Raw genomic sequence first — 72089 nt, forward strand, 5'->3', positions numbered from 1 at the left:
AAAGAGCCACAATCCAAAGACTCAGCACAGTGGGGTCTACTTTCAGAGAAAGAGAAAGTTAGCAGGGACAGATCAAGCTGACTTACACTGAATGAGATCACTGCCCTATCCAGCTCAGTTGCTCTCCTCCAACATCTGCTTCCTGTGAGCCTTTAAATCAGGGGTGGGGAACCTTTTTTCTGCCAAGGGCCATATGGATATTTATAACATCATTCGCGGGCCATAAAAAATTATCAACTTAAAAAACAGTACTCCGCTGAGGAAGAATGATTCAGGCCAACAAAATTAATGCAAATAATTGTTTTTGTATTTGAAGTCATGTGGAGAGAGCCTCATCTGGCCCATACACACACACACACAGCCCGCCGCCCTAGGCAAATGCATAGGTCCAGGGCTTTTTTGTAGAAAAAACCCAGCAGGAACTCAGTAGCATATTAGACCACATCCCCTAATATTAGCATATTAGGTCACACATATTAGGTCACACACTCATTAGCATATTAGGCCACACCATCTGGGATAATCACATGCAAACTGAACTGTGACAGTAACTATTCCAGGCCCTGCAGCAATTCTAGCCAGCCAGCCAGCCAGGCCCCAGCAAGGCTGCTGCAAAGTACATCTGGGTCCTGTGATCCCTGCCTGGCCCTGGGGAGGCTGCTACGCAGCACGGCTGGGCCCCACAATCCTTGCTGGCCAGCCAGGCCCCAGGGAGGCTCCCACATGGCTTGGTTCAGTCCAGCAATCTCTGAGGGCGCATCAAGTGACCTCGAGGGTCGTATACGGAGGTTCCCCACCCCTGCTTTAAATGATTGCAGATGCTACAGACAGAATCTGGTGCCTTCTGCAAGCAATGCCCATGCTCTTCCATTGATCCTCCCCTTGCACAGGGCATGTTCACATGGCTGTTATTGCAAAAAGTGTCAGATGCAGAATAGGAAGGAAGTCACAGAATGAGGAGAGTTGCTTGGTCACATGTCTCCTTCCCTCTCCTTGATAAAGGGCTGATAGAGGAAGTGAGCCCTTGGGCACTGAATGAATCCTTTAAGGTTCAGTGATTTCTCATTTGGGCAGCATTTGTATAACTTGCTGGGTAGTTAAGTCTCAGTGTTCTAATTGACACAAACAAGACTAAAACATTATGAAGAACAAAACCAGCCACTCGGGCAACAACAACACCTGCTCTACTCCCAGCCTGTGCTACTACACTCTCATCAAACAATGTGTGAGCTGCAACATTCTGAACAGAGCCCATGAGGAAACAAGTAAGGAAATTGAGATGGGGGGGGGGGCAATGGTTGGGGGCAGCCTGGAATCTGATCCTGCACAAGGAAGAAATTCCAACAGCAGAAGGGAATGGGAATGGGGCAATAAAGCAAGAGAACTCTTGGCTCTGGTGCTGGTTCTGGGAGGCTCATGTCACTATGCTGGTGACTAGCTCTCCTTTATTTTCTCATCTGTAAAATGGGGGTTGTAGTAATTCACCTTACTAGGCTGTTGTGAGTTTCAGAGAGTAGCTGTGTTGATCTGCAGTAGAACAGCTAGATTGAAGTCCAGTAGCACCTTAGAGACCAGCTAGGTTTTTAGAGTATAAGAAGAAGAGATTGGATTTATACCCCACCCTTTGCTACCTGAAGGAGTCTCAGAGAGGCTTATAACCTCCTTTCTGTTCCCAACCCTACAACAGACACCCTCTGAGGTAGGTGGGGCTGAGAGAGTGCTGCGAACTGCTCTTGAGAGAACAGCTCTGAGAGAACTTGTGACTGACTGTAGATCACATCAGCAGGTGCATGTGAGGAAGTGGGGAATCAAACCTGGTTTTCCCAGATAAGAGTCCATGCGCTTAATCACTAGACCACACTTTGTTAAAACTCTGTATCCAACAAAGGAAATTTTGACTCTCAAAAGATTATGCCCACAAAATCTTGTTGGTCTCTAAGGTGCTACTGGACTTGAATCAAGGTTATTATGAGAATCAAAGACATCAGAGAGGATACATCAGAGAGTTGCCAGCCTCTAGGTGGGGCCTGGAGATCTCCCGCTTTTACAACTGATCTCCACCTGGCAAAGATCAGCTCCCCTGGAGGAAATGGCTGCTCTGAAGGGTGGACTCTATGGCATTGTACCATGCTGAGGCCTCTCCCCGCCCCAAACTTTGCCCTCTCCTGGATCCACCCCCCAAAGTCTCCAGGTATTTTCCATCACAGACCTGGCAAACCTAATGCATCATGATGGAAACTTCCCATACATTGTGGTGCTGTGTGCACAAGTGGAAGTGAAGGAAGGAGCCCTACCAAAAATGACAGTTTCCCAAGCAAATGCCATACATTCTTGTGTGTACCATTTGTGATCTTTGTATTTGCTATGCAGGTTGTCAAAACTTTGCATTGAATTTGTATTTGTTATGCAGAAAGGTACGAGAACCAATATGATGCAGTGCCCAAAATGCTAGACTAGGACTGGGAAGATCTGAGTTCAGTTCAGATGTTTATAGCATCCATCTTAAGGCAATGGTAAATGTTAGTCAAATTACAATTAGTAAATATTGACAGATATACAAATATATAGTTTCTCAATTTTATATTTGTTACAAAGTAGATTAAAAGCAGATATTGGCCCTTGTTACTACTGGTTCCTGGCTTCATCAATTTTTTTTTACCAAGTGAGGAAGTATATCTTTTTTAAAATTAGGTACACAATTGAACAATTGCTACTGGAAAGTGTTCTCTGTTGGCAGTTTATGGATTTCTGGTTCAGAAGCCATTGTTCATCTCTCCATCTTATTGCTAGAATTACCACGAGTAGTAACTTCCATAGCACTAACTATGTAGTTAAAAGGCTACCTGCTGTACTTAACAATATCTTTGAGTGCTTCCATAAAGAAAGTGCTTGGAATGAATATGCTGCAAGAAAATAGAGCCCCACCAGTCACAGGAGATAAATGGGCTGTGAGGTCCCTGACTACAGACTCTTCTAGCTAATAAACTCCCAGGAGGCCTTACGCTAGACATGACCTCTCAGCTTAATGCATACAGAGTTAACAGTGCTGCTGACCTACCTTACAGAATCATTGTAATGATTCCTGAGATAGTGAATGTGAAGTATTTTTGTGCTTAGGGTATAGATGACTCCAGAAGGAATCACAGGAGTGGGGGATTGTTTGGAAATGCTGGCTCTACGCCAAAATCTTCCTCTCTGAGTGGCTTTAGCTCTCTTTCCCCTCTCTGTTATTGCTGCTCTTACCATCTTTGAATACTTTCTTCTTTTTTAAAGTAACAACTATTGTCTGCTACTGCTGGGACCTGGGAACTTTAAAGGTCAATGGTTAAAACCTTTCCATACTAACTTCAGGCATTCCACTAAAAGTCTAGTTCTGTGTGCTTTATTTCTGTATGCTTTAGCTGTATCATAAGTTGTGTTAAAACAATTTTATTTAGTAACATATGGTAACAATATCTTATTCCTGCATCATTAATAACTTCTTTTTATCTATCCCATATATTACTTTCTAACCACCCCTCCCCCCGTTACTTGACCCCCACCGGTTTTATTTACTTATAATTCTAATGTTAAAAGGTACCCTTAACTAATAAAAACAAAAGTCTACATTCTTCTTCCTTCTAAAACTTAATCATTATCAAAAATTGTCCAATGTCCTTTTATTTTCCACTCTTTTTTTACATATCTTCTAAACTTTTTCCACTCCATTTTAAAGGCTTCTAAGTCATAGTCTCTTAAAATTCTTGTTAATTTGTCCATTTCACTCCATGTCATAACTTTTACAATCCAATCCCATTTCTCTGGTATTTTTTCTTGCTTCCACAACTGCACATACAATGTCTTAGCAGCTGAAAGCAAGTACCAAATTATAGTTCTGTCTTCTTTTGGAAATTTTTCCATTTGTAATCCCAACAGAAAAGTCTCTGCAACTTTCTTAAGTTCATATCCCAAGATCCTAGAAATTTCTTGTTGAATCATCTGCCAATACTTTTTTGCTCTTTCACAAGTCCACCACATATGGTAAAAAGAATCTTCATGTTTTTTACATTTCCAACATCTGTCTGGCATCTTATTGTTCATCTTTGCCAACTTTTTAGGGGTTATATACCATCTATACATCATTTTAAAACAGTTTTCTTTAATACTATGACACATCGAAAGCTTTATAGAGTTCTTCCACAAATATTCCCAAATTTCCATCTGTATTTCTTTATTTACATTAACTGCCCACTTAATCATTTGAGATTTCACTACTTCATCTTCCGTAGACCATTTTAAAAGTAATTTATATAGTTTTGAAATTAGTTTTTCATTGTCTCCAAGCAGAACTTTTTCCATTTCTGTTTGCTCTTTTCTTATTCCTTCAGTTTTAATATCATTATCCACCAAACTCTTTATTTGTTGCATTTGGAACCAATCATATGTATTATTCAGCTCTTCAGCAGTTTTCAGTTCTATTTTGCCACTTTGTATTTTTAATAGTTGATTATATGACAACCACTTTTCTTCACCCGTCTCAGCTGTTATTTTTATTACTTCTGTTGGCACTATCCATAACGGGTTTCTCTCATCTCCATATTTCTTATATTTCATCCATGTATTTAGCAAATTATTTCTTATATAATGGTGAGAGAAAAAAAACATCCATCTTTTTTCCCCCCATAATACATATAAGCGTGCCAGCCAAATTTATTTCCATGACCTTCCAACGCTAAGAGTTTTTTGTTTAACAGCATCATCCGTTCTTTTATCCACACTAAACAAACTGCTTCATGATGTAATTTTAAGTCTGGTAGTTGGAATCCGCCTCTCTCTTTTGCATCTTTTAAAATTTTCATTTTAATCCTTGGTTTCTTCCCAGCCCACACAAACTCTGAGATTTTTCTTTGCCATCTATTAAATTGTTTACTGTCTTTCACAATCGGAATAGTTTGAAACAAATACATTATTCTTGGTAGAATATTCATTTTAATTGCAGCTATTCTGCCCAGCAATGACAAGTTAAATTTATTCCATTTTATCATATCTTCATCCATTTTACACTATAGCTTCTCATAATGATTTTTGAACAAATCAATATTCTTCATTGTTATCTCCACACCCAAATATTTTACCTTAGAGGTAACTTCACAACCCATTAGCTTCTGCAATTCCTTTTGTTTATTTACTTGCATATTTTTTCATAAAAGTTTTGATTTTTCTTTATTAATACAAAGTCCCGCCAATTCTCCATATTCTTGTATTTTAGCTAACAACAAAGGTGTGACGTATGGGATTTTCATTTATAAACATTATATCATCTGCAAATGCTCTATATTTATAAATAAATCCTTTTACTTTTAATCCTTCTATTTCTTTATCTTCTTGGATTTGCATCAGTAAAATTTCAAGAGTCATTATAAACAACAATGGGGAAAGCGGACAGCCTTGTCTTGTACCTTTGCTAATTATTATATCTTCTGTAAAATCTGCAGTTATACATAGCCTTGCACGTTGTTCAGTATATATTGCTTTTATCATCCTTATAAAGTTTTCCCCCAACTCCATTTTCTCCATTACTGCAAACATAAAGTTCCAATTTAAATTATCAAATGCTTTCTCTGCATCCACAAAGAATAATTCTACTTCTTTTTCTGGATGTCTTTCATAATATTCTACAATATTTACAACAGTTCTAATATTGTCTCTTATTTGCCTTTTGGGGAGAAACCCCCCTTGATCTTCCTTTATAAAATTTGTCAAATGTTGTTTAAGCCATTCTGCCAATATTCTTGTATATATTTTATAGTCATTATTTAATAGTGAGATTGGTCTATAATTTTTTACATTCGTGACATCTCTATCTTCTTTTGGAATCAACGAAATAACAGCTTCCTTCCATGTGTTTGGTATTTTCCCTTTTATTCTTATCATGTTCATCAATTTCTGAAGTTTCGGTATTAACTCCTCTTTGAAGGTTTAAAAAAATTTAGTTGTATATCCATCTGGCCCAGGTGCTTTTCCATTTTTCATTGCATTAATCGCTGCTTCAATTTCTATTTTTTCAATTGCATCATTCAAAACTTTTCTCATATTTTCTGTTAAGGGTGCTATTTTAATATTTTGTAAATACTCTTCCATCTTTTCTTTCTTTAACACCCTTAAATAATTTGGCATAATACTTAAAGAATTCTCTTTTTATTCCTTCTTGATCTACCACCTCTCTTCCATCCACCACAATTTTATTAATAATTTTGCTTTCTCTCTTTTTCTTCAGTTGCCAGGCCAAATATTTTCCAGATTTATTTGCTCCCTCAAAAGATTTCTGCTGCAATATTTTCAGATTCCATTCCAATTCTTTATTTAACAAATGTCTCATTTGTGTTTGTAATATTGTAATCTCCCTCATAATTTTCTTTTTCCCTGGCCTTTTTCTCAGTTCCCCTTCTTTTTTCTTTATTTCATTTTGAATGTCCAGCATCTGTTTTTCTTTTGCACTCTTGTCTTTATTATTCAATGTAATCAATATTCCTCTCATTACTGCTTTATAAGCATCCCACACTGTCTGAAATTCTATATCTTCTTTATCGTTTATTTGGAAGAAAGCTTTAGTTTCATTTTCTAGAGATGTCACTATTTCTTTATTCTGTAGGAAATCTTTATTTAATCTCCATCTTTTCGACTTTTTAGACAATTTTGTAATCCACATTATTGGGTTATGCTCAGCCCCTATTTTAGGTAAAAACTCTATTTTCTTTGTTATAAGGCCTAGATCTTTAGTGCCCCACAACATGTCAATTCTGGAAAAGTTCTGTCTTGCTGAAAAAAAGGTATAGTCCGTACTTCAGGATTAAATTTTCTCCATATATCCTCCAAATTTTCTTGTTTGACCAATTCAAAAAAAGACTTTGGCAATTTTCCTTCCTTATTATTTTTTTTCCCCAGACCTATCCAGGGTGTTCTTAATTGTTCCATTAAAATCCCCCATTATCAAAACTTGATCATATGTCACTTCATCAAATTGTTGTATAATGTCTTTTAAAAAAGCATCCTTTGCTCCATTTAGTGCATACAGTCCCAATAACAATGGGGTTTTTGCATTTAATATTATTTCTACCACTACAAATCTTCCATTTTTATCTTTAAACTAATTTCGGGTCCAATTCTTGTTTAATATAAAAAATCACTCCCCTTTTCTTTTGTTCATCCAATGAATGAAATTCTAGTCCCAATTGCTTATTCCATAAAAAGATTTGTAATCCTTTTGTTTGATATGTACTTCTTGTGAACAAACTATATTACAATTTTGCTTTTTAATCCAATGAAACGTTGCCTTTCTTTTTTGTGGTGAATTTAGTCCATTTACATTCCAAGATAATAATTTGTAATCCATCATGGTGCAAATTCTTTATGTTCTTCATAAAATCTACGCAGTTCTTGTGTGCTTGTAATTGTTATCCTTTTTCCTTGTAGTTCAAAGCTCATACCTTCCGGTATTATCCATCTATACCTCATTTCATTGTCCCGTAATTTTTCTGTCAATTTCTTATCTGCTCTTCTGTCATTTAGCACTTGTCTTGGCAACTCCTTCATAATTCTTACTTTGCTGCTTCCCACTATCAATGTCTTTTCAAAGTTTTTATTCATGATTTTTCCCACCATTTCTTTTGGCATATATCTTATAGCCACATCTCTTGGTAGATTTTTTTTTTTTTGCATATAGTGAGTTCACTCTATACATATATTCATACATGTTTCTAGTCCCTTCAGGATCTTCCTCCAGAAATTCTGCAATTATTTTTATTATATATTCTTTCAAATCAGTTTCTTCATCCTGTCACGGCTGGGGCCGGGTCAGGCAAAGTCCAGAGGCAGTCCGAGGTCTGTAGCCAGTAAGCAGGAGGGTCCGAGGCGCCAAATCCGAATCACTGTAGAAGTATCGCAGGTCTGAGGTCCAGAAGCCGAGGTCAGGGAGTCCAGAAGTCCAAAGCCAAAGTCAGGGAGTCAGGAACCAAAGTCAAGCCGGAGTGGATGCCAGAATGTCAGGGAGATGACTAGTTGCTTCCACAAAGCTTCCTCCCAAAGCCCACAGCTATATAGCCCTCTGCTGGCTGTTGCCCGTTTGGGCTAATTGCTGGCTCAGGGAGGCAGCCAGGATCCTGTTACCACTCAAGCATCCTTGCTCTTAGAAGGGCCAGAATCCTCTCAGAACTCAGGGCTCAGGGAGCGTCTTGCTTGTGAGCGTGCCGCCCTCCTCCGATCCCTGAGGTCCTGCCGGAGGCGGTCACGCACACGAGCCACCCGAGAGGGCGAGGCAGGGGGGCTGGGATCTTCTCCAGCAGGAGGCAGGGGCACTGGTGCAGGTGGCAGGGGCACAGTTTCCTCATCAGACTCAACTTCCTCTGAAGGGTCCCCAGCACCCATGACACTATCCCCCCCCCCAGGGCCCCCCTCCGTCGAGGGACCTGGAAGGTCGGGGTGGTCGTTGTGGAACTGGTGCACCAAGTCCGGGGCATGAAGATTGTCCTCGGGCTCCCAAGACCGGTCTTCTGGGCCGTATCCCTCCCAGTCCACCAGGTACTGGAGGCCTCCACGATGGTACCGGGAGTCCAGGATCTGGCGCACCTCATATTCTTCCTCGTCATCCACCAACACTGGTGGTGGCGGCGGTGGGGAAGGAGTCCGAGCTGGGTCAGGGGGTGCAGCCGGAACAAGGAGGGAGCGATGAAACACGGGGTGAATGCGGAGGTGGGGTGGCAACTGGAGCCTGAAGGCGACGGGGTTTATTTGTTCAACGACGGGGTAGGGTCCAATGAACCGTGCATCCAGCTTGTGAGACCGACCAGGCCGGCGCAGGTAGCGAGTTGAGAGCCACACCTGATCCCCCGGCTGCACTGGAGGGCCTTCTTGCCTCTTTCGGTCCGCAGCCCGTTTATATGCCTCCTTGGCTTGCTGTAGCTGCTCTCGGAGCAAGTCTTGGCTGGCACGGAGTTCTTGCAGGTAGGCATCGACGGCGGGGACATTCGTGGGTGGTAGGATCGCTGGGAAGAACCGAGGGTGGTACCCGTAGGTTGCAGCAAACGGGGTCATTTGGGTGGATGAATGGACCGCGTTGTTGTATGCAAACTCCGCTAGGGGCAATAGAGTGGTCCAGTCATCCTGCTGGTAACAGGTGTAACAGCGGAGATATTGCTCTAGCGTGGCATTGGTGCGCTCTGTCTGGCCATCTGTCTGTGGGTGGTAGGCCGAGGACAGGTGCACTCGAGTACCCAGGCTGGAATGGAGGGCTTGCCAGAACCGAGAGGAGAACTGAGGGCCCCGATCGGAGATCAGATGCGCTGGGAGTCCATGCAGACGAAAGATGTGTTGCAGGTAAAGCTGGGCCGTCTCCTGAGCTGTGGGGAGTTTCGGGCACGGAACAAAGTGGGCCATCTTGGTAAATAGGTCGACGACCACCCAGATACAAGTCTGACCCTTGGAGCGTGGAAGTTCCGTGATGAAGTCCATCGAGATGGTATCCCAGGGTCCTGAAGATGTGGGCAAGGGCTGCAGCAACCCTGAGGGTTTGGCTGGGATGTCTTTGGCCCGTCGGCAGACGTCACAGGAGCTGACATAGCGGGCAACATCAGCGCGAACTCGTGGCCACCAGAATTCCCTTGTCAGCAAGTGGGTGGTCTTATGCTGTCCAAAGTGCCCGGCGGGTAACGAGTCGTGGGTCAGGCGTAGCACTTCTGCCCGCAAGGGCCCGGGCAGCACATAGAGGCGTTCGCGGTGTAGCAAGAGGCCGCCTCGAGTCGTGAACTCCCCTGTTGGGTCATCTTGGAGAGCCTGGAGGTGTTGCTGGACCCAGGGATCATTGGCCTGGCTAGCCCGAATGTCCTCCACGAGTGCTGGTGAAGTGGAGGTGGCTGCAAATACTGAGGGCGGCAGGATTGGAGCAGCGGGCGCGGTCTCAGTTGAGGCAGGGGCGTATTCCGGTTTCCGGGAGAGCGCGTCTGCTTTCCGGTTCTGGGTATGGGGGATGTAGGAGATCCGGAAGTCGAAGCGAGAGAAGAATAGGGACCACCGGATCTGGCGCTGGTTGAGACGGCGGGTGGTCTGGAGGTGTTCCAAGTTCCGGTGATCGGTGAGCACTTGAACAGGGTGGCGAGCCCCTTCGAGGTAATGTCGCCAAACCTCAAACGCCACCTTGATCGCGAGCAACTCCCTCTCCCAGATGGTATAGTTCCTCTCTGCAGCAGTGAGCTGCCGCGAGTAATAGGCGCAGGGCTGTAGTGGCTGGGACGGCTCCTCGCGCTGGGACAGCACTGCTCCCAGGGCCACGTTGGAGGCATCAGCTTCCACCGTAAAGGGAAGCTGGGGGTCGGGGTATCTCAGGAGTGGCCCGGTGGCAAAGCGAGTCTTCAGGGTGGAGAAGGCGTTATCGGCCTCTGGGGACCAGTGGAAGGGTTCTTTGGGGCGGAGTAGTTGAGTCAGGGGTGTGGTCAGGGATGCGTAGGCCGGGATGAATTGCCGATAGTAGTTGGCAAAACCGAGGAACCGCTGCAGGTCTTTGCGATTCTGAGGAGCCTGCCAGGTCAGGACCGCTTCTACTTTTTTCGGGTCCATGAGGATCCCCTGCGGTGACACGATGTGCCCAAGGAACTCGACGGAGCGCAGGTCGAAGTCGCACTTCTCCAGCTTGGCGTAGAGACCATGGGCTCGTAGGCGCTGCAGGACCTGGCGGACGTGCTCGGCGTGCTGGGCAGGATTGCGGGAGTAAATTAGGATGTCATCCAGGTATATGATCGCGAAGCGGTCGAGCAGGTCCCGGAATATGTCATTCATGAACCTCTGGAAGACAGCGGGGGCATTGGTCAGTCCAAAGGGCATTACCAGGTGCTCGTACTGCCCGTATCGGGTCCCAAACGCGGTCTTCCATTCGTCTCCGGGCCGTATGCGCACCAAATTGTACGCTCCACGGAGGTCCAGCTTGGTGTAGATTTGGGCCCCCTTTAGGCGATCCAAGAGTTCAGGGATCAGTGGTAGAGGGTACCGGTCGCGGATGGTGATCTTGTTCAGGGCCCGGTAGTCATTGCACAGCCGGAGCTCCCCACTTTTCTTCTTCACGAAGAGCACTGGAGCAGATAGGGGAGAGGTTGAGGGTCGGATGAATCTGCGTTTCAGGTTCTTGTCCAGGAAGTCTCGCAGAGCTGCCAACTCCGGCTCCGACATTGGGTACAGACGCCCCACCGGGAGTGGTGCCCCAGGTACCAAATCAATGGCACAGTCGTAGGGCCGGTGAGGGGGAAGCTGATCAGCTCCTGTCTCTTCGAAGACATCAGCAAAGTCCACATACTTCTGAGGGAGCTGAGGACCACCACTCGGGATGCCAGCTGCTAGAGTGGTGGGAGGAGTCAGATGGGGGCATGGGTCTCGGAAGCGTAGTTCCTGCTGGGCCCAGTCCACGATGGGGTTGTGCAGCTTCAGCCAGGAAAGGCCTAGAATCAGCGGGAAGCGAGGCATGCGGGCGACATCAAACCGCAGCTGTTCTTGATGCTGCTGGACGTGGAAGGTGATGGGACAGGTCTCCTGGGTGACGGGGCCAGAACGGAGGAGGCGCCCGTCAATAGCCTCCACCAGCGACGGAATCCCTTTTGTCTGCACAGGGATCTGGTGCTGCTTCACAAAGGCGGCATCTATAAAACAGTGGGCCGCTCCCGAGTCCAGCATGGCATACACGAACAGCCAGCGTTCGTCAGGCAGACGGAGTTTGACTGGTAGCAGGAATGGCCCTGGGGTATCAGCCCGCTGTTCGGAGGACCCAGCTAGTCGCCCCAGGCTGAGGGGTCCACTTACGCCTGGGGCTGCCCTTTTGGCGGCGGTGGCAGCGAAGGTCCAGGTATCCGATGCTTAGCAGGGCAGCCAGAGGCATAGTGGCCTGCCGTGCCGCAGTAGAGGCACAGATTCTGCGTGCGGCGTCTGGTCTTTTCCTCTGGGGTCAGGCGGGGTCGAGCAGCTCCAAGCTGCATAGGCTCATCCTTGGTGCTGGTACTAGCTGGGGACGGGCGAGGAGCCAGGTAGCACGGCGCAGGGAGCTGGCGCCCTCTGGTCTTGGCTTGGCGGCGACTTTCCAGGCGGCCATCGATGCGGAGGCAGAGGGTGATAAGTTCTTGGAGCGTGGGTGGCTGCTCCACCCTGGCCAGTTCATCCAGGACCTCCTCTGCCAACCCCTCAGTAAACTGGTCCATCTGGGCAGCCTCATTCCACGCCAAGTCCTGGGTCAGGAGCTTGAATTCAGTGGCATATTGAGCCACCGAGGAGTTGCCTTGTTTCAGTGCCCTGATCTTCCGGTTGGCTGTGGCTGCTTGGACTGGGTTTGAGAAAGCAGCAGACAGGTGGGCCTCAAACCCCTGGTAATCAGTCAGTAGGGGAGAGGACGCGACCAGTAAGGGTGTGGCCCATTTGGCCGCCTGCCCCTTTAACAGACTGATGACGAAACACACCTTGGTTTTGTCATTGAGGAAGTCCCGTGCTCTCAGTTCAAAGTACAGCCGACACTGTGCTAGGAAGGCAGGAAATTCTTCCACGGCACCCCCAAATCTGTCAGGTGGGGGAACTGGGCACTTGGCTGGAGCACTGGCCGCAGGTTGTTGCTGCAAGTGCACTACTGCCTGTGTTAGCTGCTGTACCTGGGCTTGGAGCGCAGCCAGTAGTTCTGTGGTTTCACTTGCTTCAGCATCCATCCTGTGGAGTGGGTGTTTGTCGGTGGAAGCAATCTGTCACGGCTGGGGCCGGGTCAGGCAAAGTCCAGAGGCAGTCCGAGGTCTGTAGCCAGTAAGCAGGAGGGTCCGAGGCGCCAAATCCGAATCACTGTAGAAGTATCGCAGGTCTGAGGTCCAGAAGCCGAGGTCAGGGAGTCCAGAAGTCCAAAGCCAAAGTCAGGGAGTCAGGAACCAAAGTCAAGCCGGAGTGGATGCCAGAATGTCAGGGAGATGACTAGTTGCTTCCACAAAGCTTCCTCCCAAAGCCCACAGCTATATAGCCCTCTGCTGGCTGTTGCCCGTTTGGGCTAATTGCTGGCTCAGGGAGGCAGCCAGGATCCTGTTACCACTCAAGCATCCTTGCTCTTAGAAGGGCCAGAATCCTCTCAGAACTCAGGGCTCAGGGAGCGTCTTGCTTGTGAGCGTGCCGCCCTCCTCCGATCCCTGAGGTCCTGCCGGAGGCGGTCACGCACACGAGCCACCCGAGAGGGCGAGGCAGGGGGGCTGGGATCTTCTCCAGCAGGAGGCAGGGGCACTGGTGCAGGTGGCAGGGGCACAGTTTCCTCATCAGACTCAACTTCCTCTGAAGGGTCCCCAGCACCCATGACACATCCTCAGGTACTCCTCTCAGATGTATCTTGGTCTCCATCAATTTGCAGTCATGAATTGCCACTTTTTTTTGTATTTTAACAAGGTGGAATCATGTACTTTCACTCTCCCTTCCACCTCTTGCACTTTTTTTGATGTCACCACAGTCTCATTTCTGAGATCCTCTATATCTTTTTTTAGCTCTTCAATATCTTTTCTAATTTCCTTTTTGGAAGCAGTTATCTCCTTCATCCCTTTCATTATCCTGGCTTTCATTGCATCTAATTGGTCCTGCATTTTCTCCAGTGAAGCAGCCCTTGCATGGATTTGCTTGTGGTCTGACATGTAAAAACACCGAAAATGTTGACCTCACCAAATTAAATTTCAACTATCAGATTTAAGAAAGCGAGGCTTGCTTTTTTCAGTAAGCCTAATTTCGCCGTCCTCAGAGCCTCCTGGGGTCAGATATTAATTTTTAAAGTTTTTATTTTCTCCAAAATGGCAGTCGCGACTTTCTGCCTCACTTTTAAAAAAAAATCCTTTTTCTTCTAGAGGCTTCTAAGATCGTTATTAACAATAATGTCCAATAGCAATTACCTTATAATCATCACCTCTGTCGGCTCCACCAATTTTCAATGTCCCAAACACTTTAAAAGTTTTATTTAAATTTTAGCCTCCTTGTAATGGCTGCCGATATTTTTCTATGATATTATAGTCCTAGAGTAGACTGGCTGCTTCAGTGATTTCCCTTTTCCATCCAATACTTCCTGCTTTACTTGCCACCAAATCCTGTTTTCGCTGGTAGAGAGATCTCACGATACTTGACATATTTCCTGTGTTGACTGTGAGAACTGCAATTCTATGATGATGGGGCTTTTCCTCAAAAACCGCAAGTAGACCAAACAATAAATTCCTTTCCACTTTTTAGCACTGTCCTTTAATTTACAAAGTCCAAATTTCGCCCCTTCTCCCCTTCTTCTTCCAAGCTTTCTAAATTTCAATTTCCCACCTTCTGATTTTATTTTGTTTAACTTTAATTAGTCCCGGAATGAAAGATAGCAATCTGTACCTTCTCTGTAGTTATCCAGATCAATACCGGTCTTGTATAGCTTTAGATGTTTAGCAGTATCAAAGAAGATTAGGATCCTGTCGAGCTTATGTCAAATAAATGATTCTGGAAACTTCTGCAGATGATGAAACTGCAACTCGTCTTTGGAGCCCCCCCCCCCCCCCCCCGGGACTCCCTTTTAGCCAAGGCAAATCTCCTCAAAGTTTCCTGTGCATATCTTGGACTGATCTCTGACTGAGAAAAGTAGGCAGTAGGCATTAGATTGCCTTCCACTACCCTGAACAGAAGTTCTAGCCTGCTTCCCTTCTGAGAAGCAATTCAGCTTGGCATTTTCCAACCCTGGAAGTCCCCTAGCTGTATCATAAGTTCTGCATGCACTATGATCCTATGACAAAGGGAAGAAGCTGGTCTGAAGTGCAGAATACATCATCGTGACTGGGGTATTTTGTCCTTTTAACTTGGTGGAAATGTTGTTGGTTTTTTTTTTTGGGGGGGGGGGTTTACTGTCATGGAGAGTTACTGGTGACAGGAAGCATCCTGAGGCAAGCCTTGCAATGTTGTCAATGCTGTAGGGGGCACTTGTCTTAGACCTGACCATTAGTGATAGGAGAAGAGATGTTCCCTCTAAGCTGTGTGTGTGAGCAGCTGCTCATGAACACAAGAAGCCCTTCTAAGCAGCACTCTGGGGCTGTGCAGGGTCTTGCACTGCTCATTGCCCATTTTCAGATCACAGCAGTTACATTCTGCTCAGGATATGAACTGCTTCGCTTAGTAGGGAATGACCTACTTAGTAGGGTCATTGCTTATGACCATCCTCATGGCCTCTGGCTAGTTTATTTAGGGTTGGCTTTACATGGTTTGTTCTTGGGCAATTGTAACACCCTAGTCTATCCCTGATCCTATCAATGTCTCTTTTTTCACTTTTAAACAAAGCTAATTAGCCCTTAAATTTGTAAAGGTACGTTTAAACATGTATGGTCAAATGAAAGGCATTCCATACTCCTGAACATTTGCACCCCAATGCTAAGATCACCCAAAGCATCCCAAATAGAACAGGTTTTCAGAAAGTTGATTCCCAATTCTCTTGGCATGATTCAACCGTCCGTCTCTGCTTTCTTGCACAGCTGCTATCCTCAGAGTCGCCTCTACTACAAGCCAAGATATAACACCTCCTGCTGCAGCCCAGAAGTGCCCAGCATTGATCTTAGTTGTCTTTGCATGTGCAGGGCTAGTTCTGGCTATGGCTGCAGTGCTGTGGTTTGTCATCTGGAAACAAAAGAGAAAGACAAGGAAGAGGAAAGCTGATGAGGAGGATTCTACAGGTTTGTATAATCCTGCTTGTGTATACCTTTCACCCAATGAAAGAAAATAAAGAGCCCCACCAGTCACAGGAGATAAAAAATAGAACCAAGGCTGATGGTGCGAAATCAGGTAAAAGTTAATTCTGTCCTTGAGATTTCTCCTGGAGAGTTTCTCTTCCTCAGGCAGCCTCAAGGACAGAATAATCCCTAGTGGTGACCAATATTTTAGGACCTGGATTTGAACTTTAATACAGTATCTTATTTATATAATTTTAACTATACATATGTAATATAAATGTTGTAATTATATGTTACAGATTCCCTGAGGAAGCCTGTTGCCAAAATGCATAGGCAATGTTTGAAAATTTCATCAAGTAATAAAGTATAATTTTACTTGATTTAGCACCATCTGCTAAATCATTTAAAAAAATTCTCCTTTATCTTTCCCTTTGTCCATTGCTATAAATACTATGGGCCACATGTTTGCTTGGTGTTGCATGTGAAAGTCCAAGGGCAAGAGCTTTTCATTTGGTCTTACCTGCTGAAGGTCATAGATGGTGTGCAAGTACCAAAGGCTTCACTGCTTTCTGAACTCACCATCATCTTTTACTGTGCTGCAAAATTCCTTTACATTCACATAAAATGGATCCATATGGAGCTATTGTATGGTAAAGCCCATCAGTTTTCTGTATGTTCACATCACATACTTAAGTTAACTGACATTTTTTCTTCTCTCAGGTATCTTAGAAACTGTAGCTGTACCTAGAGATCTTTCTCAGTTCATCAAACTACAGTTCTGAGAATGTGAGGGACAGGAAGCCTTGAAGGTTTAAAGTGGTGAAACTGTTATGTGTTTATACTACAGAAGGTTTTTTTTTTCCTTCCAACTCACAGGAAGCCCAATAGTTTGATTCTAACATCTAAAAATACCTTTCTTCTATTATTCTTTCCATTTTCCTACAGCAATAGTCTTTAAAACCTTTGCCTGTCCCCTGCCCCCCCATTTTCATCTAGAAGAGCCAGTTTGGTGTAGTGGTTAAGTGCGTGGACTCTTATCTGGGTTTGATTCCCCACTCCTCCACTTGCAGCTGCTGGAATGGCCTTGGGTTAGTCATAGCTATCGCAGGAGTTGTCTTTAAAAGGGCAGCTGCTGTGAGAGGTATTTTCCTACAGGTATTTAGCTAAGCAGAAGATCCCAAAGTGCACCCCAAAGGTAACTTACTTTGGAATTGCACTTTGGGATTATTCTCTTCCTTCTCCCATCTGCTGTCACACACATTACTAAAACCAAGGATTCCTTGTGGCCTGTCCAAGGTTTGGAATCTGGGCTGGCCAGGAAAAAAAATAACCAATCAGTAAGTACATATTCTTCCTGAACAGGCCTCAGAACAAGTTGAAAGGCTGAATAAGTAATACAAGAAAGGCAATAGGGAAAGTTTCCTCTCATCTTGAAAGCAGGTTCTAGAAAGCTGCCTGGACCATTTAGGGTTCAGCAATAGTCTTTAAAACCTTTGCCTGTCCCCTGCCCCCCCATTTTCATCCAGAAGAGCCAGTTTGGTGTAGTGGTTAAGTGTGTGGACTCTTATCTGGGTTTGATTCCCCACTCCTCCACTTGCAGCTGCTGGAATGGCCTTGGGTTAGTCATAGCTATCGCAGGAGTTGTCTTTAAAAGGGCAGCTGCTGTGAGAGCCCTCTCAGCCATACCCACCTCACAGGGTGTTTGTTGTGGGGGGAGAAGATATAGGAGATTGTAAGCTATTCTGAGTCTCTGATTCAGAGAGAAGGGTGGGGTATAAATCTGCAATTCTTCTTCTCACATCTCAGATTCCAGAAGTGGCAAAATTCCAGATGGATTTGATAGGAAGTGAATTTTTCCCAAGTGCTGCAAGGATAGCTCCCTAGCGAACATATATTCTAGGATTCCTTCAGCTCCTTCATTGCCTCATGGCTCACATAAATTCTAGGGGAGCGGGGAGGGAAACCAACACAGGAATAACTGTTGTATCCTTAGCCTCTTACTTGACTTTATTCATTAAGGATTTTTCTCCATTTAGAAACTGAACACTGCTGCATTCCTTTTGAAAACCAAGTTTGCAAAGGACCAAACCTGCCAGGAGAAGACAATTTTGCCCTATTTAGATGCCCTCATTCAAATTACACTTCACATGGAATACCATTAAAAGATGATAGCTCAAAGATGACAGGAAGTGATGTCACTGAGGTAGCTTCTCTTTCTTCCTGCGATGAAAAAGGCAATCACACCATTCCACTGCCAGCTACTGAACTTGGGGCAACTGTGCTGGTGACCACCAAGACAACTCAGGAAAACTTCATCAAGGAAGTGCTGCCATAGCAACATGTTTTAATAGGCTGAGTGACTGGGTATCCTCATAAATGATGGGAATCCCCCTGATCATAAAAGAAGAATGATGGATGGATGGTTTGCTTCATAGTAACTGAAAGTCAATTTATTTCCCATTTGAAAGAGGACAGAGCAGAAATACCAAGTTGTTGTTTAAAGGGTAAAAGAGAACTATTTTAATAACAAAGGAGATATTTTATCATAAGTTAGGAAAACAGCACATTTTCACTAGGTGTAATTTAATACAATCTAATGGTGGCGTTGAAAGGACGAGCAGTCCTTTTCTTGCAATATTCTTCCTGGAAACTTGTGAACTGCAACTATTTTGAATTAGGAACTGATACTGGTTCCTTGGAGAAGTTGGGCTTCTTCCTTACCACTTTCTGACCATTATAATTATGTTTATAATCCTAGGGATAGATCACAGTAGCATTTGTTGTTGTTGTCATTATCAAAGTTTACATTCTTGAAGTGTAATGAAAGCTATGGGTTGTAGAGGAAAGTGTCTTGTTACATATATGACCTAACAATTGTTCATGTATACGTCTTGCTGTACTGTAACGTTTGCTCATTCCCTAGCTAGGAATCAAAAACAGGAGGAAACAGAATTGCAGATTATGAGAAGAAAATGGTTAGGTGCCACATGTTAGAATTTGAGCTATACAGGACCATGGACAGAGATTGGAGCTTCCTGGTATGGCTACTGCCATACTTTAAGTGTACATGTATTCATCAGCCCAGAGCTGTTTTATTAGATATTAGATAAGGTGTCTGTTTTATAGCAAAACTTAGCAGGGTACAGATGATGTGACCAGGTACAGGAGGGAGATGTGTGGAACTTATAAATAGAAATGCACATCCTGTGGCAGTCATCACTGCCCTCAAAGGGGAAGTTTCTGAGTGGATATGCAAAATATCTATGAGCATAAGCATTGCAAGATCAGACTGAGTCCCAGATTCTTTTCCCAACAGCACCAAGACATCAGCCAAGACTGCTCTTTTGCCAGTACTTTCCCTGAATCTGACATTCCAAGGCAGTTCTCTCCAGTACTTTTGAAGGGCCCTTGGAAAACTACTGTGACAGAAGCAATGAGGGATTGACAGAGAGGGGCATGACATCTAGAACAGAGGTTACACATGGGTGGTTGGTACATATTTGCACTACCATCCGAAGCAAAGCCCATTGAAGAGGTTATAGCTCTGTTTGGGATGGCACTGTAAGAATGGTAGGCTCTCTTTGGTATATTTGAATGTTGGCAGATGCTGGGTTGACCTTCATGCTTTGAGGATCTGTGATCTCTTTCCCAGACATGTTAACTGATAGCCATAAACAAAATTCTGATGTTATTTTCTCACCATCCTGCCAACAAATGTTTCTTAATCTGCCCATGGAGTGTGTGTATGTACGTCTTGCTTGGGGTAAGGGAGGTTAATGTGGTGACAGCTGTTCTCACTTTTTATACATGAGTTTCCACATGCCTTTTTTCAGTTCCCCTACATGAGTAAGACAAAGACCTCTTCACCATTGCCTTTCAGGAGAGAGTCATCATCATTTATTCCAGTGGGCTAGCTGCGAGTCTGATGCAGCAAACACAAAAGGGTCTTTGGGCAACTTAAAGACTAACAGCTACATTGAAATGCAAGCTTCCCTGGGATACAGTATCAGATTAAATATTTGACAAAATGGCCCCTACACCACAAACCATATGTCAGAATAAATTTGTCATTCTTAAGATACCATAAAACTCCTCCATGTTCCTATTGTTGTGGAAATGAAAATTTTCAAAACTAAGCTTTGAAGCAGATGTGGGAAGTGTTCACCTGGTAGTTTCTGTCATCTGATTCATAGCACAATGAATCTCTAGGAAAATTCCAGTGATGTATTATTATTTTTTAATTCATCAAAGGAAAAAAAAGAAAATACAGTATCACTGAAACAGAAAGCAAAACCCTCAGATCCAGAGCAGAGTACTTCTTTTAAGGCCAAGAAACTAGCCTTCTCTAGAACTTTGAAGATGTGGTTCCAAATGGATATCTTTCTTGAGGGAAGAAAGGTATGGATTACTTGAGAGGATGGAGGAAACATAGTGATAATTTCCCCCTAAAAGCCAACACGCAAATCTAGCAACCTTGGAAGAATTAAGAGAACAGTTTGACACTATCTCTGCCTTCTCACTGACTTGCCAGCAAAATATTCAGCTACAGGCAGTGCTGTTTTTCCTTCTTGATTGTGGCTTATTGGGGAATAAACCACAAATCCAGATTACCACAAGAGTGAACAAATAAGGCTATGAAGCCACAGCGCTACAAGAGATGGTGGCATCCTCCTGCCACCAGGTGGCACTCTTCTACCACATGCATAACTAAAAGGAATGGCCTGGCTCAAAGATACATAGCTGAGGCTACTATTCGGTTGTTTTTCTTGTTTTGCTCTTCCTGATTTTTCAAGCTGTACTCCCAGGCAATACACAAGCCTCAGCGACCCAAGTTTGTGACAGCACAAGCCAAAGTGTGGGTGCCTGACTCTCAAAGCCCAAATGGTTAATTCTATGAATACTTTTTCCAATTGAAAACTGGCCAGGTCTAGCTAGTGAAAAAAGGGGAAACGGTTGGACAGAGGTCATCTGTAATACTGAAAGGGCAAGAAAATCCAGAACATGTAATATGGAGTAGGAATGCTGGATGGGGAGGGAAATTTCTCCTCTGGAAACGTCCTTTATGTGCCCTCCATGAAGTTGTCACACTTGATGTATAGTCCCACTTTGTCTATCACTCATGAAGCTGAGTGGAAACCAGGTAATGGAATACTGCATATCACACATATATATTTATTACATTTTTGTTGTCACTGCTGTACATTTTAATGTATATTTTGAGTTACTGTTTCAGTGGATAACCAAAATTACTTTCAGACTTTCCCAACTCTCAGTATGCCTTCTAGACTCAGACTCTAAGGATATGTACTCCAGATAATTTGATTCAGATTTATTACCTGTTGCACACTGTGTTTGTGTTATTTGGGTTAATAAAAGGTCTTACATAGCTTCTGTTTTTAGATTTTGCTATGGACATCGTGTTCATTATCCCTCCGGTAACATATTATGGGTGATTAGATAGAATAGGAACATTTGTCAGAACCTCTTGTGCAGAGCTGGGATGTAATCCCTGATGGCAGTTATGAGTTTGGGGCAGGACAAGAGTTCTGTTTTGCAGGCCATAAAAAACCTACCCCAAACCCGTATCTTCTACCCCTGAAAACTTAATCTCAGCCCAGTGTTTTCTACCCAAAGCTGTCCATACTGACACAAGTTGACGGATTCATCACTGCTTACCAGCATGCATCTGATCTTTGCAGTCTGCATCATGGCACAAGCAAGCCATGAAATCCAAACAGCAAACTGAGCAGTGAAGTCCCCCAGTGATCTAGTGCTGTTTAGATGCAACCTGGGCACAAATCAAACAGTGGAATTCTTCAGGCATTCAGTGTTATTTAGGATGAGTGCTCTTTAATTTGCTAAATGATCTGGAATCAGAGGTGAGCAATGAATGGCCAAGTCTTCAGATAACACCCAATTACAGAGAATAGTGCAAACCAAAACAGAGTGTTGCCAGCCTCCAGGTGGGGCCTGGAGATCTCCCACTTTTACAACTGATCTCCAGGTGCCAGAGATTAGTTTCCCTGGAGAAAATGGCTGCTTTGAAGGGTGGTCTCTATGGCACTGTACCATACTGGAGCCTCTCCCCTCCCCAAACCCCACCCTCTCCTGGATCCACCCCCAAAGCCTCCAGGTATTTTCCAACAGAGACCTGGCAACCCTGTCCAAGAGCTTCAAGAGACTGAATGGGCAACAAGGCAAACCAGGGTCAACATAAATGAATGTAAACTGATGAACAATGGGGCAAAACGTCCAATGACATATATACTGATGGGGTCCAAAACGATAGAGATTAACAGGAAAGAGATCTGGGGATATGGCAGTTTGATTTAAAAGATTGGTGTAGAGTTCAGCAGCAATGATAAAGATTTCAACTCTATGCTAGGGAGCATTAGGAAATGGATTAATATTAAAATGGCCAATAACATTAAAAAGGTAAAGGTAGTTCCCTGTGCAAGTACCAATCTTTTCTGACTCTGGGGTGATGTCACATCACGACATTTTCATGGCAGACTTTTTACAGGGTGGTTTGCCATTGCCTCCCCCCGTCATTTACACTTCCCTCCCCCCCCAACCCCCGCAGCAAGCTGGGTGCTCATTTTACTGACCTTGGAAGGATGGAAGGCTGAGTCAACCTTGAGCTGAGTACTTGAACCCAGCTTCCGCCAGGATCGAACTCAGGTCATGAGCAGAGAGCTTGGACTGCAGTACTGCAGCTTTACCACTCTGCACCACGGGGCTCCCCAATAACATTAATCCCTTGCTTGGGGATCATCCTGTGGCTGATTATTTAGTATTCCACTCAAATAGGCCAGTGTGCTGAGAGCAGCTCATAGGCTATGAGAACAGGCACTGGATGATATGTTGAAAATCTGAGACCTCTAACTCAAAAAAACAGCCCCCCCCCAGAACCCCAGATACCCTCAGATCAATTTTCCAATATACCCTATGAGAATTGGTCTCCACAGGGCATAATGGAGTGCCCAGCAGACATTTCCCTCCCCCTTCCAGCTTTCTGATGACCCTGAAGTGGAGGGAGGGCCTCCAAACCGGGGGATCCCCTGCCCCCACCTGGGGAGTGGCAACCCTAGCTTCGAGGGAATGCTCTGTTGCACCAGTCTTTGAAGAAACCCACACACCTGCAGTCCCAGTCAGCTCATGTTTACTTGAAAGTAAATTTCATTCAGTTCTGTGTCTTTGTCTCAAATAAGGGCATGACTACCTACTATATACATACTACTACCTACTATATGTACATACATATATACCACCTACATATACATATATGTACTATAAATACATATATACTACCTACTATATGAAAGCTATGATTTGTAAAGAAAATTAACTTCAGGACATGATATGAGAGAGAGATCAGAAGTTGTTTAACCGTTTCCTCACATACTATTTTCCCACTATGCCTCCTCTCCTTCCAATCTGGGGTCAGAGATTCAGATGCATATTTACCCGTGGAGGAGTTGTAGGAGAGACAAGCCGTGGGCAGGGAAAAGGTTAAAGCTCCCCTCCTTCACCGCTCCTCAGCTCTGAATCATTCCCCACCTAGAGCTGCTTTTCTTTAGAAAAATGAGGCCATTGGTGCTTTTGTGCACAATCTCTCTTGGAGCATATCATTCAGCCATAAGTGTGCAGAGGAGAGCCAGTTTGGTATAGTGGTTAAGTGTGCGGACTCTTATCTGGGAGAACCAGGTTTGATTCCCCACTCCTCCACTTGCACCTGCTAGCATGGGTCAGCCATAGCTCTGGCAGAGGTTGTCCTTGAAAGGGCAGCTGCTGTGAAAGCCCTCTCCAGCCCCACCCACCTCACAGGGTGTCTGTTGTGGGGGAGGAAGGTAAAGGAGATTGTGAGCCGCTCTGAGACTCTTCGGAGTGGAGGGCGGGATATAAATCCAATATCTTCTTCTTCTTCTTCATAAGGTTGTAGCTTTAATACTGTGTCCTAGACCTAGGCTCCTTAGATAGCAAGCTAAAGCAAAGCACTGTGAACAGAGCAGGATAAGGTGTTATAGCATCTTCTGGTGTGTATGTTTTCTTGCAATGACTGCAGTAGTTTATTCAGTGTCAGGAAGGGGATGACTTCATTCCTAGAAATAATTCTCTCACCTCCACTGCTCATGGATATACAATATACGTCCCAACTCAATTCTAAGTTTCTTTTTACTTTGAACATTTAGCATTCCTCATTATTCCTTGTGGTATTCAACAGTGTCACCATAAACAAAAAAGCCTTTCCCCCCTCTTCTTTTGAATATTAACTTGCTCCTTCACCCTTTGAATGGTCTGGACTGCCAACTTCACTTATCAGTCACTCCATCATTTCTAATTTTAAAATCCTCACTCATCACCAAGAATTCATGGTTCTGAAGTGGGTGTTCCTAGATTCCTGCCCTGCTTCTTTCATGGCTGTAGGGAAAAAGTTGACTGGTTCTGCATGTGGCATTTATAGGGAGACAGGGCCTTCCTGATATCTCTCCTCAGCATCCATCCGTAATCACTACCCACCATGTAATGACAGTAATTAGGAAGAGCAAAAATGCTTCAGGACTAGAAGAGCTGACAGAGTTAGGGGAGCCAGATGGTGTTTGCACTTAAGGGAGGACTGGGGAAGGGGGGGGGTGGAATCCTGTAGTTAAATCTGCTTTGGTTTCCTTTATTGAGTGTCAGGACTAGTTTGGTCAAACAGAGCATACAAAAGGACTTGGCAGGTTCTGCAGGTCAACACACTGCATGTCTACTCGATGCACAAGTCTCACATACACCCATCCTGTGGCTGATTATTTAGTATTCCACTCAAATAGGGCAGTGTGCTGAGACAGCAGCTCATAGGCTATGAGAGGCTACAAAGGGCTGCAAAGCCATAATGAGAGCTATTGTTCATTCTTTCACTTGGGCACTGGAATTGGCCCCAACCTGCCCTGGGCAGTTTGAGCAGCAGAAGCCAGTATAACATCAGAGGAGCCCTGAGGGGTGGGATCAGACCAGAGATCCATCTAGTCCAGCATCCTCCTTTACACAGTGGCCAGCCAGTTGATCCACTGTGCCAAAAAAACCCAGGGCACAATACCTTTCTGTGAAGCTATCTCCTAGCCCTGGGATTCAGATGTGGAGGCCCCACTTCAGTGTGGTCACACCAGCGCTCTTTCTCCTCCCTCTGCACAGCACTTAGGAAGGAGTGAGGCTATGTTGTGTCACATAAACACTTATTTTTGATCTAAAGTTACTTTAAACAGCAAGCTAAAATATAAATGTATTTTATATTTGAATAGATTTATCTGTTGCAGTTTTATCTGGCCTCTCCTTCACAGAACTCAGACAATGAAAATGGTTCTCCCTTCTATGTTGCCCTCACAACAATCCCATGAGGTACCTCAGGCTGGGAGAAAGTTATTGGTTGGAGGTAGATTCAGATGTATTAACACAGGCAAAAGAACAAAAGACAAAAGAGGCAAAATAGACAAGGGGCAAGCTTGATTACTTATCAAGGACGTTTGGTACTATAAAGAGTTTTGGTACTACAGCAACTTGGCCATCTGGGACAGGTGGTATTCTCAAAACTACTAAAAAAATACTCAAAATGGAACTGTATCACCAGATGGTGAGACCAGGGTGTTTTATATGTATACTGTCTTGGTTTTCCCTCCATTCTCTACCCAGGACAGTGGAGCTATGGAGTAGTTTTTTTTATGCCAACTGGTGAATTGATTCTGATGTGCATGTTTGGTTTTAATGGTTACATTGTTTATGTTTGTCTATTTATATTCTATTCTGCTCTGAGCCCCACGATCATGGGGGAGACCAGAATAGAAATCAAACAAGCAAAGTAAAATAAATAAGTAAAGTAGTAAAAATAAGATCAGAAAAAAATCCAATAGCCATTTGTGATGAACTTGAAAGGCTTTGCAGTAGTACATCATACCACATTTTCCCCCTCAGAAGAAGCAAAACCAATATTGGGTGAGCAACAATCATTCTTGAAAGGAACAAGCTTTTTCTTCTCCTCTGTATAGTTCACCCTGGACTCCCAAGGGAATATGGGATTGACAACACACTCTCTAAACCGCTATAAATATCTTGACTACTTCCCGTGTCTGAAACTTGTGAGATATTAAAAGAGGCCCCAAGAACAACAGCAGAGAGAGAGAGAGAGAGAGAGAGGCCTGGGAGAGGCTGGCTGGCTGGCTCACTGGTGTGGGTGGAGCTAGACTGTCATCCCAGACCCATAATTAAGAGGCTGTGTCATTTGACTCCAGAGTAAGAAAAGACTGTATCTTACTTAGTTATTACTCAGAAAATGTTTTTTGGAAACTATGGGGTGACATGCTACTGAACCCACCACCACACTGCTGCTCTTAGGCAGCAGAAAATAGGAAGAAAAGAAACAGTCGTTGGCTAATTCCTTGTGTTCTACAGATTCTGTGAAAAGGAGCCTGCAGTTGGCAGACAGAGTGCCACAGGCATTGTGGTGCCAACTGGCTGCAACTGGGATTTCTAAGGCTCCATGTTCAAAGAAACCCCTTAGGTCTGGTTTTGGAAAGCCTGCAGCTTCCCAGTGGTTGCTTCCAGCATTTGTGTGTGGCTCAAAACACTACAATGGCCAGCTCTATATGGTTAGGCAGAGACAGGTAAATATCAGGACTAACCTGCCTTGCTGTCACTTTCAGATCTCACTTGGCATAAGTAGCAGCAGTTTTATTGTACTGTGTTCATGGAAGAGAAAGCATTGCCTTGGACAGGATACAGGTCAGCCTGAGAAGAAAAAGCCAAGCAGTGCATAAAAGTGAGCCAGTGACTTAGTCACAGCTGTCCCTCTAGCATGTTTGTTACACAACGTACATCTCAATGACTTCTGTGAGGCTTCCTTCTCGGTAATGCTACCAAGGAGGTCCTTCACCAGCACTTTCTCTTTAGGTGGGAAAGATGTAGAAGCTCTCATTACCTCAGTCCATCCAGTCTTCAGCCCTTTCCCAACAAAAGTGTTTCATGCTGGGACATATGTGTCCAATATGCTTTGCCCCAACACTTTTGGGGCAACACTTTCATGACCGAGACCTGGGTGCGGGACGGGGAGACAGTAGCTCTCTCTCAGATGTCCCCCCCCCGGGGTACTCGGTCTTTCACCAATCACGGATTAGCGGGCGGGGGGGAGGGGTGGCGTTGTTCATACAGGAGGGTTACTCCTTTCGGGCTCTCCCGGCCCCAAAGATTGATGGTATTGAATGTGCCGGTCTGGCGTGGGATGTTGGAGAGGGGTTGGCAGTCTGGCTGGTGTACCGTCCACCTAATGCACCAGCTAGCGCCTTACCATCACTATTGGAGGCAGTGGCGGGCTGGGCGTTGGAGTACCCAGGGCTTATCGTCCTGGGTGACTTCAACGTCCATGCTGACGACACGGCCTCCACTCAGGCGATGGACCTAGTGTCTTCCATGGCGACACTGGGACTCTCTCAATTTGTTACAACTCCCACGCATCAAGCCGGGCACACATTAGACCTCATCTTTGCGTCTGGGATTTTGGTGAACGATATCGCTGTAGAAGCGGTTCCATGGTCGGATCACCTAGCCCTTAAGGCCCGTATGGTGACACCGCCCCAACCCTGTATGGGCGGAGAGCCTATTTTGGCTCGCCCTCGGGGCCTGATGGACCCGGAATGGTTCCAAACAGCCCTGAGGGATCCCTGGCCCACTGGCAATTCCCTCGATGACCTGGTGGAAGCCTGGCAAGGCTGACTATCCAGGGCTATCGATGAAATTGCACCTCGGCGCCCTCGGCGCTCTTGTGTGAGGCTGGCCCCATGGTATACCTTGGAGCTGCGCCAGCTGAAACAAGGGCTCAGACGACTAGAGAGGCAATGGAAGCATACTCGGGATGAAGCGACGAGAACATCCTATAGAACGTTTATGAAGTCTTATGAGATGGCAATCAAGGCTACAAAGAAAGATTACTTTGCAACTAAGATTACGTCTGCAAATTCGCGCCCAGCACAATTGTTTAGAATAATTGGAGACCTTATAACACTGCCACAAGGCAAACCAAATGTTAGGGAATTAGAGATTGGCTGCAAGGCATTTGCGAAACATTTTGCAGATAAAATCTCGTCGCTCCGCCAAGACCTGCCTACCACATTGGATACAGTAAGTGAAATTGAGGCTCCGTGCCTGTCTTCGGGCTTAGTGCTGGATCACTTCGACCCACTCAGCCTGGAGGAAGTCGACGGAATCCTCTCTGCTGCTCGCCCAACAACATGCGATTTGGACCCTTGCCCCTCTTGGCTGATTAAATCTTGCCAGAGGGAGCTTAGATGTCCTTTACGGGACATCATAAATAGATCCCTCGTAGAGGGGCGTTTTCCAACACCTCTGAAAGAGGCCTTGGTCCGCCCCCTCTTGAAAAAATGTACAGCAGACCCGGCCGAATTGGCAAACTACCATCCGATGTCTAATTTACCGTTTTTAGGTAAAATCATTGAGAGGGCAGTGGCGTTGCAGCTACAGAGGTTTCTGGATGACGCTTCCATCCTGGACCCATGCCAGTCTGGTTTCCGGCCGGGCCATGGGATGGAGACGGTGCTGGTTGCCTTGGTGGATGACCACCAGCGGCATCTGGATCGAGGCGGCGCCGTGGTACTGATGCTGTTAGACCTGTCGGCGGCATTTGATACAGTCGACCATCAGTTACTGACCTGCCGCCTCGCCGACATAGGGGTTCGGGGGTTGGCCTTACAATGGTTTTCCTCCTTCCTCTGGGGTTGGGGACAAAGGGTGGCGATTGGGGGCAAGCGGTCCCAGATTGTGGGGTGCCTCAGGGAGCAGTTCTCTCCCCGATGTTGTTTAACATCTATATGCGCCCCCTTGCCCAGATTGCCCGGAGGTTTGGGCTGGGTTGCCATCAATATGCAGATGACACCCAGCTCTATCTACTAATGGACAGCCGGCCCGACTCCGCCCCAGGGAATCTGGATCAGGCTTTGCAGGCTGTTGCAACATGGCTTAGGCTGAGTGGGCTGAAGTTGAACCCGACGAAGACAGAGGTCCTTTGTGTGGGTTGCGGCGCTCTGGGGAAGGAAATATCTCTCTCGGCCTTTGATGGCGCGCCATTGAAAGCAGCGCGCCAGGTAAAGAGCTTGGGTGTTTTACTGGAGCCTTCATTATCAATGGAGGCCCAGATAGCAGCCACTGCCAAGTCAGCATTCTTCCATCTGAGGTGGGCAAGGCAGTTGGCCCCTTTCCTAGAGCGTCGGGACCTTGTAACAGTGATCCATGCGACGGTCACCTCAAGATTGGACTACTGTAATGCCCTCTACTTGGGGCTGCCTTTGTGCCGGACCCGGAGGCTGCAGCTAGTGCAGAACGCAGCGGCCAGGCTGTTGCTAGGACTCCCGAGGTGGGAGCATATACAGCTGGGGCTACGCGAACTGCACTGGCTGCCGATTACATACCGGGTCCAGTACAAAGTGCTGGTCATTACCTTTAAAGCCCTATATGGCCGAGGACCAGCCTACCTGAGGGACTGTCTTTCCCCATATGAGCCCCAGAGAGCACTGAGGTCAGCCGGGAAAAATAAACTGACTACCCCTGGGCCGAAAGAAGTTAAACTTCAGAACACCCGGGCACGGGCCTTTTCAATCTCAGCCCCTTCCCTATGGAATCAGCTCCCGGAGGAGGTGCGGGCCCTGCGGAGCCTCGATCAGTTCCGCAGGGCCTGCAAGACCACCCTCTTTAAGCTAGCGTACACGGACTGCTGAATTATGGTTGTTTATAAAGGGAGCCGCCAAAAATGGTTCTGTTTAAGGACCTATGTTATTATGGAAACTATGTAAACTGACAGAAATTAGCGCCGGAAATACCATCATCTCTGCCAGATTAAGTTAAATTTTAATTGTATATTGACTGGTTTTTAATAATGTTAATTTTAAAGCCTTATATTTACCGTTATGTATATTTATAAATGTTGTTGGCCGCCCTGAGCCTGCCTAGGCGGGGAGGGCGGGATATAAATAAAATTTTATTATTATTATTATTTTATGCTGCAAAAAGCATCACCTGTTTGTTTATGTGACAGGCTGCTAAAAAAATGAGAGCAGGGCCAGTTAAAAATCCTTCCCAAAGAATAAATAACACTATTACTTTTGTTCTCCCAGTGAGTAATGGGGATTAGGATGATCACAACTATAAACTCAAGATAGCTCTTAATTTAAAACTATGAAACAAAGGGGGAAATTAATTTAGAAAACTTGCATGGCCCCCAAAAGAACTCCTGGATGTTAAAACAAAGGCTTGAATTAACATGATTTCTATGAATGGAAGAGAAGGGGGTGATTTTCAGTGCTTCTTTTTTCCAGCTGCAGACCACATAGTGCCCCCTCATGATGTTCCTGGGGTCTCCTGTCCCTCCAGAGCACAACTTCAGAGGCATTTGGGGCTGCAGCAGAGGAGGGGGAAGTCTCATTCTGCTGATGGAAATCCCACTAGTGGAAATGACTGTTGAGTCTGAGCCAAAGTTATTATTTTAGTATGAAATGAAAACAGGATTTAGGAAATCCATTCCTCTTGCACACACGGGAATACTTGAAGGATAAATTATGTGTAAATTTGACAGAGAACTGTTATATGACAATGCCACAGTGGAATTTCTGTCTCTGAACAACAGTAAATGTTGGCGATTCTCAGAACTAAATGGCAAGTTTTTCTTTTTGGTAGAAATATCCTCTAGTAGTGGAATGCTGAGAAGCTGCTGGGTTGGCTCAATCAGATTTTTCATTCAGTCTCACCCAGTTCCTTCCATACCATAGATCCTATCCCATGTGACTTTTGTACATGCAGGCCCCATTCTTTATCAGCTATAGCTTCTGGACCGTCTTCAACGGAAAGCCCACATAGAAATGTAATCTTAGATGTTACCATGGCATGAGCCACCGTGGCAAGATTCTCCCCACCCAGAAAGGCCACCAAAGCTAGTGAAGGCAGCCTGGACATCTCTGCCGCCTGTTTACCCAACAGAAGGCCTGAGTTCAGGACTACTCCCAAACAACAAACCTGCTCCTTCAGTGGAAGTGCAACCCCACCCAGAAGATGTCACAGTTTGTTAGTCCTCATCCATTCTACCTGGAGCCATTTCAGACTGGCAAAATGGAGCAGGGGAACGCTAAAGCCTCTTCTCCCCCTGTGCCACACTCCAGGTTAAAATTTAGGCTCTGCTTGCTTGGGAAATGAGTTCCTGTTAGATGACACATGACTGGCATCCTAACAGAGCCATTGGGGAACCTGGACATAACCTGTGAAAAAGCGTAAGGTCTACTTTTGTTCTTTAAAAAGAGTAGGAAACAGTGGGTAGGGATAAAAGGACAGTGACCAGTCCGTAGTGCTCTCCAATCTTGGTGGCACATCAACAACATTGTCAAGCTCATCTGCCTTTGCCTCCAAAGTGAAGTGTTCAGCAGCCTAGCTTATAACTCCATACCATCATGAAGCTCCATCAGACTAAGAGACAGAATATTCTAAATTTTGGCAGAATCCTGTGGATTCTGTGGTCAACGTGGCCTTGCTTCCTACCTGACTGCTACAGCAGCAGTTGGATCCACCTCCGATGATACCAAACTGTGCAGTCAAAATGTGTTCTTGGGCATTGTATTTTGGAGCTGCATGAGGAAGGAGTTGAGGCAAAGCTCCACTATTCAGATACTTTGAAATATTCCAGTGAATTATTTAACTCTGATTTTATATAATATGTATTCTTATTTGCAGAACAAGTAAGAAAACACTTATTACAAAGAATGGAAGAAATGTAAGTAGAGATTAAAAGAATTCTACAGCCAAACAAACACTCATCCCTGATTTGTTAAATTCCCCTGAGAAATCCACTCCAAGAGATGTGGCAGATGTACCAATTGTTCAGTCCAAAGCAGAGGGTAATTGGTCTATTGATCTAGCCTAATTTGATTCTCTCTTAGAATTGCAGACCATGCAGGCACACAAAGAGGCAAGTCTGTGGGATAATGCAAATTAATATATTTTGGCAAATTAAGCCATTCAAGAAGAAACTAGCTCATGAAATGTCGTTTATTGACCAGGAAATGAGTGCAGGGAAGTGGTTTGGAAGGAAGGTGAAAGACAGCAAATACTATCAGCAATGCTCAGTTTCAACTCATTAGCTCTGTAATTAAAGTAGGAATATTAACAGCGACTGAGAAAGCTCTTTCAGCAGTTCATCATCTACAGGAAGACTCCAGTTTACTGCATTCATGACCCAGTAACACTGATTCTGGGAAACAATGTCAGTATGCATTTGTGCATTCTGTGCATAATGTGCAGGCCTTCATTGTTTCAATATTGCTGTTTTTCCTCTCTAACCTTACATACAAACCATATGTGCATAAATATGCACACATATCCTCTCAGTCAGAGATTACCCTAATTCCTGACTGTTCAGAAATAATCTGATGAAGTTGCCAGCTCAAAATCCTGAAGGCATATTCCTCAAATTTCACACGTATGGTTTTCCCACCACAGTGTTGCCACACCTGGTAGATTTTTCCTTTCTTAACAATTTTTTACCTCCTTTTTTAGCATATTGTAGTTCCAACTGCCTGATATTACTGGTTATTTCAGATAGTAGTGCTTGTCTCTCTTTTTTATAGGTGGATGCAATTGCTATTAACTGCCCTCTTATAACAGCTTTGAATGCGTCCCATAATGTCTCCTGCGATACATCGTTGGTTGAATTAAATTTAAAGTATTCCTGTATTGAAGCTGTTATTTTTTCACATATCCCTTCATCTTGCAATAACAATTTATTCAATTTCCAATGATATCCTTGTGTGTCATCATTTTGAGTGGAAAGTGTACATGTTACCCACGAATGGTCTGAGATTATGCGGGGGCCAATGTCTGCCTCTTGTATCTGATTGGCTAGCCTTTTAGTTATAAGAAGATAGTCAATTCTGGTATGAATTTTATGTAAACTAGAATAGTAAGTGTATTGTTTAACTTCCGGGTTCAATAAACGCCATATGTCTACCAAATTAAATGACTCAATCATATTTGATAATTCAGTGCTTTTTGTTGCTTTTTTTCCTGTTTTGTGTGTTTTGTCCATTGTAGGGTCCATTATATAATTTAGATCTGCCCCAATAATGGTTTCACCAATTTGAAATTCTGCTAGGAGATTAAGAGTGGCCTTTATGAATTTTTTCTGGTTTACGTTTGGGGCATAAAGGGATGCTACTGTAAGTGGCTGACCCTCTATTTCCCCTTAGGATCCGACTTTATTTTTTGGCAATGAAAAGGTACTGATTTTGAGAACAGAATTGCTACACCTCTGGATTTTGAAGTCCCTGCAGCCAAATAACTTTGAGTAAACCAATTGGAGGATAACAGTTTTTCATTAGCATTTTTTAGATGTGTCTCCTGAAGACATACAATGTTTGCCTTTTCCTTTTGCATAGAGTTAAGAAGCCTTTTGCGTTTTACAATGTTATTAAGACCTCTACAGTTCCAACTAAGAAGTTTGTACATATGTGCCATCTTTAATGTGGCTTAAGAGTACTCAACTGTATTATAACCTAACACAACTTAACACGAAAACTTCAAACGTGGTTCCCCTAAATAGGGATACTTCTCAGAATTCCTTCCCTATATAAAGGGGAGAGAAAGGAAGCTAGTAAAAAACTTCCTTGTCTGAAAAGAATATCTCACCTAACCTAACCTACCCTACCCTACAGGGGGGCTTATTTCAAGCAATTTAATTTTGTTATGTATATAAAAAACAAATAAACCAGTTGCTTTGTTAAGTCCTCTACCTTCCCTTGCTCTTACAGAAGTATTATTACTGCCTATGTCAACCTTCTAAGAATTTTAAGAATTTTGTAAAACTTTCATAAATTTTCCAATAACCTCTTAAATATACCAATACTATATAAGACCCTATAAAACATTTTAATAAAACCTACACATTTACATTACATTTAATGTCCTTTAAACCTTATATGCATATTTAAACTTTCGTTCCCACCTACATCTATAATTATATTTAGCAACTGTAATACTTGAATAACAATAATCTATCATACCTATATTTTCCTTTCTATACATTCTGCCTTTACTTATATTTCCATGCATGTTTTTATTCTTAATGATATAAACACCAACCTTCCCATCGAAATTCAATTAACTAATCAATTACGTATCTTTCCATAGAAAGGGACTGATGGAAAGCAATAAGAGATAAAATAAATAAATAAATAAATAGGTATCAAAAATATCAAAGATCAAGTCCATAGGCCAAATAAAGTAAAAATGAAAATATGAAACAGAAAGAGTTAGGGGAGAGAATAAACATAATTTATCATTAATTTGTGATAATTCATTCCAATTTAGCACAAAGTATTTAATTACCTACTTAATTCATTTCTAATTTGAATATATCTAAAACACTTTAGTCAGATAATTATAATGTCCAATAACTCCATATAATATCTGTACCAGTTATCCTTATGAGTTTTATGCGTCTTTATATGGATCTATTTCTATAAATATTCACACCACCCAGCCCTCTCATTGCACTAGGCAGCTTCATATGTTCATATGTTCACTCTTATTTATTATTATCCATTCACATATGCCTTTAGAGCGGGTTGGCTGAGAGAGAAGGAAGAATAAAGAAAGGGGAGGGGGAAGGGGTTAAAAAAGGAGGGAGGGAAAGGGAGAATCCTATGTAAAAGAAATGAGGCGTGAAAAGGAAATAAAAAAGGGGGGGAGAAATGGGGAGGGGGATAAAACCTTTTATCGTTAATTTATATCAATACATTTCTTTTTTAGTTTAATTTTGTAGTTATCCAATTAATTCATTACTGGTTTATACACCCACACACCATACATGTATATACACCCACACACGATATATGTATATACACACACACACACACCCATATATATATATACACACACACACATTCATACTCCTACACATACATATATACATCCACACACCTCAGGCACTTAAACTAGTCAGATATTTATACTATAAGATATCTTCATTTTTAACATCATCATATCTTTAACAGTTGCTTCTATGAGTTGTAGTATGTCACCCTATAAGTAAAATAATAATAATAATAAAATAAAAATAAAAACATGAGAAGGAAAGCTTCTTCTTATGTATCTTCCCATCCTATACACTCTGTTCATTTCATTAGTGTTCCAGCTGCAGAAATATCATCATCAGTAGAAGTTTTTTTTTTTTTTCCAAAGTCTAATATTATTGAAAGTCATATCTAAAGTCTGTAGGTGGTAACATAAAATACTTTAAACAAAATATATAGCCATGTTGCAGACATCACATTAAGTACAGTCTCATTGTTATTAAAAGAAAGTTGTCAGTGTTTCACTTCTCACTTATCTTCTGGGACGTTTTTGGGTATCTTCCCTTCTTCTTCTGGCGTGAGTACAATCCCCAGGTCTTTCAATAGCTTTCTTCCTGAAGCGACATCCGAAGCCTCCATGAGAGAGTCATTGCGAAAGACGTATATATCTGAGGATGCACTCCATCTGAATCTCACATTGGATGTAAAAAGCTTATTAGCAAAGAAGTTAAGAGTTTTACGTTTCTGAATTGCTTCTGGGGGGAGATCCAGTAAGACCTGTATCTTCCTTCCCTCATGTAAAAGACCTCCGGTTCTCCTGGCCTCTTTTAAGATCTTATCTCTTGCTCTTGGGTATAAGAATTGCACCAAAATATCCCGAGGCCTATTCCTTTTCGCTCTAGCTAAGGCCCCCAGTCTATAGGCTCTGACAATGGCTGGAGCTACCCTGTCTTCCGCACCAATCGCCTTTCCAAGCCACACAGACACATAGCTTGCTAAATCTCCTTTATGATCCACGTCCTCCTCCACCCCTCTTAGTTTAAGGTTACACGATCTCCATCTGTTCTCCACAATTAAAAGTCTGTCTGCAAGATTTTTTTCTGACCTTTGAAGTGCTTGTACTTGGGATGCTGCTGCTTGGCTGATTTCCGTTGCATGCTCTGCCATTTGGTTTGTTTCGTGCATTGCAGATTTCAACTGATCTATATCCAGTTTAACTGGTTGCAGGACGTCATCGACTGCTTCTTTTATGTACAAACGCAGGTCCTCCTTAAGCTCCTTAAGATCTTGTTTTGTAAGGGTATTGGAGTCTTGCATTGTTTGCTCTTTATCTCCGTCATTTCCTTCATTAATGGTTGGCGCCATTTTTAACTGCTCTTGTGTAGAGGGGGGTTGAGATTTTCCCTGCTCCTCAGGCCAAAAGAATTCTTCAACTGTTGTTGGTCGTAAGTTTCTGGCGTTCTTTTTAACTGCTGATTTCCTGTGTTTGTTTTTATTCATCTCTCTCGGTCCGATCTATGGCAGTTTGATTTAATGCTGGGAAAGTGGGAGCCCGCTCAAAAGTATGCGTCCGCCATTGTCAAGCGACGCCCCGCCCCAGATTTTTCCTTTCTATGCCATTCTCAAAGGTGGGTTTGGCATCCTTACAACCAAGTTCTTATTGGCAGTAGCTGCTTGTTTTTCAGGATACATTCCACTGATTCCTTTGGAAGTGACAAATGGAAATGGGTATTGTTCTGAGTGACAGCAGAGGTCCTGGTATGACAGGGTACTAGCCATCAAAGTAAAGATAATAAAGGTTTGAATTTAAGCAGCCAGTGAACAAAGGAGTAAAAGTTATTACAGGATCATTGAGGCTGGAATAAAGAGCCCCATAATTGGTTGCCGAGGTGTGACTGGTAAGGAAAGATGAAAAGAACTAAGTGGTGAATGCAGCATTGCCTTGAGTAAATTAAGAGAATGGAGAAAGGAAAAGAGAATGAAGGAATAAATGCTTTTAAATGGAAAGGAATTTTTCCAAGGTCTCCTGAGAGGTAAATTAAAATGAAGCACTTGAAAAAGCACTTGAAAAAGTTACCCAGAATGACTGAAAATATTTGATAACCACCAGATATATATTTGGTAGCCTACAAGACTGATACAACCTGGAAGAATGTGTGGTAGTATTCTGTGGGTCACAACAGTACTGTTCCATTTCCTTAGTTATACACATGTCACAGTTCTATAGATTTATGATTTGTGATTTCATTGTGGGTAGCTTATTCAAACTCAGTAGGGTTTTACCAGCAGAACTTCTGCACATTCAACTATTGAATTAGGGTTACCATATTTTGAAAAGCAAAAAAGAGGACATATTTCCAGACGGACTACTTCAAACAAGTGATCACTACGACACACCTCATTTTAAATACCCCTACTATTTAAGCTGTGATCATTGCTACTAACTAGGAATATTCCTAACCTTTCAACCCAAAATTAGTTTTTTTAAATAAGAATTCAAAAGAGGATGGGCACACAAAAAAGGATATGTCCTCTATAAAGAGGACTTCTGGTAACCCCAATTGAATGGCAAGCCAAAATTCTAGTCAGGAAACTTTCTTCTATAATATATCTGCTAACACCCGAGTAGTGTCGTGAAAAAGACATGACCAGTCCTATTAGTATCCTTCACAAATATCAGCACCTTTTCATATGGATGTTGTGATCTTTATTTAGGGAAGATACCCAACAGTGTAGTCTTGGGGTTACCTTCACAGATAATTAATGGAGAAGTCAGCATTGTATTGAAATAACCTAAAAAGCTTTTCAGGTCTTTACTGGGGGTGGGGAGATACCAGAAACAAGGCAGGGCCCTAAGGCTAGGAAGATGCTTCCATGCGATGTCCACATGTGCTCTTCCCAATTAACTTTTAAAAGAAAACCCAGAACTCTTCTATTTGAGCAAACAGCATTTCCAGATATTATATACATGAACTTCTGCTGTTGATGCTTTTAATATCTTTGTTGTTGAGAACTTTACCTCTTTTATTAGTTACTGGTTTAAACCAGCACTTTAGGATGTCAATTTTGTTGTATCTTGAAAATCATTCAGAGCATAAAAAGGAAGTGGAATAAATTCCAGAGAAGTATCCCTGATCATGCTTTGCAGCAAAATGGACAAAGCTTTGTGATATTTGAAAGCTTCAATCCCACAGGTGATTAGGAGGAAGCCCCAATGAATTTGTGATAGATACATATGCATAAAATCAGGAAGCATGACTAACAAATAATAAGGTGAGTTTTTTGTAAAATTGACTGGATTTGTTAGTTATCTACTCTGAGGGAAACAGATGGATTTGAAATATGGAACAGACATTTCTAACAAAAGTTTAAGGTGTCCTTTGAGTGTTAAAAGTTTTTTTAAGAGACTGCACCATCAGCTCATTTGTCAGTTCATTTCTGTGTCTCCTTTTGTCCTTTGAGAAGAAACAATCTATCACTGTAATGTAGGATGATGTGAAAATCAAAAATAATCTGGGATGGGAGGGAGGAAGAGATCAACCTATCAAAATCTAGGACTGTGTCATTTTCTAGGTGATATTAAGCACTTTCCCTCACCCTGTAATCAAATCATCAATTTAAAGAACTCTTAAAGAGAAGCCTATTGATGTCATGCACCGTACGGGGGAGGGGGGAGGGTGCAGTATGTTGCAGAATAATAGACCTGAAAGAAACCAGAAAGATATCTTTCTAGATGGTCAAAGAGGATTCGCCATGTAAGCAGAAGCTAAATACACAAGATAATACCAGGGTCTTTACTTGTGGTATGCCAAAGTGACTGGAATTTATCAGTCTTTGAAAGTATACCACAGTCAAGGAAGTGATCAAAAATATAGAAATATGTGACTAAAACAACCTGGAGATGCCCTGCTTGTATAATTAATGAGCCAGGGACATAGATGGGCTTCTGTTTTTATATTGGTTTTACTTTTAGAAAACTTGGTTCAGATTCTTTGTGATAGGTATTAAAAGTATCAATTTAATTTTTTTACATTTAAGTAGGGCGTTCAATTAGCTTCAATCGGTAACATATTTCCACATGTGACTTTTTTTCCACCCAACCATTTGGGTTGAAATTCTCATGGATTGTACCCCTCATCTAAAATCATAGAGTTGGAAGGGACCTCCAGGGTCATCTAGTGCAACCCCTTGCACAATGCAGGAACTTCACAAATACCTCCCCCACACAAACCCCCAGTGATTCCTGCTCCATGCCCAGAAGATGGCAAAAACCTCCAGGATCCCTTGCCATACTGGCCTGGAGAAAACCTTTCCAATAGTTCCCCCTCTTCTTCTCCACCTACCTTGTCTATTGAACAGTGGGTGCAGCTGCATAACAATCCCTGGATTAGAACAGCAGGCAGCCGGGCAGCCACCAGGGGCTTTGCCACACCCCCAGCAGCCCTCATTAACCCCTGGAGAAGCCCACACCACCTTTTCTCCACTTCTTATGTGATTTTGGGTGGCAGGTGGCTTGCTGGGCTTTTTACTTGGGGGGGGCAGGAGCGCCCCAGGCAAGTGAGGCCTGCTTGGGCTTTCTGGATCTCTAGCCAGCCCACGCAGGCCTTGCTTGCCTGGAGCTCTCCTTCCTTGCATCGGCTTGCTTTTGGCCAGGCGGGAGTGGCATATGCTAATGAGTTATGCTAATGAGCTCCACCACTATTTTTTTTAACAAAACACCAGGCATGTCATGGCGTGCTGGCACTCTTTGGGGGCAGGACTCCCTCTGCCAGCTAGCTGCATAGCAGTGGATTGGGGGCCCAAAATCAGGGAAATCTCCACCCCCAGCGGGAGGCTGGAAACTGTGTCTGGACATGTTCCACCTTGTCTATACCAAGCCTCAGATTCAGCAGGAGTTCACAGGAGCACAGCTCCTGAACCTTTCTGATGGTTCCCCCTCTTCCTCCCCACCTACCTTGTCCATTGAATAGTAGGTGCAGCTGCATAACAATCCCTGGATTAGGAGAGCAGCAACCAGCCACCAGGGGCTTTGCCATGCCACCAGCAGCCCTCATTAACCCCTGGAGAAGCCTGCACCACCTTCTCATGTGATTTTGGGCAGCGGGTAGCTTGCTGCTGTTTTGACTGGGGGTGGTAGCCCAGGAGACCCCCAGGTAAGTTTTAGCCCAGTTTTCCAGCCTGTCAAGATCATCCTGTATCCTCCCTCTCAATTTAGTATCATCTGCAAATTTAATAAGCATTTCCTCTATTCCTTCATCCAAATCATTTATAAAGATGTTGAACAAAACAAGTCCCAGGACAGATTCTTGAGGTACTCTATTTGTCACTCCTCTCTAAGAGGACCATTCGCAAGCACTCTTTGGGTGCGAGCTGTCAACCCCAGCCATCTTGAACTCCCTTCTTAAGCATTTCTGACCATGGGATTTTACCCAGCACAACCAGTTACAGTAACAGGATCTAAACCAGTTACAGTAACAGGATCCAAACCACATTTTACCAACTTGTCATCAAGAATATTATGTGGAACCTTATCAAAAGTCTTACTGAAATCAAGATAAACAATGACTATAGCATTCCCCTGATCCAGCAAGGTAGTAACTTTCCCGAAAAAAGAGATAAGGTTAGTCTGACATGACTTGTTCTTGAGAAACCCATCCTAGCTCTTAGTGATCACAGCTGTCTTTTCTAAATGTTCAAGGACTGTTTGATGATTTGTTCTAATTTTTTTCCAGGTATGGATGTCAAGCTGAAGGGTCAGTAGTTACCCAGATCCTCCTTTTTCCCCTTCTTGAAGATGGGGACAATATTTGTCCACCTCCAGTCTTCTGGCACCTCACCTGCTCTCCAAGAATTCTCAAAAATAATGGACAGAGACTCAGAAATCACATCCACAAGTTCTTTTAGTGCCCTTGGATGCAGTTCATCTGGCCCCAAGGACCTGGTTTCGTTTAAAGAAACTAGGTATTTATGTACTACTCCTAAGCTGATCCTAGGCTGCAACTCCCTTCATCATATGTTCTGTTTTTGCCATGTTGAGCACTGTTTCCCTCACAAGAGAAGACTGAAGAAAAGTAGGAATTGAACAGTTCTGCCCTTTCTTCATCACCTGTTACAATTTCACTTTCCTGTCTTCAGAATAGGCCTACCATCTCCTTGCTGTTTTTATTTTGTACATAAGAAAATAACGCCTTTTGTTGTTTTTATACTGAACTTTAGTTTTCCTAACACTTTCTCTACAAGTAATGGTTATTTGTTTATATTATTTCTTGGTTATAAGACCTTCCTTCCATTTCCTGAGTCTTTTTTTATTTCTCAAGTCTTTAGAGAGCTGTTTATGGAGCCACCTTAGCTTCTTTTGGCTCGTCCATTTTTCCTTCTCATAGGAATCGTTTGTGATTATACCTTCAATATTTCACTTTTAAGGAATCCCCACCCATCTTGAACTCCCTTCTCCTTAAGTATTTCTGTCCATGGGATTTTACCCAGCACAACTCTAAGTTTGTTAAAAAAAATTTCCTGAAGTCCACCCTATATGTCTGACTACATGCAGCTTTTCCTTTCCCCAAGAGTGTAAATTCCAAAATCACATGGTCACTACTACCCACGGTGCCCACTAGTTCCACCTCATCAACCAGTTCTTCCCTGTTGGTGAGAATCAAGTCCAAAATAGCAGATCCCCTTGTTTCCTTCTCCACTTTCTAGAAAATAAAGTTGTCAGCCAAAGAAGTCAGGATTTTAGCTGACTTTTCATTTTTAGCAGAGTTGGACCTCCAACAGATTGGGTAACTGAAATCTCTCATGACCACTGTATCCCTTCTCTTTGAGAACTTGGCAATCTGTTTTAGGAGTATCTCATCCAAGTCTTCTGCCTGGCTTGGTGGTCTATAGCAGACCCCCACCATAATATCACCATTATCTCTTACTCCTTTTATTTTTACTCAGAGATTTTCAACTGAGCTGCCATGCTCAGATTCATGTATTTCCTCAAAAGTATATACCTCCTTCATATATAATGTTACATCCCCACCCTTCTTTATTTTCTGTCCCTTTTAAATAAGTTGTATCCCTCAATCCTAATATTCCAATTGTGAGTGTCATCCCACTAAGTTTCAGTAAGGCCTACTATGTCATAGTCTCCTTCCTGTATTAGGACTTCCAGTTTCTCCTGCTTGTTTCCCATACTCTGTGCATTAGTGTAACAACATCAGAATCCATTTTTATGTACTCTGAGGTTTTTGTTTCCACAAGTATTGCCCCCACATTTCTAGGAGTTTCCCCAGCCAGAGTTGTCAATCTAGCAGGGTGCCACAGTGAATTCTTATGAAATCACTCAAACTGTGATCCTAAAGCTACTCCCTTTGCCCTTGACAAAATGGATCACCCCTTTCTGTTTCAACAGGAGTCCCCTGCCATGTGGTTTGGGATCCATGGCTGTGGTATGCCAGTGCCTTATAAGACTGAAATAACAGCAGTTTCTTATCTGAGGGAAATCATGTTCATTTAGAATGGACTGTGATTATCATGGTTCCAAAGTAAATACATGAAAAACAATGATATTTTTGCTTTAAAAAAATATTTTAAAAAGGAAAGTCCTTTGTATCATCCACTCATTTCTTTCTATGCTTTTTTAGCATTCTGAGAACAAGAAAATTCTGTTACCTTGTAAGAGAAAGGGAGGGCTGGATCTGAGAGTGACACAAATGGTTCCCGACTCATGAGCAGAGCAGAAAGGTGACAAGCAGAGTGCAGCAGGAGTGTGTTTGGTTGGTGTCAGTGTGTTCCATTGACAAGGAACTGACCCCTTTCCACCAGGGGCATCTTAGGCTGTTGCCCAGAAGTAGCAAAATCAGCTTTTTCTATTTGGTACTAAGAAGGTCCTCCTTTCTCCTTTCATTTTGAATAGGCAGGATTGATCTGTGTATTAGTGGATGACACATTCAGTGTCTGAGGGCTGGATGTCCCTGCTGTGGGGGACAGAATACTGAACTAAGTGGAGTGAAAGACCTGTCACTGGGCAGCACAAGCCACCGGGCAGCACAAACCGCATGTCAGTTACTGCACTGACGCTTAAGGAAAACTGGGCCTGAGGATATGGAAGAAAAGGCAGAGTGTGCACTCCTTGTTTATTTTCTCTCCTGTGCTGACAAAGGTAACAAAATGCTACGGAACAGCTTCAGCATCCATAACAACCTCTGACAACTTAAATCCTGCCCTATCTCAGAGTCCTCATAATCTGCACAGGAAAAAAAATGTACAGAAGGAGAAAAGTACCTGGTTAAGAAAGTAGCTAATTTACAGCACAATCCTATATAGAGTGACTCTAGTTTAAGCCCATTGAAATCTGTGGAGAAACGCCATCTTAGTTAATGGTGGTGCTTGGTTGGGAGGGAACATGAAACTCCTAAGGCAGGCTTTGTGGCCTAGCCTTCCCTTCACTCCCTCCCCCCTTCCGGAGTTAAACCATCAACTCTAGGGGGAAAACCTCCTAGAGGGGCAGGAAGTTCTTTTGTTTTATTGGAGTGAGGCGGGAAAAGGTCAGTTCTCAGCTGGCCCTCAAGGAGAGAGGTTGTCAGTCTGTGGGCTCCTGACTGTGGGAGAGGCCTACTCAAGAGGAAGAGGACCCCAGGCAGTCAGACCGAGTAAGTCATCCACAAGGCAGGGCAAGTTTAGACCAGGGACGGGAGGATGCGTTTAAATCCACCTTTTATTTGTCATTCTGGTTGCTGTTCGGGTGCTGTGCTAAACTTTTACATGCAACTGCTTTGGGGTTTTTTTCTTTTCTTTTTTTCTCTTCTAATTAAATATTTTTACTGTTTTGAATGCTGGCAGTCAAACTTTGTACCACATAGATCCCCAACCGCTTTAGACCATGCTTTATGAAGGGGGCCCCAGGGAAAGGGGGAAGGCCTGTGGTTGGATAAGGTGCCAGTCCTCCAGGGGTTCTCCGAAGAAGTGCTGTGGTCTCTGTGATACCCAAGTACAGGGTGGCAGAGGACCTTGAGGCCTGGCCTCAGAGCTGGAGAGGGGTATTGGGAGTCCTGTTCCTCTCAATCCGAACCCCTAGACTGAGCAGGTGGTGGCAGTGAGCCCAAGTAGCCAGAGGAGAAGTAGCTCCCTCCAAAAAGGGGAACGGGGTCTGGTAGGCAAACCAGGGCCGTTCCGTCACATTTGGCGGCAGTGGTGGGATAAGAACAAACAGAGAACTTGATTGGCCAGGCATTTTGGGTTTTGATACATGCCAGCACCCAGAGGAAGCAACAGAGGTTTTGTTTTATTTTCGGGTCAACTGGAGTAGGGAAAGTTTAGTTTAGTTAGCATAGAGCGTGCCAAGAGATGGGACATCCTGAAGATGACACAGCCACAGCTCCAGGAAGAGTGTGCAAAGCAAAATCTGGAGTGTGACAACATGATGGTAGCAGATATGCAAGACCTCCTGTTGGAGCATAATGAGCATGCAGGGGCACCTGCAGAAGTGCACCCCATCCAGTCAGAAGCAACCTTATGGCTACAAGTGGAACTGGAGAGAATGCATATCGAGGCGGACCGAGACTGCAGACAGGAGGAAAGAGAGAGGGATGAAAAACAAGCTGAGATCCGCAGCCGGGAAGAAAGAGAGAGGGATGAAAGACAAGCTGAGATCCACAGATGGGAGCAGGAAGAGCAACGTCACCATGAGCTTGAGTGCTACGTCTGAAAGCTGAACAAAGCAAAAAGATCAAAGTCACCCCCAAAGACTTTGCAGTGTACAAAGAGGGAGAAGACCCCTCCATATACTCTCCAACTTTGAGAAGGCAGCCAAACAGTGGGGAATTGCAGAGGAAGACTATATGTCTTACCTCTGTAGCATCCTGACTGGGGAACTTGCAGCCAACTATCACAGCATGCCTATGGAAGATGGGGGGATAACTTTTGCAACCTATAAAGCCACTGTCTTTAAAAAGTTTAAACTGGGGGCAGACCACTTCCGAAAGCAGTTCAGGGGTTTAGCCCCACCAGAAAGTAAATCCTATGCTGAATTTGGGGTAAAGCTAGGTGATCTTGGGAAGAGATGGGTAGAGGAAGAAAAAGCCCAGGATTCAGTTGTTGATTTTAGACCAGTTCTACTTCAGACTTCCCAAAGAGTTGAAATGCCTGGTAAAAGATAGGAAACCTAAAACCATTACAGAGGCCTCAGAACTGGCGGACGAGCTGGTGCTGAACACAGAGGGGTTGAATTGGATCCCTTCCCAGTTGGGAAGGGGACAAAAGGGGTCCCTAAGGGCTGGGAAGGAACACCCGTCACCCAAAAGGGAAGGGAGACCTGCCCAGGAAGAGGGTAGGAAATCCCCTGATTTGACTAATCAGGATCGGCCCCAGATTCGAACATGCTACAACTGTGGGAAGGCTGGACACCTAAGGTCAGCCTGCCCAGAGCTGCAAGCTGAAACCCCCAAACCCACAACAAAAGCACCAGTCACTCCAAAGGTGAAGGAGGAGAATGTGGCCGTGGTAAGCCATGAATGTCTTTTCACCAGAATGGAGCCTGCGGAGGCCTGGAGTGATTTTGTTGAACCAGTAAGGCTTAAGAACCGGTTGGTTTTGGGATATGCTGACACTGGCTCTTCAGTCACCCTTGTGAGGGCTGATCTGGTGTCAGAAGCTGACATTGTCCCTGATATGGCATTCAGAATCAAGTGGGTTCTGGGACCACCCGCCAAGAAACAAGGGAGGAGTGAGAGGGATCACTGAAATGATTTGCATTTATTTCAGATCCCTGTCACTCTCCCCCCCACACACATACACACTTTGCACCATGAACCCCACAAACCTCCAAAACTATATCAACAGTCCTGGGAGGTTCGTATAGGATGGGCATGAACTGAGGTTTGTGAACCATGAACCAGGCCCAATTCGTGATAAAGTTTGGTTTATAATTCAGTTCATGCTCATTCCTAGTGAGAGTTCTTGGTCTACCTCAGCAGAAGAGCAGACAAGTTGAAGGGCAGGGTAGCTCTGCTTGATAGCGGGGCAGGGATGTTTCTACCTCTGGGAGAAGACAGAATGTCCAGTTGTAAGGCCTGTCTCTGGTGATGAGCAGATCTCATACCATTACTCTGACTCTTGGGAAAGGACACACTTTTGTGGGTGGAATCCTGTGTGTATGAAAGGATCCAACCTAGTGGCTATTCAGTGAAAGCCTGTCTGTACCTGAAAGGATTAAATAGAACTGAAACCACATTTCCTTATTTGCATACAACTCCTTCCTCAATGATCTCCATGTTCATCTTGCTCCCCACAAAACTTACCTCATGGCAGCAAACCCAAAATCTTTACGTTTGCTACCCTAAGAACATCTTGTAACTGAGGAGAAGGGTTACTGTCCAAACAGGGTTCCCCAAAGTTACAAGAGGTTATGCGGGTCCCTGAATTGGTAGAAAAGGCCCGGCACACTACCCTATTCAGATCCTTGTGCCTGTTCCCTAGCACAGATATAATTTGTCACTGTAAGAAACATCTATTCAAATTTTATCATTTTTAACAAAATATACTAATTTATCTGAGATAGAGGGGCAGCAAGATTGTAAAAGATTTGTTGGATCCTTTTCATTTCAGTATTTATTGTCTCTATGGTTTTCAAACACTGAACATAGTGATGCCATTTTCTCCAAGAGATGTGGGCTTATGGCTTAACAGCCATATAGACTTTGGATTCTGAAGAGCAGTAAAAAGATGTGTCATTCATAACACTGGACTTTTGTTTCCAGAAAATAGAGATGAGTAGCCTTTCTGGAAGTCAATGCTTTTTTAATGGCTTTATGTGGAGAGCTCTCAGAATTGGCTTGCCAGCCCCCAGGTCCTGGCAGTTTTTGCAGGCTCCTCCACACCACCAATCAGCTGGCCAGTGGGGGGAAGCCCTGCCCCAACAGCCATGATGTGCCTTTCTATCTCAGCAGGTTTAGAAACTTGCAAACTGTTTGTGGTTTTGTAGGTGTCTATGTGCCTTTAAATCTCAGCAAGACAAAAGCTGCGAGAGGGGGCACAGGCAGAGCCACATGGCTTTTCCAGGCAACTGTGTGAGAGAGGAAGAGAGAGAGCCTAGTTCCTCTGTTTTGCATTCCTTTCAGAAGTCATTTGCATAGTAAAAGGGATAGTAACTACAGCCTGATTACCAGACAGAGGAAAACTCCACCCTCTAGACTGCTCTGCTCAGTATTTTTGTTTTCCTGTGTTAGTCTGAAGAAGTAGGTTGAAATACAGCAGATTTCTACATTCAGCAACTCCCGTGAGTAAATTGCCCCAGTGAATTCACAGAAGTGTGGGCTTGCAAACTATTTATTTTGGCTGCTTTCATTTAGTGGAAATGCAGCTGTTAGGGAACCTTTTGAAGGAAAAAAAGAGGATGAAGATATGAAGACTGTATTCAGGGGAACTGCACCACTGTATTTTTATTATTTATTTGGAATGGGAAAGTCTCCTAGCTTCACCCCCAAAGTCCCCAGATATTTCCTGAGTTGGACCTGGCAACCCTATCTCTAAATGAAGTGGGCATAGTGGAATGAACTGTGGCACTCAACACAAATGCTATCAACAGGTACTCTGGCACATCCACATTCCACAAAGTGCTTAGAATAGTAATGGATTTGTAGTTGAATTTTCTCTGTGATTAAATACTGTGGTTTGAATGCAAAGAAAATTTAACATCGTTGCAAACTTAACATCGTTGCAAATTTAACATCGTTGCATCGTTGAAGGAAGGTGTCAGCAGCCCATGCAACAAAGGAATAAGAGTGGTGTCCAGTTATTGCCTGAATAAAGAATTGTGTGGAAAGTTCCCAGGGAACAGGGGTAGGCAGCGTCCTTCAAATTGGCAGTGACTGGTCTGGCCAGCCAGCTCTGGTGTTTACTAGCAGCCATTCAAGGGATGTTCTTGAATCCCTGAAGCTATTTTAAGTATCAATCAATGCACTGGGCAGGACTTCATTTTCAGCAATGAGGCATGGAAGAAGAGACTGCAAGGGCTGGTATGTGAATTTGCAAAGAGGAATGAAGATATCACAATTGATTCGGCATAAAGTATTATAAAAAGTACCAAAGAATAAAAGGAATAGTTGAAAAAGAAGATGAGAAGCAAAGAGCTGGGTTAGAATCATTTGGGCTACATTCCAGCATTAACTGCAAGATACCACATGTGATGTTTGAAACCACATTTAACATTTGCAATTGTGGAAAGAAGGGGTGGGCCAAAACAAGGAGTCGAATAGGTTACTGACAGTGTCTTTTGTTAGGCAATTGCCTAGGGCACTGGCCTTATGGGGGGCTGAATTGCTGTAAAAGGTAAGAAGGACTCCTTTAAGCGGTGGAAAGCTAGTCCAAGTGAGATTAATAAAAGGGAACACAGGCAAATGTAAGACTGTGATCAGGCAGGCAAAAAGGGACTATGAGGAGCATATTGCAAAAAACATAAAGACCAACAATAAAAATTTCTTCAAATACATTAGAAGCAGGAAACCAGTCAAGGAGGCAGTGGGGCCCTTGGATGATCAAGGGGTCAAAGGATTACTGAAGGAGGATAGGGAAATGGCTGAGAAGCTAAATGAATTTTTTGCCTCCATCTTCACTGTGGAAGATGAGAAGTGTTTACCTGCTCTGGAACCACTTCTATTGGAAGGGGTGTTGAAAGGCCTGAGCCAGAATGAGGTCCTACAACTGATGGATGAATTAAAAACCAATAAGTCACCAGGTCCGGATGGCATACATCCAAGAGTTCTGAAAGAACTCAAAGTTGAACTTGTGGATCTTCTGACAAAAATATGTAATCTTTCATTGACATCTGCCTCCATTCCTGAGGACTGGAAGGTAGCAATTGTCACCCCCATCTTTAAAAAGGGTTTCAGAGGAGATCCGGGTAACTACAGGCCAGTCAGTCTGACTTCAATACCAGGAAAGTTGGTAGAAACTATTATCAAGGACAGAATGAATAGGCACATTGATGAACATGAGTTATTGAGGAAGACTCAGCATGGGTTCTGTAAAGGAAGATCTTGACTCACTAACCTGTTACATTTTTTTGAAGGGGTGAACAAACACGTGGACAAAGGAGACCCGATAGATATTGTTTACCTTGACTTCCAGAAAGCTGTTGATAAAGTTCCTCATCAAAGGCTCTTAGTAAGCTCGAGAGTCATGGAATAAAAGGACAGGTCCTCTTGTGGATCAAAAACTGGCTAATTAATAGGAAGCAGAGAGTGAGTATAAATGGGCAGTCTTCGCAGTGGAGGACGGTAAGCAGTGGGGTGCCGCAGGGCTCGGTACTGGGTCCCATGCTCTTTAACTTGTTCATAAATGATTTGGAGTTGAGAGTAAGCAGTGAAGTGGCCAAGTTTGTAGATGACACTAAATTGTTCAGGGTGGTAAGAACCAGAGAGGATTGTGAGGAACTCCAAAGGGATCTGTTGAGGCTGGGTGAGTGGGCATCAACGTGGCAGATGAGGTTCAATGTGGCCAAGTGCAAAGTAATGCACATTGGGGCCAAGAATCCCAGCTACAAATACAAGTTGATGGGGTGTGAACTGGCAGAGACTGACCAAGAGAGAGATCTTGGGGTCGTGGTAGATAACTCACTGAAAATGTCAAGACAGGGTGCGATTGCAATAAAAAAAGGCCAACGCCATGCTGGGTATTATTAGGAAGGAAACTGAAAACAAATCAGCCAGTATCATAATGCCCCTGTATAAATCGATGGTGCGGTCTCATTTGGAATACTGTGTGCAATTCTGGTCACCGCACCTCAAAAAAGGATATTATAGCATTGGAAAAAGTGCAGAAAAGGGTAACTAGAATGATTACAAGCTTGGAACACTTTCCCTATGAAGAAAGGTTAAAATGCTTGGGGCTCTTTAACTAGGAGAAACGTCAACTGCAGGGTGACATGATAGAGGTTTACAAGATTATGCATGGGATGGAGAAGGTAGAGAACGAAGTACTTTTCTCCCTTTCTCACAATACAAGAACTCGTGGGCATTCAATGAAATTGCTGAGCAGTCGGGTTAGAACGGATAATGGCTTCTCTTATGTTCTTAGTGATGTTATCAGTCAGGGGAGGGCAGAAGTTAGCTTTGCCTAGGGTGCTAGACAGTCCAGGACCAGCCAGATGCATGGTTCCTCATTCCCTTCTATAGAGCTGGTATGGTGGGGGAAAGCTGCTGATGGGGAAGGAATTGGGTTACTTCATTGGAAATTCTGGATTTTCAGGGACGTAGGTAGTACTATGGGTTACCCTAGTGAGTTCCCAGAGGAAATGTTTATCAGGGACTGGATGCCCTTGTGTAAAGATGGAAACAGCTGTCAAGCAGCTGGGGGGTTGCCGGGGAACTGTCTCAAGCTTTGGAACTGCTGTTGTTTTGGAAGAATTTCTAGCTTCATCATGGATGAGATGACACTTGCCCTTATCTCTATTATCAGGAGTTATTTCCTGCAAGACCGAACTATGTGTCCAAACAAATGTAAATCAATCCTGCTTCCATTTCCAAAACTATGTGTTTTGAGAAGAAAAGGCTCCTGGAGGCAGCAAAGAATATCAGAAAATATGCTTCTTTTAAAAACTGATAGCGGGGGGGCGGGGCGTCGCTGAGCAATGGCGGACACGTCTTAGTGAAGCTCCTCAACCTTCCCGGCTAAATCTAGGGGCTACAGCTAAGTCACAGGCTCCAAACCCGGTCCCAGATGGGGAAAATTGCTAAAAACAAAAGTAAAGGCAAAGAATAGAACAAAAAGCACAGAGAAAGCTACTGCAGAAGCCTCACCTTCGGTAAGAGTTTTCTGTTCACCCAACTCTTCCCCTGCGCAACTCAGCTGCTCTCCCCCTGCAGGCCCTAACATGGCGCCCAGACAGAATTCTCCCAGTTCTGAGCAGACTAATACGGATGATGCCCCAATTTGTAGAAGGGACCTAAACAAACTGAGGGAAGACATATAAGTCTGCTTCAGAGAAACAGTAGAGGGATTATTGGTACCAAATAATAAGAGGGTGGAGGAGGTGGCAAATGATCTTGAAATAACCGCTAAAATGGCAGAACGTACCGTCGAAATATTGCTGGCACAGAGCTGGTTTGAAGAAATATATAAAGACGTCTCAGCAATACAAAATTATTACATGGAACTGCAAAGGCCTTAACAACCAAATCAAACGTAGACGTATCAATAATTTGCTGTATAAGGAACATGCTAATATTGTATTTTTACAGGAAACTCACCAAAAAACCAAGCTTAAACAATTTTTGAAATCTTCATGGTTCTCTCAAACATTACAAGCCAAAGGAACGTCTAAATCAAGAGGTGTTGCGATACTAATCTTGAAGAATACTCCATTTCGATGTCAGCAAACTTTGGAAGATATCTGTTTGTGCAAGGTGAGCTAAATGGTTCCCAAATCACCCTGGCATCAATTTATGCACCTAATTCGGCCCAGATTGATTTTATTAAGGATATGTTAGAAGAGCTAAATAAATTTTAAAAGGGGGAAGTAATCATTGGAGGAGACTTTAATTTAATTTCAGACCCATTTTATGATAAAACATACAAGCAAGGAAACCCTATTCGATCTCTAGTAAAACCAACTGCTTTGCAAAAAACTATGGATAGTTACAACTTGGTAGATATCTGGCGTATGCTAAACTCCGGTTCCAGAGAGTATACTTTTTTCTCTCCGGTACACGGAACCTACTCAAGGATTGATTTTATGTTTGTTTCAAAGTCTTATATGAATAATTTTTCTAATGCCTCCATTGGGTTGCAAAACATCTCTGACCATACATGGGTTTTTTGTGACTTATCTTCACAAGACTCAGACGATAAAGGGCCTAGATAGACTCTAAACAAATTACTACTAACCAATTCGGCAATATCTGAAGAAATTGAACAACAAATTAAAGATTACTTTTCATTTAATGCAAACTGTGGAGTTTCTCAGGATTGCGTCTGGGATGCTTTTAAAGCAGTTCTAAGGGGTAAACTGATCTCTATTGCCTCCAAATGTAAAAAAGAAAGACAGCAAAATATTCTGGATTTACAGTCAAAAATATCTTTATTAGAGAAAAGACACATGAAATATGGAGGCAAGACGACGCTCAGAAAATTAGATCTGGAAAGAAAAAAATTAGAATTAATTGAAACCTCTGCTATTCAAAAAGAATTGTTATACTTAAGACAAAAATACATTACTAGATCTTCCAGGTCTTTTAAATTTCTGAAAAATAGGATCTCACATCAGAAAACAAGCTCTTTGATTCACGCTATTAAAAAACCTTCTGGTCAGATTGTATCCAACTCAAAGGACATAGCTGAATCATTTCTTCAGTTTTACAAAAACCTGTATGCCAAGTCTAACCCCAACCCTAAAGCTATAGTTGAGTACTTGAAATCTATTAAGTTCAATAAGGTTATATCACAGGACCACTCTTCATTTTTAGACAGACCAATTAATCTAATAGAATTGAAGGCAGCATTAACTAAAATTAAAAATAATAAAGCTGTGGGGAGAGACAGCTTCCCAATAGAATTTTACAAGCATTTTAAAGACCAAATTGCGGAACATCTTCTAAACACTTGTAACAATATAATGACTTCGGGTAAATTACCTAACTCCAGGAAAGAGGTGAGGGTTATTGTATTACCTAAAGCAGGGAAGGATAAGCTGAGTCCCTCTTCCTATTGCCCGATATCAATATTAAACCATGATTTTAAAAAAATTTCTACTTTTCTAGTGGAGAGATTGAATAAAATTATAGCACATTACATTAACAATGATCAATCTGGTTTCATACCGGGGCGATCTATAACTGATAATATTTGTAGAACTCTCAATGTAATTCACTACTGTAGAATATCCAAAATCCCCTCATTGATACTCTCCCTAGATGCTGAAAAGGCATTTGATAAATTGGAAATTCCCTTTCTAAAATCCGTCTTAAACTCTATGCAATTTGGTCCTAACTTTGTTCAGTCTATAGACGCTATTTATGACTCACCAAATGCACAAATTGATATTAACCATTTTCGTTCTGATACTTTAACTTTAAATAGAGGCACTCGACAAGGTTGCCCGTTGTCTCTGATATTATTTGCGTTGTCTCTTGAACCTTTAGCTCATGCTGTTAGGGAAAACCCAGAAATAGAGGGCATTTCACTGAATGGTAAAACACACAAGGTTAGCTTGTTTGCTGATGATACAATATTCTATCTTAGTAACCCTTTGATTTCTTTACAAAACTTTTACAAAGTCATTGATTTATTTAGTGTACATTCTGGTTTCACAGTTAATTTTTTAAAATCAGAAATTTACCCTATGGTGATAACTCCTCCTTTGAAAAAGACATTTTGAGAAAATTCACCTATAAATGGGTAGAAAAACCTTGGAGGTATTTGGGGATTAACTTCCCAGTAAACCTTAAGGATTTATTCCAGGCTAATTATTCCCCCATTATTCTTTCAATTAAAAAATCGTTAGCAGAATGGTCAAAATGCAATTTTTCAATTTTTGAAAAGGTTGATCTTTTGAAATCCTTTTTGCTACCAAAACTGCTCTATTTATTTCAAAATCTGCCTATTTCAGTAAGCAAGCAAGATTTAAAAAGATGGCAAAAAGCATTTTTAGATTTTTTATGGAACTCTAGCATCATAGAATCTCAAAATCTCTAATTTCTAAACTGCTGGAGTTTGGTTTGGGAGTTCCGCTTCTCAAGAGGTATTATCTAGCATCCCAGTTAAAACATATCCTCATATATGCACTACCAGAGTCTAACACCTCTTGGCTTAGTATAGAGAAGGTGGCTTTAAAAGATATTCTACTACATGAGAACATCTGGCTTGGAAAATTGGACAGACCAAAATTAATTTTGGACAACCCATTTCTAGAACACACACTTAAAATTTGGGACCAATATAGGGAAATTCTAACCCCGGCAACTTCACCGTTCATGTCTTTTCTTGGACAACCATGGTTTCCTCCAGGCAAAGCATTAGGTGACTTCAAAATTTGGAGAGATAGAAACATTTTTAGGCTGATTGACATTACAACAAATGGCAAACTAAGCACAAAAACACAATTAGAAGCAAAATACAAAATAACAATACCTTGGATGCAGCACCACCAGCTGTTTGATGCTTTACACAAGGTAATTCCGATTACTTGTATAAACAGAACATAAAATTCCTTTGAATCTCGTCTGAAGGCTGGATCCTCTTCGGTTAGAGGAGCAATTTCTTGTATTTATCGAGTGCTTAATGGAAGAGATTGGGGCCAAGGTACTTCACAACAGAATCAATGGCATAAAGACTGCGGGAAAATATTTTCAGAAGAGCAATGGAAAACCTTATGGAAAAGCTCTTTATTAAAATCTAGATCTACATATATTGGAATACAAAATTTTAAAATATGGTCTCTGTGGTACTTTACACCATATAAACTGTTTTGTAGCAACTTGATCCCAACTCCAGGTTGTTGGAAAAAATGTGGGGGAAATGGCACTCTGAAACACTTGCTGGTGGGACTGTCCACAAATTAAGGAATTTTGGAAATCAGTGATTAAAATTGCAGGGGAAATAATAAATTTTGACATCCCATTTTTGCCAGAATCTGTCCTGCTAAATATTTGGTATAAAAAACCCTGTTCTAAACCAAAATTAGAACTTCTTTTATTATTGTTATTAGCAGCCAAAATCACTATAGCATTATGCTGGAAATCAGATAGATGCCCAACTATACGTCAATGGTATGATAAAATCTGGGATTTGATGATTCAAGATAAACTGTCTGCAAGTATTTTAAGACATGAAAATCCAATGCCAGCTGACAGTTTTGTTGAAAAATGGTTTTCTTTTCTTTCTGATATCAATAAGAAACCTTCATCGAGTCCATCTGTTCCAAAAAAGTATCTGGACTTCATTCTGTATTAAGTTTCTGTTTTTATGCTTTACTGGTGAGCTTTTTATGTGGTATTTAGACTATACTTATATCTATTCTTTCATTTTGTGTGTGTGTGTGAGTGGTTGTAAAGAAAATATTTTATTTATAGTATGTATTATATAATTTATACCTTGATGTAAAATGATTACTATTCTACTTATATGTCAAAGGTTTTGGTTATGCTGTATTGAGTTATTAAAAATAAAAATTGTTAGTTATAAAAAAAACCCAATAGCAATAAGCTATTTTAAAGGAACACATAACAGAAAGTTGTTGGGAACATTTACTCTGAAAACAGAATTTATAATATAAGAGAACAAGGGCCTGAGAAGATCATTAGATTTCCCCAACATGGAGCCCATGGGTGCCATTGTGCCTGCCACTATTTCCCTCAGCAACCACCAAGCTTTTCAAAAAGTGAGCAGGGCCTAGGGTTTCCAGCTCCAAGTTTGGAAATTCCTGGATATCTGGGTAGGGGTCCCAACCCTCCCGCCCTGGCGGGGGATTCCAGGATTTCCACCCTCTTCCCCCGCTCCCCCCCAAAACGGAAGCGGGGGGAGGAGGGTAATGGCGAGCCGCTGCCGCCCCCTCCCCGCCCAGTGAACCCGTAGGCGGCGGGCGGAGGAGCTGTTGGCCGAGGGCCTCGCTGGCGGCGTTGGCGCAGCAGAGGGGCAGCAGGAGCGCGGCGAGGAGATTGGGCGCGCCGGAGCAGCGGAGGCGGCGGAGCCAGGCGCGGCCCAGGGCGGTGAGGGAGCTCTTGAAGGGGTGCAGCACAGCCCCGCCAGCACCAGCGCGGCAGCGCAGGAGGCCGAGGAGGAGGCCCCAAGCCCCCGGCCCTGCTCTCCATGCCCGCGCCACCGCCCTACTTCACCCAGGCCTCCAGCCTCAGGCAGCCGCGGAGGGGCGGGGAGGACGAGCGGGAGGAGGAGGGAGGGACAGCTGCTAGTGCGGCTGCGGCGCGGGAACCTGCGGCTGCGGCGCTTGTCACAGCCTTGATATTGACTCCACCCCTAACATCTCCTGGCTCTACCCCCAAAGTCTCCTGGCTCCACCCCCAAAGTCCCCAGCTATTTCTTCAATTGGACTTGGCAACCCTATATCTGGGTGAAGAACCAGGGGAGGTAGAATTTGGGGAAGGAGCTCATTAGGATGTGATGCCATAAAGTCTACCCTCTGAAGCTGACCTTTTTAACCAGAGGAACTGCTACCTGTAGTCCAGAGATCACTTGTAATTCCAGAACTCCAGGATCCCCTGGAGGTTGGCAACTTTATCTGGGGCACTGTAAGTCAAAGTTTATTACTGGTTGCCCTCATTCAAATGATTTCTGCATCTGCCGCCACTAGAGGATCAGGAGGACGGGTAGACGCTCAGGCTTTCCTTAGCTACTGTGGTGGTTCCATTCCCCCTTCAGGGCTGACTAACTGTTGCCATGAGCTTCTTCTGCAAAGCAGACGAGTTATGTCCTAGTCTTAAAGTTCAGGGAACTGGGCTGTTGGCAGGGCAGAGGAGAGGAGAGAACCTCTCCTTCTCCAGGCTTGCTCACCTCCCAGAGGCTTGACCATGCTTCCAACCAAAGAACAGATAATACTAATCTTGAAAGATCAATGGCTGGGCTCTCAATAGGGCAGCTTTAAGTCTTCGATGAAGGGAGGTATTGTGTTTGGCTCCAGCTTCTGTGACAACCATATTGGATTTGGCTTGGACTGCTGTCTCAGCCATTTTAAGTTGGTGCTCACCACCCCCTCTCAAAATTCCAAAAAGCTCCTGCAGGCTCAAAAAGGTAGGGATTCCTGCACTAGGCCACATCTATTTTTCAATGTCATTTCTCTTAAAATGATGGAATTAGATACCAGTTGCCAGAGTCAAAGACTTTTTTGATTGAATGGCAGTCTTCCCTTAAGGTATACCTCGGAAATCCTCCATCAGAGGATGTCTTAGTGGAAAAGAGTCACTGGACCCAGTTTGGGGGATGAGTCATTAGATCTACTTGATTATGTTGTTATTACAGAGGCTCTGGTTCCCTGTATGTTTTGCCTCACCTGCTTTGCTAGGTTAAAAAGTGGCAGCCCTAAGGACTGCCTGCCCAAGGGCTTGCTACTGTGCACTTCCTGTGTATTTGTAAACAAAGTCACTGCTGTTTCTAATGCTGTCAGTTCCAAAGAGCAGGTATTGTGTAAAAGCGGTTCTGAACTTACTATCACTCAGTCAGGAGCAAAACATAACATACTTGTCCCTTAACATGCATCCTGGTCTTGGAGCTGCCTATTGTTATGTGCTGTTGTGAATTCTTGCTGTTTTATGGTGGCACATTGTCTCTTTTTTAGATGTGTTATTATTTCATTGATTCTTGCAAGTAACCTCCCACATAGTGAGAAAGATAGGAATACAGTTTTTAGAATTCATTTACAAGTGAATCTGTTTATAAAAATCAATCAATCACATGCCCTCCTCAAAGCATTTCTCTGAGCCAGGCTCCCTTTGTGATTCTCTCACACATACTAAGGGACTGGCGCTCTCCTTCCTTTCTGGCAGGTGTCACTAGATCAGCAAGTAGCAAGCACATTGCTTAGTTGCTCTTTCTGGCTGGCTGATTCCAACAGCGTAACCCTCCACATGCTTATGGGTCAGTTTAAAACATGCATGCATGCACATGCAGCCTGTGTGTGTCTTCCTCCTGCCAGAGGCGACATTGTAAATTGTCTCCAGTGACTTGGAAAGGAGTCACACATCCTCTGGGAGGATTTCTTCAGGAGCCAGCAGCAGCTCCATCTCTGCCCCCCTCAGTCTCTCTGCCCAATTCTCTCTGACCTGCCTGCCCAAGTTCTTGTCCAAACAAGAAACAGAATCAAGATCCAAAATGGCAAGTAAAAAAAGGAAACACACACCCCCCACCGCCCCTTCTCACAGAAACCCTGGGTCTCTGGGTGCACCTAAATGGCTATGACAGCTCACTGAGAAGAGACAGCCAGTTGCTTAGTAACCACAGCAGGGTCACAGCAGCCAATGAGAAAACAGGAGTCACTGCATCCCTCTTTCTTGAGTGTCCCATCCAGACACGGTTGGCTTTATAAGGGATAGGGCAAAGCCCACCCTGCAATCTGTTCTACATACCAGGTTACATCATTCATTGCCATTTCAGGAGTTATGGCTGCAAAGTAGGAACAAACCAGAAAATAAACAAGCTTAACATCTTCTGACACTAATCAATACTGTACTTAGTGCTTAACTTATACACTCACTCAGCTAAGTAATATACCAGTCCTATATGGAGAATTGTCTACTTTTCTACACATGCACAATGTGTATCACATGGTTAAGTGCTGCTAAGAGTAGAAGAGGGAAGGCAGGAGCATGTGCAACAAACTCTGCAGCACTTGCTTTCAGGACCAATGGAAGGTTCTAGTCCAAATCATTAAAGCCTTTCTCATCTTTGGACTTGTATACTCACAGGCTTGATTATCTCTGCCAGCTAATTAATCTCTTCCTCCATGTTCCATCACTGAGTGAGGTCATCTGCCTCAGCAAGAAGCTGGACTTTTTCCAGTAGTTGCTCCATGAGTGGTGGAATTGCTTCCTGGGGGAAGTCTCCCCAAGACAGCCCTTGAGGCCTTCAGAAAGTACTTATGAAGATGATGGGCAGTGAAAAGTCACTTATGCCATAAACATATTACTCCCAGTTTGAGATGTCTGTAGCTTGTGTTTTTGTTATTTTTATTTGGCTATGCTGTGATTTTAACTGTGATTTTTATGCCATCTTAAATGTGTTGGAAATATGTATCTGTTCTCTGTGTCCTTTGCAATGTTCTAAAGTTCCAGTCATTATAGGATTAACACTGTGTCTGATTCCCTATTGTCTGCATGACCTGGGAAGAAGATACTGACTGCTGTCAATCAAGGTCTAGAAGCGGGAAAACCTGTTTTGTCTGTTTGGTCAGTTAGTCAGGTGACTTCCTTTGTTCAGGCAGAGAGGTCAAGAAGAAGGAGGAAGTAGCCTCCATTAAGCACATGATCTTCTAGTGTTCTATAGTGTTTGTTATTTTCACCTCCCAGTACCCTTTCCCTGTAGAAATAAATGTTTTTGCTTTTTCATGTTAAACGCCTCTCAATGATTATTTGATCCAGTGATCCATCGCACTGTTTGAGATAAAGAAATAGAATTTCAAACAGAATTCCCTAACAAAATGTGGAATGATGCAGGACATAAATGTTTTCAATATGTAAACTGAAGCAAATTATAGCGTCCTTTCACAAACATGCACATATATGCAGAAAGCTCCTTATAATGGAATCTTTATGTCATCTCAACAATCCCACATTGCCCACAAATTCTTAGCTGGAAAGCATGATTGTTGTACACCCTCATTTGTTGGTTATGTTAGAAACCTAGCTTAAAGCAACTCAAATGTGCAATAAAAGCACAACTGTTCTATTCAATCTGTGCTGATTCCTAAGCGGCAAGATGTCCAGACTCAAGCCTGCCAGGAATTCAGATGCCCTTTTCCTCTAGAAACATGAAGAAACAATGTTCTGTCCTGTTCTTAAATAGAGGTTTAATGTGTGAAAACAGGCAGTCAAAGCTTTTTGTAGCATGTAGGTAAATAAAATTGCTTAGTATAAAACATCCAATTCTGCCTCTGTTAAAAAGGCATTTTTTCTCTCCAAGCCAGTTGGCAATCCTATGGTAAATGCACAGTTGTCTGGTTGTGTTTACTCCATGATAAGCAAAATACAATTGATGTTATAGTCAATTATTTCACTGAAAAGATGTCCTCCTGAGCCTAAACTCTTCATATCTGTGGTTCAGTTTAGTCCATCCTTTCAAATGAAAAATGTTTCCTTTTCCTGCCTTCATTCAGTTAAGCCTGTAAGATGGTCCCTTACCATTATGCCAATAAAGATTTTTGGAATTGGAATTGGTCCCTTACCTTGATCTGGCTGATCTGGCTACCTGGATCCAAACCATAGTAACATGGGGACTAGACTACTGTAATAAAGTATAGATGGATCTCCCCCCTCACAATCAATTCAGAAATGCTGCAGAAATTCCGCTAGCTATTATCAGCAGCTAGACAGAACATGCACATTACTCCCATTCTGAAGATCCTCCACTGGCTGCCCATTTGTTATTGGACTCAATTTAAGGCACTTGCTATCACATAGAAAGCCTTGGCCTTGGTCCCTTTTATCTATGGGACCACCTCTCCCCCATGCTCCACCACAACAGCTTGGCTTGTCATCAGGGGCTTCTGCTGGTGCCGACCTGTAAATGGGTTAAATCAACAACTGCCCGTACCCATGCTTTCTCTATCAGAATGGCCTGCCCATGGAGGTAAGGAAGGCTCATACTCTACCAGCTTTCCACAAACTATGAAAAACTGAATTATTCAGAAGCGCTTTTCTGTGCAGGTGATAGGGTAGCACTGCACAAAATGGTTAAGAAACTTACTTGGATAAATTATTAGGAACTGTGGTCCATTCTACTGTATATGGCTTGCTGCAAATTGGATCCTATTATGTATTTCTTGCACTCTGTAATGTGTCAAATACTTACGCTTTGTTTCAGGTCTCTGACTGGCTCCAGTCTTCCACGCAGTGTTAATTGAATATCCCATTTTGTTGATTGTATTGGCTCACTTTGTGTAATCCAACTTGAGTCCCTGTGAGAAAGGCAGACTATAAATAATGCAAATAAAATAAATAAATAAAACCTGAGGTAAAACTACCACCATGCAAAGTTTTCCAGGGAAGTATCCTGGCAATTCCCTACAAACAGAATCAAAGCCTTTGATCATGGAACACACCAACGGCTGACATTGCTGTTCCCTGATAACCACCCATACCACAGCAGAGAGGGGGAAACAGCCAGATAGTGCCTGGTTATCTTGAATGGATGGAAGACATTGCTTCCTACTGAAGTCAAGAGTGTTCTGTTTTTTGAATAAATGCTTGCTAGGAGTTCACAGAAACTCTGTATTTTGATTCCACTTCCATAAGCTCTTGGAGATTAGAACAGAGAGGGGACTTACGTTAGAATAAGGACATAATTGGTGATAGGGGCTATAGAATCTTGGTTGGGCATCAGAAACATGACCAACGTTATCATGAAACCACAGCATAGGGTAGCAGATTTCACAAGGATATCAGTGTCTTTTCTCAAACATCTGTCTCTATGTATTATTTTTAAAAATCAGATCAAGTCCAAAGAGAGGTGCTTCATTTTTATTTTATTCTATTTGCTTTTTGTGGAGATATCTCAGTTGAGCACTGCACTCCCAGCAATGCAACCATGCGCAGGCATACACACATAGAGCACTACTGTGGACAGTGCTGTAATACTTCCCTTCAGGCACTTACCACTCCTGACATCTTTCTATGACCCTCCTGGATAGACTGTGTGGAGGCAGCACCAGCATGTCCCAGCTGCCACCTGTTATATAACTAAATCAGGACCAGATCCTGAGGACAAATGCTCAAATTCCCCTATGGGTAGACTGGCCCTGGAAGTGCATGTCGGTTGCATTGATAACAGGACGAGATGGCTTGCATGTTGCTTTAATCATGGCTCTTCTGGCAAATCAATCTCTGGCTTTGGGTAAATTCATTCTGCTTCAAGCCTGAGTTTCTCCGTCTCTTAAAGAGATAAAAGTCATTAATAGGCTTGCTTCTTTGCTTTATCATCACAGTGCTGTAGGGGGCAAGGGGGTTGCTCCTGAAATAGAAAGTATGCTATTACACCCTACAGGGAATCTCTGTCTGACTTTGGTATTTATAACAACCTAACACACCATGGTAACTAATAAAGCCTAATTTGGTCCACAGGAGCAATTCGTTCATGAAATGTGCAACAGAGAAAGAAATATTGCATCTGAGAAGTAATACTTAGTTCATCCAGATGCTGTCAAGGATAAAAAAGGCAAGATAAAGAGCTGTTGGTCCCTTGGAAAGAAACATACCCTGAATGGGGGATGACCACTTGAATATAGCCTGTGGCTGCTTGACAAGTAAGGCTTTTAATTGCCCATAGAATGGAAAACTGCCCTCCTCTATTTGCCTGGAATTTGACAGGTAGGATCATTTGAGGGAGGGATAATATACTTGAGAATTTCATCTCAGTTGGATAGGACAGGAATACAGCTGGAAATATGTTTCCTGTTGAAATATATGGAAACTAATAATGAAGACAATAAAGAAAATGAACATGTGCAATAATGAAAATAAAGACAAGAGTTTTAAAAATGTAAAGCTAAAATGAACTGAACATGAAAAGAGTTTTTTGTGTGCACATCCCTAAAGTTGCTGTGCAGACAGGCAGGGACCAGCAAGGAGTGCATCAGACTACATAATATTTTTGTCAGCACTCTGTGAAGAAGTGTTTGAAATGGTTTGCCAAGACTCCAGAACATTTTGCCAATATTCCATACCTCTCTGTTCCTGCCCACTTTTACTGATACTCTGAGGTGAGTTTGGAAGGACATCTTTTCACCACTGAAAAGATGTTCAGCCCCAGATGCAAAAAGGTGATCCAAGCTGAAAAGGTTTGCACATGCCTCTGAAAGATGCTTCATAGAGTGGGGTGGTCAGGGCTAAACTTTGGGGTGAGTCTATGACCCCAGCTCCTAGCAGAGTGGGAAAGGGAAGCCAGCTGTAGCTTTTTCATTTGAAGTATATATTGTCATCTAAAAGAGGAGGCCTATAGGATCCAGAAATGAATCACCTAGCTGTACCCCTGGCTGTATATCTGTAGGTCATCTAATAAGAAGACTGGACCAATGCTAAGTGTGTATATGTTCTTCCAACATGCAGTTGGAAAAGTCAGGAAAGAATCTGTGTTATTGTGGTACTACTGAGACCAAACTGTGATCTTTCAAGAAGTTGAACACTTGTTTGCAGAATAAACATGAGTAATTATTTCTGGGCCCAAGAATAAGCGGCTGGTCTTTCAACGTGCTAAGCTCATGCAATGTTCTAGAAGTTAACAGCAACACAGGAAAATAAGGACTGTACATGTCTCTGTTCTGTCCAGAAAGCCAGTAACAATTAGGCATTTGGAAAAGGAGGCTCCAGAAGATTCCTCAGATCCTGCAGCAGTGACTCTTAAGAAGACCCTTACCCAGGGCTTTTTTTGATCAGGAATGCACAGGATTGCAGTTCTGGCTGGATTGGTGTTGGGGTGTGTGGCCTAATATGCAAATGAGTTCCTGTTGGTTTTTTCCCTACAAAAAAAAAAGCCCTGCCTTTACCACTCATAAAGAACTGAATGTGGTTGCTCCATCCTTCACAATCTTTTCACCAGTCTGTTGTGTAGCTTGGTGCAGGCAAGGAAATAACACAAGGCAGCATTCTTAAGACAAGGTTTTATTGTTTAATCTTTCTTACAGCCCCAGTTCTACTCTTCCTTCTTTTTTTTCCTTCCCACTCCTGCTCTGACCTTTTCCTTTCAGTGCTGAAGAGTCTATTCTGTTGAGCAAGAGACTACCATCTTCCAAATAGGACAAACTAGCTCTTAACATCAAAAATGAAACAAACTCCAGCAATTGAATCATAACAGTCAATAAGCTACCAAAATGGGATACTGAAGCAAGACATTCTCTTATGTAACAGAACTTGGAAATTTAGTCTGTGGCCCTAAGTACACTTCCCAGTAAGTAAGTCCTACAGAATGCTGTAAGGCTTCCCTTTTTTTCTTTTTTCGGGCAAAAGTGATAAGAATAAAAGCAGAACTAGACTTGTTAATATCAGTTCCACATGTAGGGTTGGCAATCCCCAGATAGGAGTGGGGGATCCCCCAGTTTGGAGGCTCTCCCCTTGCTTCAGGGTCATCAGAAAGCAGGGGGAGGGGAGGGAAATGTCTGCTGGGCATTCCATTATTCCCTATGGTCTTATTCCCATAGGGTGTAATGAAGAATTGATCTGTGGGTATCTGGGGCTATTGTTTGAGGTAGAGGCACCAAATTTTCAGCATAGCATCTGGTGCCTCTCCTCAAAACACCCTCCAAATTTCAAAAGGATTGCACCAGGGGGTCCAATTCTATGAGCCCCCAAAGAAGGTGCCCCTATCCTTCATTATTTCCAATAAAGGGAAGGCATTTAAAAGGTGTGCAGTCCCTTTAAATGTGATGGCCAGAACTCCCTTTGGAGTTCAATCATGCCTGTCACACCCTGGTTCCTGGCTCCACTCCCAATGTCTCCAGGCTTTACCCCTAAAGTTCCCAGATATTTCTTGAATTGGACCTGGCAACCCTATCCACATGCCAAAAACAAAATCAGCCCAATTATGTCAAAGGAGGGTGTTGAGGGTCCAGTATTAAAAGCAAAAGGAGTATGCAGTTGACAAATGCCAAACTTTCCTAGTCTTGGCTTTCCCTCTTCCACACCCTCCCTCCAGACACACATTTCTCTCAACCCCAATTCATATATTTATTTATGTAAAATATATAGATGCCATCTTATCTCCACAAACTTTGGGCAAACAGCAAAACTGTAAAGCACATCATACATAACCAACAAGTTAAAGCCACTAAACAGCCAGTTTGGTGTAATGGTTAAGTGTGTGGACTCTTATCTGGGAGAACCGGGTTTGATTTCCCCATTCCTCCACTTGCACCTGGTGGAATGGCCTTGGGTCAGCCATAGCTTTTGTAGGAGTTGTCCTTGAAAGGGCAGCTGCTTTAAGAGTTCTCTTAGCCCCACCCACCTCACAGGGTGTCTGCTGTGGGGTGGGGGGGGTGGAGATAGAGGAGATTGTGACCGCTCTGAGATTCAGAGCATAGGGCAGGATATAAATCCAATATCATCATCATTATTACACACATTTTAAAATAATACACAGTTAAAAACACAGCCAAGACAGTTTGCCCTCCACAAAATGCCCTCTGGAACAGAACACACATTTTCCTCAATGTGGCAAGTGAAATGCTTATTGTACCCACCCTGGTAGGTCATTCCATGGACCTACCACAGAGAATGCCCATGACCAAATGGACCATCTTAGGTGAGGGCACCATCAGGAGGAGGAGCATAACTAGCACATGAGGGATATCTATGGAAAGTGCCTGCACAGAATGTAAGTCCCAGGAGGGTGGAGGGGTGAATGCCTTTCAAAATTCCTGGCTAATCTTCTCAGTTCAGATTAACCTGATGGATTTTTGTCAGTTCTGACAGGTGCCTCAGGTGGATCCATGTAGGTCTAGGTCAGCCTGTGGCTTCTGAAACCCCCTCTCCCTTTTGTGCTGACCTGTTTCAGTTCAAAGCCTGAAGAATCAGTCATCCTTGAAGCATGGGCAACGACATTACTTGTTACCCAGACTAGGATACATTGAGGGTATGAGGGCTAAAAATAGCAGCCTCCTTTCTGCCCCCTTGAGGATCAGTCTTTTGTCTAGCGTTCCTCAGCCACAATCCATCTTGCAGATCACACCCAATTTTGGAGGGAACAAAGCCAAACTGAACAGTGACCTTGACAGATTAGAGCAAGCGAGGGGAGGGGGCTGCTGCGATCAAGGGGAGATTTGGTTTGTAATAAACATGACATTTCATACCCTGGGAGAAAAGCTAAGCAGCAAAAGAGCAGAGGGACAGGCTGAGGGGTGGGAGATGGAAGTGGGGGACGTATAGCCCGGTGTCCATCCCCTTCACATTAAAGAGAGTTCATTTTCATCTTGTCTCCATAAATCTGCCCTAATGCTGCATTTTCGTGTCAGCCAGCAGTACAATTGCCTTAGGGAAGATGAGGTTGGGGCTTGGATTGGCTGGTTGGAAGATGTCCACAAGAGGAGATTTGCATTGAGAAGTGACACAGAAACAGCATGAAAATATAACACTGGACTGCTGGGCACACACATGCCTACTGCGGCCAGGGATACAGACCACCATCTAGCTCTGCAAATTCCCCACTCTTTTTGGATATGGCTCTACGTACAAATTTAAATAATTGTCAGTGCCACCAGTAGATGAGCAGGAAGCCACGACCTTTCTCCATTGCCTTTCACAGAGCAAATGCAAGCTTGTAGTCCTGTCCTAAAAATCTGGTCTCATTGAGATCAGTAATATGTTTAGAATACTTAGGCTGGAATAAATTGTATTAGTGTTTAGACTGGACTTTTGTTTAATTTTGCTGCAGCAGACCAACACAGCTAACCCTCTGGAACTACAGTACGAGATATTGTTCTTGAGAAAAGGTCCCACAAGTCTCAGTGGGTTTACTGAGTAAACTGGCAGAATACTGGATTCATGGTCTGACTGATGCGTCTCCAGCCCAGCGTGAAAGCTCCCTCAGATTCACCCCCTCACTCTCTTTCCCAAATTTGATTTCCTGTCCTCTCTGCCATTGTCAAAGGTTGATTGTAAGTTCCTGAGGCAGGGAATCATCTTTTATTTGTTTACGCTGCTCTATAAAATACCAGGCAAATTGTTGGCACTGTAAACAATTAATTATTTGTCCTGTGGATTTCTGTACTGTCCAGTGTATTTTCTTCATGGCTGAACACTTAGTCACAGATCTTTTCCTGATGAAGTTACAACCGCTTTTGTACATTACAGGGTCAAATTAGATGCGAATCAGGAGAACCATGGTCAGGATCTCTCATTTGATGGTTTGTTTGAGATTCAAGGCAACAATGAGGAGGACCAGATGAGACTGGGAAAACAGCACGTTTATTCCTTTCCTCCATTACATTTTCCTGATCTAACGCTCCTCCTCAAAACCTGGGATTTGCTTCATGGGTCAAAAAGCAGTTTTAGGGAGTTATTTAGATTACAAAAATGGCACAAGGGAAGCGGGTAAATAGTCACTTCTCCAGTGCTGTAGGAGAGAAAACGCATGGTATAGCATTTTCAGAGGTTGTCAGAGCTCAATAGCTAAGCAGCGCTGGTACTTGGAAGGGAGACCACCAAGGAAGACTCTGCAGAGGAAGACAATGGCAAACCACTTCTGTTCTCACTTGCCTTGACAAGTGAGGTTGCTGGGGTTGCCATAAGTCATCTGTGACTTGACAGCACTTTACAGATACATGCCAATGCTAACCTCCACCTGCAGAATGGCTGCTTTGAATGATATACGGTAACAATATTCGTGCCAATTAAAAACCTGAAAAGCTGGGGGGTGTGATGTGGTGTGGTTATTGCCAGGGAACCAGGACAGGGAAACTACAAGGAAATCTGCCATGTGGAATCTCCGTTGCTGCCGTGTTGTATTGGCACAGCCACAGCTGCAACAGGAAATTGCACAAGCCTGTCTCCATTTGGAACACACTTTAGCCACTATGCTGCACGATCTCCCAAAATCAACCTTCTGGCAGTGAAGTTAAAAACTTGTAAGCCTTCCTCCAGCATCCAAACTAGATGGGTAGAACTATCTAGACATTCTGAAGGAGTTGTGGGAATATTGTCCTGCTTCTCAGGATGTCGTCCTTGACTTCACCCACTTTGCAAATGACATCCATCTGAAGGTATCACACTGATCAGGTGGAAAGGCAGTATAAAAATGTCTTAAATATATAAGAATCAAACTAATAGATGGGGCAACAATAGAAGGCAGTTGGGAAACCCACAGACTTGACATCTCTTGCCACATAACTCACGTTCCCCAAGATCAGAATGTTCTTTTCTTTCCTTTTTTGGGGGGGCATATGGCATCACAACACAATCATCTCCTTGGTTGCAAGTAACAACCTCAAGACAATATGCCGTCTCCTCAAGATTTCTCTGAGAATCTCTCTCTTCTTGGCTTATGTTTCTGATATGCAAAGCAAAGATGAGCTTGATAGGAGCCAAATGGGCACCCTTCCCTGTCTCTCTCCTTTCCTTCTACTTTCTGAGGCTCTTTGCAACTGTATTCTGCTCACAAAGCTCCTCCATAAAATGATTAACATGAGGACCAGTTCCAGCTCAATGTTTTTTATAACAAGTATTTTCCCAATGCTTAAATTAACCCCAGGTTCACATGCCCTGCGGTTCCAGGCTACAGACCCAAACTGTCTCTTCTTGATGTAAAAAAATTTCCAAGTGCTTTTAGCAGCACATTCCCAGTCCTCTATCTCAACCTTGTCTCCATGCTACAGGATCCCACCAGAGCCCACTGCTGCAAAGCCAACGCAAGAGAACCACAAGGAGTTTGCTCCAAAAATCCTCCTCATGACATCTGAGGTCAGCAGATACTCTCTGACTATTTGAGCATTTGCTGGACATTTGCTATCCAATGGCATTTGATTTCATTTTTCTTTTTCTTTTTCTTTTTTTGTATTTGATAGTATTTGATAGCTGACATGCACAAATATTCATAATCTGCTCCTTGACAATTTAACCAATTTCATGTCAACATGAAAACACTGAAAGGATGCCAGAACATCTAGTCTAGTATTTAAGTATGGAGTAAAATTAACTTTGACTTTCAGTGCTGAAATTATACATTCAACAGTGGCTAGTTTATGAAATTCCAGCAAATCTGACCACTAGCAAATATTCCTTTTCACTCTGCCATGAAGTCCAAGCCACATGAACACCAGGGAGTGACTAAGATCAGAATCTCCTGGGTACAATACCAGAAGCGTGTGTGCTGGAGAGAGAGAATGGTTTCTTTTCTCTGTTGGGCTTTCTCAAGTCCTACTTTTTTTTTTTGTCTATCTGATTCCTGTCTGTGGTGTTGTTGGGTTTTTAGGGGGGGGATAACTTGGGTGCTAAAAGTGTTTAATGAAATGTGAGACAGTATGCCATGCAGCAACACATATCCAGAATAATTTAGAGCAATCGGCTTTGTGAGTTAATTTGCAGGTTAATTATACAACTCAAGCTGCTTCTAACCACTGCAGAAAGATTATTCTTTAAATAGTGATTATGGGAACTGAAAGCCTCGGCCACAGCTCCAGCCTACTGGGCAGGTGAGACAGGACAGTTTGCTTTGAATTCCTTCTTCCTCTGTGCATACTAAGCAACCAGGGTCTTCTTAGACCTTCCTCAAATATTTGCTGTTTGTCCTGTTAAACTTACCTTCTTAGCTTGTTACATTGTTTCTCTGGGAAAAGAATTCAACTGTGTGGACAGATGCTGGGACCTTGAGATAAAAGCTCCTTTCTCCACCTATACAGGAAAGGGATTCCTGGGTGTTTCTTATTCCATTTTGTTCTCACCATCCTCACAACTGCAAGGCTTGAACTAGGGAAGAAAAGCAGGGTATAAATGTCTAAACAAATAAATTTTCACTAGACATGCCAAGGACTTCTACTCTATTCAGCATATTTTTTTAAAAAAATTAACCCTTCCTCCAATGAGCTCAAAGAGCAGCATACACAGTTCTCTCCAACTCTATTTTATCCTCACAACAACCCTGTGATGCAGGTTAGGCTGGGGGCCGGGAGAGAAAAAAGACAGAGACTGGACTAAGTAAGTTTTATGACTGAGCAGAATATCCTGGGGCCTGGTCTGGTGTTCCCCTTAGCACTCTTAGCACTAGACAATGCCAGCATGCCCTCTGATATAACCCAACTGACCTGCAAGATGAAGCATCTAAATGCAAAACAGGAATCCATGCCATGCTATACAGTTGTGTGTTCTGAAAGATACCTGAGTTGCCCCTCAATCATATTAAAGAAGTAAATGCATACAAATATATGTCATTTGCACAACTGGTATGTAGAATTTGGATGCCAGACACAGCACTTGGGAAAGAGTTGCAGAACCTTCAAGGTTTAATTCCAACCTGTTCAGTTCAATAAAGGAGGTGTGGAAGAGCAGAGCAAGAGAATATGTTCACTGCAGAAGACAGAGCTGCTTCCTTTCCCTGAGATAGAGAACCAGGAGAAGAATGCAAAGAGAAAATGTCTTGGGAGAGCCAGTTTGGTATAATGGTTAAGTGCACAGACTCTAATCTGGGAGAACCAGATTTGATTTCCCACTCCTCCAAATGCAGGCAGTTGGGTGACTTTGGATCAGTCACAATTCTCTCAGAACTCTCTCGGCCCCACCTACCTCTCAGGATGTCTGTTGTGGGGAGAGGAAGAGAAGGAGTTTGTAAGCAACTCTGAGACTCTGAGAGAAGGGTGGGATATAAATCCAATCTCTTATCTTCTTCCTCCACAACAAAGTGAAAAATGACAGAAAGACAGGTCAGGTGTTGTTGCCTGCCTTTATTAAGGTAGTAAAAAAATGGCTTATTCTGTTCATCAAAATGTGACATTTTTTTCCTCATCCCATCTTAGCTTTTTCCCCTGTGTAAAAATCACTGACTTCTAGGGTTGCCAACTCCAGGTTGGGAAATTCCTGGAGATTCAACAGCAGAGTTTGGAGAGGACAGAGTTTTTGAAAGGAAGGGAGCTCAACAAGTACATGATGTCTGTAGAGTACACCCTCTGAAGCTGCTATTTTCTCTGTCATCTGGAGTTCAGTTCTAATTCTGGGATATCTTCAGGCCCCGCCTGGAGGTTGGCAACACTATTCCCCAAGCTGTGTCCTCAGCCACTAGTTCCTACCAATAACCAAAGCAGTAATTGCACATCCAGGCACAATCGAATTATAGACCATCCCTTTGCCTGTAAAGTGAGAGTAAAGCTTATCTATCCCACATGGTTATTGGCAGAAATGGAAAACAAGAAAAGGCAGAGTGTAATGAAAGTAATTAGTACTAAATGAATATAAGAGAAGGAATAACATTGTAACTGTGGTTTGGACAAGAATTTTAGAAGTTACACATAAATTATGTGGCGCAGAGTGGTAAAGCTGTGGTCTGAACTCTCTGCTCACGACCTGAGTTCGATTCTGGCAGAAGCTGGATTCAGGTAGCCAGCTCAAGGTTGACTCAGCCTTCCGTCCTTCCAAGGTCGGTAAAATGAGTACCCAGCTTGCTGGGGGGAAAGTGTAGATGACTGGGGAAGGCAATGGCAAACCACTCTGTAAAACATCTGCTGTGAAAACATCGTGATGCGACGTCACCCCAGAGTCGGAAACGACTGGTGCTTGCACAGGGGACCTTTTCTTTCCTTTTCCAATATCAACAGAGATATCCTATGCCTTGAGAAATACTACTTTGTGAGCTACTGGCATTAAAGTTATGAGCTGTTGCATAAATTAGTTCGCTTTGGAGGCATTTTTCCTGAGCTAAGACAAAAATGTGTGAGCTGGAGGCTAAAAAACTGTGAACTAGCTCTCACTAACTCAGCTTAGAGGCAACATTGGCCTTGAGGTGGTTTTGCTTCTGGTCGCCTGAGGGCTGAGGCACATGTGACAAAGTCCGAAGTCCAATATGGCAGATGTGTATTCACTCCATGGTCTGTGACTCAGACATGATATGTGAGTTACATGCTGGGAACTTCATTCCTAGGAGTGTATTTGCCTGATGACCATCGCATGCCAGAAGAAGCCTTCCCCTCCAGATATGTTGCCCCAAGGAGGCAAATAGTGGCACCCTGGGGCCCCTTCTCCTCGCACATTATGATCCCAATTCAAATCAGACCCATTTGTTCTTGAGTCTGAAAGATATATCTAACACAAAGTTCATGCAGCTCTGAAGGAGATATCTAACTCAAAGTTCATGTTCCACCACCATGTGGATTTTGTAACAAAGACAGAAAGATTTATTTTAAAGTATTAGTGAAGAGTATTAATTCAAAATTAGTACATCATTGCTCACAATAAAATATGGGGGCGAGATTGGAAATCATGGTATGATTCTCTGATGCTTCACATAAAGCTGCCATAAAATACCCTGTAGGAAAATGGAGACAGATGCTGCAGATGAGTCTTCAGGTGCAGAGATGACCAACCAAAGGGCAAGTTTCTAGTCCTCACACTGCAATATTTGCCCCCTCTTGCAAAGAGACTGCTGCTCACAGCTTTAGCTGGAATGTGGGACTGCTGTTTTCTTTCAAACCATCTTTTCTTCTCTCATCTTTTTTAAGAAGGCAGATTTGCCAGCACCTGCTCTAGAAATCTGCTTCTTTATCAGTGCAGTAGAGAAAAGTTCAGTATTTATTGACTTCTTTGGAGCACTGCCTGGCTTCATCCTACTATATAGCTGTTAATGGGACTTTCTTTGGGTGGAGGAACAGAGAAGGGAGGGAAGAATGTAGGAAAGGCTAACCCCAAATTCCACAGACTGCACAGATGGCCGGTTCACACAACCTAACTGTGGAAAAAGTATCCTCTGCCCTGATGACAATACATTTGCTTCAAGATGTGTGGAGATCCTGTACATGTGGCATACCCACATTGAGCTTTCTCCCCATGACTGGAAACCCTGCTTTTCATGCACATTTTCAATGGAATGCATTCTTGCTGCAGTAGACACGTGGCTATATTGTGGAAAAGTCAGGGTCACTAGAGGTGGTCCAGGGGCTGTGGTTGTCCTGGGGGCTCAGATGGGCCAGCCATGTGATTTGCTTTCACAGGCTATTTATAGGTTGTGTAACATGTACCTCGTGGTGCAGAGTGGTAAAGCTGCAGTACTGCAGTCAGAGCCCTCTGCTCATGACCTGAGTTCGATCCCAGCAGAAGCTGGTTCAGGTAGCCAGCTCCAGGTTGACTCAGCCTTCCATCCTTCCGAGGTTGGTAAAATGAGTACCCAGCTTGCTGAGAGAAAAGTGTAG

General features: G+C 43.3%; 1 protein-coding gene across 2 annotated transcripts; it reads left to right on the forward strand.

Annotated features, from left to right (window-relative positions):
• The first annotated feature begins 1026 nt into the window (after positions 1-1026).
• Positions 1027-21085, forward strand: LOC132576316 (tumor necrosis factor receptor superfamily member 13C-like). Of its 2 annotated transcripts, none has more exons than XM_060245354.1 (3): positions 1027-1265; positions 15504-15701; positions 17735-21085. In XM_060245354.1, exons 1-3 carry the CDS (start codon positions 1142-1144, stop codon positions 18031-18033), a joined length of 621 nt encoding a protein of 206 aa, XP_060101337.1. In that variant the 5' UTR covers positions 1027-1141; the 3' UTR covers positions 18034-21085. The 2 variants fall into 2 exon arrangements, with proteins under 2 accessions (XP_060101337.1, XP_060101338.1); XM_060245355.1 differs by lacking the exon at positions 17735-21085 and adding an exon at positions 15998-16110.
• Positions 21086-72089: the final 51004 nt, after the last annotated feature.

Source organism: Heteronotia binoei, chromosome 8, assembly GCF_032191835.1.
Source record: "Heteronotia binoei isolate CCM8104 ecotype False Entrance Well chromosome 8, APGP_CSIRO_Hbin_v1, whole genome shotgun sequence".
NCBI lineage: Eukaryota > Metazoa > Chordata > Lepidosauria > Squamata > Gekkonidae > Heteronotia > Heteronotia binoei.

What these genes read in the sequence shown, in the direction of transcription:
- LOC132576316 (XM_060245354.1), top strand. Translation starts at nt 1,142, where the DNA reads ATGAAGAACAAAACCAGCCACTCGGGCAACAACAACACCTGCTCTACT. An exon ending in CAGAGCCCATGAGGAAACAA is followed by an intron (nt 1,266 to 15,503) that starts GTAAGGAAATTG and finishes TTTCTTGCACAG; the next exon opens with CTGCTATCCTCAGAGTCGCC. An exon ending in TGATGAGGAGGATTCTACAG is followed by an intron (nt 15,702 to 17,734) that starts GTTTGTATAATC and finishes TTCTCCATTTAG; the next exon opens with AAACTGAACACTGCTGCATT.